Source organism: Protopterus annectens, chromosome 15.part0 (assembly GCF_019279795.1).
Source record: "Protopterus annectens isolate FY-2018-M chromosome 15.part0, PAN1.0, whole genome shotgun sequence".
NCBI lineage: Eukaryota > Metazoa > Chordata > Ceratodontiformes > Protopteridae > Protopterus > Protopterus annectens.
Window position 1 is genome coordinate 450571063 of NC_056749.1, and position 72089 is coordinate 450643151.

Here is a 72089-nt window from a genome sequence, read left to right on the forward strand (position 1 = left end):
CATATATGTGGAGATACTCAGCTGTAATCTACTGAAATCTCCAAGACTTCCTAAAAGCATTTATCAATGGCTCTGCTCACACTCAAAAAAAGACCCCACTTCACACAAGACATAACTTTGAAAATCATAGTAGCCCTGCTTTCAAGACCATAAGGCAACACAGTACACTGCAAAATATTCTAGTTATTGGGGATTCCATTGTAAGACATACTGATGTCCCCCTTACCAAGCTAACCAAGGAAAAGCTCACAGAGAGCTGTCTGGAGCCAGGATCCACCAGATCATGCATGCACTTAGGTCTTTAAGTCACGAGTACTAGTATGACATGGTCATAGTCCATGTGAGCATGAGCAACTTAAAATGCAACTCACATGACTACATGAAGAGAAACATAATGGAGCTCTCTGAATGTGTCTCAGGCAGGTATGAACCTAGGCTTAAGTAGCATCCTACCTTCACAGTACCAGCAAAAAATGATTGACTTCAACAAATGGCTTAGTTTCTGGTGTCACAACAAGGGGATCTAATATCTGTCAGCCTGGGAAGACTTGATTGACAAACAATGATCCTTTTTCAGAGGTGATTTGCACTTCTCACCAATTGGCTTCTGGATGTTGACAAAAACTTTATCTAACCCCATAGTGCCATATTTAGGCTGTGCCAACAAAAATCACTCATGACTACCTAATGGTACTGCTGCTCACTGCTAGGAGTTTAAGTAAAAAATTGCACTTCCTGAAGGCACTCCTCACCCTTTAGAATGTAGACATATGTGCAGTATTGGAAACATGGTTCAAAACCATGGAAAGCATCCTGGCTATCAAAGGCTAGAATGCCATGCATACATTTTGATCTCCCTTAGTTCTGGATAAAACAAACGGAGTAGGTGTCTCATTGTTCATGAAGGACAAGTACACATTCAGACTGGTCTAAAAAACATACCTGCTACCTAAACCTCCTGGAATCTCTTTTCAGCCTAACATCATACTTATGGGTGACTTCAACTGCCCTTCCATAAACTAGGAGACTTATGCATCCCATAATTCACTTGCTCAGATTTTGTCAATGCAAACACCCTGGAGAAACCAGTTAGCACCCCAACTAGAGGTAAATATTTCCTAGACCTTGTACTTACAAACATAGGAGGATGCTACTCCTTCCTGTGCATTAACTCCTCCCTGGTATGATCTGATGACAAACAATCTCCTTTAGTATTAAAACTAATCTAGAATCCTCATCAAACTCCAAACCTGTTAAGAACTTTGATAAGGCCAATTACTTCAAACTAAGTGACAGCTTATTAAATTTCTAAGCCCCTATGAACCCAGATTACACTAAGGCCTGCTCTGAGCTGTACATAAAAACACTGTACAATCACATTCATAGCTATATAGAAGAGGCGATACCTGTCAGAGTCAAACTTATGATTACTGGCAAAAATAAATCACCCTGGTGGGACTTCTAGCATAAATAGGCTATTCAACAAAAGGAAAAAAATCCTTTCCAAAGCCAAGAAGGAGCAGACAAAACAGTGCAAAAAGACATTCGCCAAACAAATTAGGGAGCTAGTCAAATTTGCCAAAGCAAACTGTGAGGCAAAAATAGCCTCCCAGGTGATAGATAACCATAAGGCTTTTTTTTAAGTTATTTTTGTAACTTCAGGTGGGGGGCACTCAGAAATGTGCTGAGTTAATCATGAACTGCAACACTTGCTCCCAGCCTAAAACTATAGTAAACCTGCTGGCCGACAACCCCCTATCACCTCCTACCACACCCAAAAAAATACCCGCAACCACCCCCCACCAATCATTATGAGGAAACAGGTACTTACTGTGCTCACAAAAGCCAAAAACACAGCATTCATGATTTCAAAGAGCATCCCAGGATGCTGCTTAAATTGCTTAAAATAGAATCTATAAGGGCAACTAGAAACCTTTGTTAACTAATGCCTCTGGATGGGCTTTCTTCCAGAGGAATGGAGGACTGCAACAGTTGTGTTTCTGCACAAGGGGCATCAACTGACCAAGGGAGCTACAGACCCATAAGTTTGACCAGTATTATCTGCAAGGCTGTGGAGAGAATTATCATTGATATGGTCAGTAATGATATAGGAACTTTCTAAACACTGGACCAGACTGAATTTGGCTTTGTCAAAGGGAAGTCTTGCCTGCTTAGTCTGATTGACTTTTTTGAGAAAGTCACCAGGGCCATCGATGAGGGTAAAATGTTACATACCACTTATCTAGAACTAGACAAAGCTTTTGACACAATCTCTCCACTTTGTGATTATAGTTAAACTTACTGAGTTGGGCATAAACCCCTACATCATCAGATGAGTAGCATGGGTAGGATACATGCTGTCCAGACAGGTAAATCCACTTTCAATAAGAAACCTGTTACTAACAGTGTTGGGACCCATCCTGTTTTGTATATACTTCTGTGAAGTGAACACCGATGCTGGGGGCCACTGGCTTACCAAGCTTGCCAAAAGCTGTAAGCTAGGAGCAATCACTGAATCCTCAAATTATGCTGACATCCTACAAACAGACCTAAAAATCACGACTGGTGGCAAACCATGGTCTGAGACTAAATGCTATAAAGTGCATTATTATACCATTCAGTGAATCAGATATCTCGGAAAATTATAATATTGATAGCACACCACTAAAAATAGACCCAGGAGTGTGGGAACTAGAAACACAAATAGATAGTAATGTAAACTTTGATAACCAGGTAGCTACGGTAGTGAGGAAATCCTTCTGTGTAGCTCAATTTATAAATAAAGGTTTAGTATCAAGATCACAGAAAGATAAGCATCATTGTATTCAGCCCTCATCAGGCCCATAATCAAGTACGATGCCTTCTCTCTAACAGAGAGACTGTTTCATATCCCAAATGCTACTTTATCTATGGAATAAACTTCTCATCTTCATAAAACAAAGTCCATCCCTCACTCTCTTCAAAAGGAATCTGGATAAATGTATTGGGAACCATACATTCACTCCCAGGGTACTTTCCATGTCCCTTATGGACAGAGGCAGTCTGTAACATGACTCAGGGCTCCAACACCCAAAGCCCCACTACCCTGATGCTCCCCATCCCATATCTGGGGAAATAAAATATAAGACTGTCATATCTTGGGTATTATTGGCTAGGCTTGTAAACAGTCTTGTACCATTAGCTTAGTATTCACCTATGTACCTATAAACATATACACTACAGTAAGAGTGATGTATGCAGACCTACAGCCAGAATGCAATATTCATGTTTAGACTGGCAGCACTGTTCATCAGACATAGGCAGCTCAAGTAAAGAATACAAAGGGCAGGGCATAGCTGGCATCATTTGCAGAGGGGGAGGGCTGATAGACAAGTGTGCATTATTTTCCACTGGGAAATGTGTACATGCTGTTCTGTTTGTAATAATCTTACTGCAGTGTGTGTATAATGGGAATTGAGTTAAGATCTAATGTAAAATGATCTTTTAGAGAACACTGTTCATGTGTGTTTCTCTGTCTGTGTCTATGTGACTATTTCTGCCTGTCTGTCTGTAACTGAATCATGCATTGTACTCATAGCTCTCAAACTCATAGCACAAAAAATCTGGACAAAGCTCAAAATAATGGGGGGACAAAGCCCCCAAAATAGGGACAAATTTAAAATATTGCTCTTATAAACAGAAAGTTGCTAGAATTAAATATCTTATGTTACCATTCCTTTTCTGAAGGATTGGAAGTCTGAAACTCAAATGCTTGTCATTATTTAATGAATTCAATCCTCACTAATTTGCCAGTAAAATCCAGAAAATCACAAATTTTATGAGAGGCAGATCAAAAATATGAAGAGAAAATCTGGACATTCTGCGAAACTCTTGACAGTTGAGAGGTATGACTGGACTGTGCGTGTCTGCTGGGCCATGGCCTCAGCAGATGTTGCAAGTTGCAACACTGCAGAGAAGTCATGGGGACAGATCTGGGGCATACAGTGCATGTCACATCCACAGGAGCTGCCCCCCCCAAAGTGCCACAGGAAATAACATGCCCTTGTTTAGAGGTAGGTGTGATGCATAAACATGAATGATGGGATGTACCAGATGTGTCACTGGCAGATACACCACACACACTCATGGACATCCTTATCTGCCTGTATGCACTTAGTTCAATAGATGTTATATGGAAATTGTAGTATTGTGTGTGGTTGACTTAGGGCTCCCATGTCCATAACATCCATCAACAGTAGAGCCAGATGTGTAGTGCCAACATGATACATGCCTAGCACATGTCCTGTGAGCAACAGCAGGGACTTAGTCACAATACCAGGTGAAAGAACATGTCATGGATGTCATACATACAGGACATGCACTCCTACAAGCATACCATGCAATACACATAACATCTCTACAAAGACCAAGGGGTTGGTGACCTGTGCCCCTACTGACTATAGCCCTCCACATATGCTGGAGTGCAAACATTGGTATAGCTATTTTTTTTTTTTGGGAGGGGTGGTGTTGTGATTCCTAATTTAATTTGGGTTGCATGTATATAGACAATTTTACAATTCTTAGTTTAGGGGGTCAGTGCCCACGGTGGGTATGAGCACCATTAATAGGTGAGGTTAAGATATCCCACCTCAGGATGTTTTTGTGTCAACAAATACAGACTCAGTCTGTGGTAAACATCGTCTTTTGAATTTTGAGATTTTTTTAATAATAATTTCTGTCTAAAGCCCTGTAGAAACAGGCTGCCACACTTCCTATTTCAAACATTAGTAGGTTGTAAAGAATTCATCCTAAATCTTTTAACAACGGCAAACAGTATTTTTTTTTAGTTGACACAGATTTGGATTACTGATTCAAAAGTTCTACAGTGAAAATATATACAAAGCCTAAAAAGTCTGTTTTAATGTAATTTATTGAAATAAAAGTTAATTCTGTAAGGCCAAGGAGTGGTTAAAAGCAGGCAGCAAGATTTTTACCAACATGCAAATTAGGTGACTCACCCTCACCTGTCACTGAAGTCAACTCAAGGACCAATTAAACTCTGACATCCCTTCCTTCCATGCAGCTGTTCAACCCCACCCCCTAGGTGAACTCTATTTAAGAAATGCTTCTGACTGATTGGATTAGATCTGATGAAATCAATGTAAAGGTAAAAATGATCAACTAAATAAAAATTAAAAAAAAAAAAAAACTTCACTATAATAACCCATGACTACACATGGTTCCCTCCACATTCACCCTGAGTAGTAAATTTGCAACATAACAGCAAAACAAAAAATCATGATGGATAGCCAGTCATGCCCATTCAGACTTTGCACTCTGGACAGCTACCCTTTTGCCATGCTCTAGCTATGCTTCTGCCCTTGTGTAGTATTTCTCAAAGAGGCTAATGAACATGATCCCTCTTCAACTAGAATACATGCTGATATCTATCTTTTTACAAATGAGACCACCCCATGTCTGTCATCTCAGGGGAATGTTCTACATCTTTTACACATAACTGAAAGGGCATCTTAACCGTGATATGTCAGCAATTTTCAGAGTCTACAGTATTTCTGTATGAATCCTATGTAGTCTTATGACTCTGCATATTTTGAAGTGTTTAATTGGTGTGGTGAAATCATCTATAGAAACATCATCAGCATCATCAGTCCCCCTTTCCCCCATTTTTCTACATGGGGTCTGGGTATCGTGTAAACTGTCACCAACTCTCTTGATTCAGTGCCACACTCCTGCCTTCTTCAACACTCATGCCTGACTGTCGCAGATCTTCTTTCACACAATCCACCCACCTCTTTGCTGGACATTCGTGCTTCCTCTTACCTTCGTCCTGTCTGTCTCAAATCTTCCTCACCAGATTGTCTTCTGCTTTTCTATACATGTGCCCAAACAACCGTAATCTGTTCTCTTTGATCTTTTCTGCAATTGGAGCTACTTTGGCTTCTGCTCTTATGTCCTCATTTCTTCATCTGTCCCACAGTGTGCATCATACCACCTTTTTCAGGCACTTCATTTCTATCACCTCTAGCTTCTTTATCTGTTCTGCCTTTACAGCCCAGGTTTCTGTACCATACAGTAGTACTGGTCACACCACCATCTAGTACACCTTACTTTTCAGCTTCTTTTGCATTCTTCTGTCATAGACTACATCTGATACTCTATGCCATTTGGCTGCAGCTCCTCTGATTCTAGCTTTAACCTCTTCATTCACACTACCCTTCTCCTCAACCACCCCTCCCAGATACTTGAAGCTGTTTACCTGTTCCACTATCTTCCCTTCTATATCTATTCTCAGCTTCTTCTGATTTCCTGAATTTGCTGCCATTACCACTGTCTTATCTGTGCTTAGTTTCATCCCATGTGCCTTCAGATTTGCATTCCATTATCCTATCCTTTGCTAAAGTTCTAGCTCAGAGTCTGCCTGTACTGCCACATAGGTTCATAGATTAGTACTAGGCTAACTACCCTTGTGGGCCATTTCAAGCCTAGCCAATTATCCCACATGAGAATCAAACCCTGTACCTTGTGTCTGTAAGGTAAACACTTTAACCACTATGCCATTTAGCAAGCATACATATTCTGCATACAGCAGCTTTGTTGATCCCTCTCCTCCAGTCTGTTTGCCAATGTAGTCCATCACTAGTATGAACAGCAGTGGGCTCAGAGCTGAACCCTGATGTACACCCACTCCCACTGGTAAACCCCTCTGTGAGGCTGAACACTGTCCGTACCTGAATCATTGGGTCCTTGTACATAGCTTGCACTAATTCTACCAGTGTTTCTAGGGCTTCAAACCACCACTGTACTGCTAAAATCAGCTTACTTGGGACCTTGTCATATGCTTTCTCCAAGTCTAGGAATGGCCAGTTGTACTCTCTCCTCATCTCTAGTTTCTTCTCAAGTATCTGTCTCAATATAAACAGCTGGTCAATTGTGCTGCATCCTGATCAGGACAGGTAGCTTACATCCTTCTAAGTTGGGAACTGCTGATTGAAGGCTCATTGTCTGTTATTCTAAAAGTGTATTAGTTCTGGTTTAAGCACGTGGGCTTCAGGCCAGTTATTTTACATTAAAAGGTTTGTAGTCTGCACTCTTGTGGGAGGAGAGGCTGGACTCTGCCCTTCTGAGCTGGGAATTTCTGGTTAAAGGCTTATAGTACCTGCATATATGAACTGTTTCTTACTGAAATTGGTGCACATTATTTGCTGTAGCACAGACTAGATCCAGGCCTGCTGAATCTAGCTTTGTTTGTATAACTTGAGCACTAATCCAGGCCTTCTTTTTGGAGAAGGTTCCCTTGCACCACAGTGGCAGGAGTGTGTAGTTAGAAATTGTCTGAAGACTAGAGAAACAGGGCTCAAGTTTTGAGATTTTTTACTGGTTAATTGGGTAATTTGTTTAAAAGCCTTTTCTGATTGCTTGTAGTCATCTAAAGCTGTTTTAAGTGTATTTTTTACTGTTTGTAGTCATTTAAAGCTGTTTTAAGTGTATTTTTTTACAGTTTTTGCCTTATCTTTTTAAAAAAAAAATTCCTTCTTTCCCACCTTTCTCAGCTAGTATAGTCCAGTTTTCTGGCTAGTGCTGAATTCAGGGCTGTGTTACAATTTTCTGAGTTGCCCATACCTTACTTGGATAGAGGAAGGCTTCTCTGTTCACCTGTGAGAGAGGGAGCTTTGAGCAGCCATCTGTCCTTGGAGGAGTGGTTCCAGCCCAGAAGTTAGTAGTTTATAGGCCATTTTGGGCTAATTTCTATCTCTTTCATTCCCTGCTGTAGAAACCGCGTTTGCACGGTTTTTGCACATCCAGGCAGCGCCAGTTAGCTAGGGCTAAATTTATCCCGGCTCCACCAAGTCTCCTCTTCAGTTTTTCCCTTGAAAGTAGTCTAACTCTCAGCCTAAGCACTTAAAAAGCATCCTACAGTCCAGCACTTACTCAGACCTAATAGCAAGCGCTAATATACCCCGACACTTGATTGCCCAGCAGGGCAAGGCTCATTATTCACCCCTCACCAACCAACAGACTAAGCAGCTCACCCTATTATTCAAGCATGACCAAAGGACAATTTCACTTATACTCTCCAGTCCAGCTGGTGAACCTGGGTATCCTGAGGCAATGTTACAACTGCAATAAACCTACGCAAGGTAGACTGAGTGCACGGATTGTACCAAATTGATCCGTAGTGTCAAAAAGTAATCCAGCACAAAGAAAAGGTAAAAATAAATAAAGGCTTTATTGTGGCAAACTCCATGTAAATTAGCAAACCGGTTTCGGCTGAAGATTCAAGAGTTCCTCAGTGCAACAAGGTATTCCATTAGAGCACACCCTAGTGTCTGCTTTTATATCAGTATATTTAAAGAAATACACCTAAAATAAATGTATTTATTAAACAGAACAACCAAGTCAAAATCTAGCTTAATTCATTAAGGCCAGGTCTGAATAAAGCCCCTAGCCTAGTAATCCAGGAGGATTCCTTGTTATTTAATATTTCATGCCATCCTGCTTTGGAAGTTCTGTCCATTTGAATTTTATCTATAATAGTAAAATTAAATTTGGCAGTTTTGTGTATGGTGGTATGTTTATAAAGGGCATTAGAAATTCTTTTGTTTCTAATCTCACTTAAATGCTCACTTATGCATGTCTAAAGGGTCTTGACATTTTTCCAACATAAAAAGATGAACAAATGCAGATAGCTAAATAGATTAACCAGTCACTACTGCAATTACCAAAAACTCTAATCTGATAAATTTTAGAAGTATTAAAGCTAGTGAATTCTTTGGCCTTAAAAATGTGTGAACATGCGCTGCAGTGACCACAAGGAACACAGCCTACTAATGTATCACCAAATAATGTTTTCTGCATAGTCACAGGTGGATTGTAACATTTATAATGAGTGAAGTATGAGTTAATGGTTCTGCATCTGCGGTAGGAAAATAGACATATTTCTTGAAGTACCCCATTCAAATGTTCATGTGCAAGTAAAATGTCCCAATGATTGTTAATAATATTTATGAACCTTGGAATGTTACTCCCAAATGTTGTCATTAGTCTAACTGGTTGTGATTCCTGTATATTATATTGAGTAGTTCTATTTTGATATTCCAAAAGTTGGGATCTCTCAGTTTGGTTTACCCGGGTTACAGTTTGGGAAATATGATGTTTATTGTAGTCTCTAGTTACCAGCCTATTTGTTAAATCTTGTTGACACTCTTGATGACTTTGTTCAGAAGAGCATATACGTTTAATGCGTAAATATTGGGACTTGGGGATGTTGTTGATGATGTGGCGTGGATGATGACTGGAGGCATGAAGTAAAGTGTTATATTTTGGAAATTTTCTGTGTACCTGAGTTTCCAAAGTATGATCTACTTGTCAAGTAAAAATTACATCCAAAAAGATAATCTGTTGATATTCAATGTTTAGTGTAAACTGAATATCCCATCTGTTATTATTGAGATAATTAACAAACTTCATGTACATATGTTACATCACCCCGCCACACCATCCAACAGTCATCCAAATAACGTCTCCAAATGTCCAACTCATCTAAAAAGGAGTTATTATTGGTGTCATAAATTAATTGCTGTTCAAAAAAATCCCATGAAAGGTCAGCATAAATGGGAGCAAAGGATGCTCCCATAGCTGTGCCTCAACTGCCTCATGTACACAGACAACCCTCTCCTCCTACCGCAAAACATTAACATATGTGAGAGATGCAATTATATAGCTAAATTGGAGGCTAAGCTCTCTCCACCAAAGACTGGAACAGGCAGTCATGAGGAGAAGGTTAACACTTGCACCACACCTCCAGCCTCACATAGACATACTAAACCAGCACTGGCAAAAAATACACATAAATACACAAAATCATACTCGGAGGATCTAAATAAAAACCTGCAAAAGCATCGCAGACCTCCAAAGCAGACACCCAAAAAACCTGCACCTCCGGTCACAAACCAGACAACATATAAAACACAAAATCAGTGTGCTGCACAATCACAGCCCTTAAGGTGAAATAACATATCTAACACACTAGTAATAGGTGACTCTATAGTCAGGCACACTGACGTTCCACTCACTAGGCTGGACAAGGAGAAGGTTACTGTTAGCTGCCTGGTGGAAGCCAGAATCTGCCACATAACACAAGCACTCAGGTCACTCCAGAACAAGTACAAATATGATGATTCATGTTGGTGTGAGTGATCTGAGATGTACCTCCCTGGACTACAAGAAAAGAGACATGGAAGAGCTCTCTGATCATGTAGCCCAGGTGGGTATGACCCTGACCCTGAGTAGCAACCTGCCCTCACCAAGAATGATACCGAAGTATAAAGAAAAAAATGATCAATTTCAACAATTGGCTAAGCTTCTGGTGTCATTCAAAGGGGATCCAGTGTCTGTCAGCCTGGGACGACATGCTCGACAAGCCTCGTTGTTTTGCAAAAGATGGCTTGCACCTGTCACCCCTAGGCTTTCGAATACTGGCCAAGGTTCTTGCTGCCCCCATAGTGCCTTTTTTAGGCAAGGCTTAAAAGTCAAACCCACCTCCGTAAACAGCACAAATAAAAAAATGAGGGTTATGCTACTCAATGCCAGGAGTGTAAATCTCAAAATGCACATGCTCAAAGCAGTCCTCAGTATGGTGAACATCTACATCTGTGCAGTAACTGAAACCTGGTTCAAGGCTCTACAGAGCATGCCAGCACTACCAGGCTACAACTCATACCACACATTTTGGCCACAGAACATAGACTGAAACACAAAAGGAGGGGGTTTATCCATATTCCTCAAGGATATCTACACCTCCAGGTTAGTGGCGCAGCATGATACCTCCGAGATCATCCATGTACAACTAACATCAGGCAAATCTGCAATGCAAATTGTGGCCTGCTACAGATCACCCTCCATGATGCAGGACCATCACTCTGCCTTTCTGGAGACACTGGAAAGCATGAAGGTCCTACTGAACACCCTGATATTGGGTGATTTCAATCACGCTACCATTAACTGGGAAAACTACTAAAGTACAGATTCTCAGGTCCAGTGCTTCCTGGAATTTATTAACTCAAATACCCTGGATCAGCTGGTAAACTCCCCTACCAGAGGTGAAAACATATTGGACCTGGTCATCACCAACATGGGCGACAGGTGTTCCAAACCGGAGGTCAACCTGTCACTGGTTAGATCAGACCATAAACTAATCACTCTGGATGTCCACACCACACCACCACCTCCAACCAAGGAAACCGCAGTGAAAAACTTTTCTATAGCAAACTTCACCTTAATTAAGACAGTGATGGTAAGTTTCACAGCCCCCACACTAAAGGATAACAGTGTCCAAGATGCAGGAACCTTTACAAATGCACTCTATGAGCACCTACAAGGATGCATGGATCGTGCCATCCCTAGCAAAACCAAGACTCACTCCCCTAAGAGAAGGAAACGAGTCTGTTGGACCCCTGCCATAAACAGGCTATACAATAGAAAGAGGAAACTAGTTCAGAAAAAAGCAAATCCCAAGAAGGAAAGACATCCCTGATCAGTATCATTAAGAAACTAAGGTCCCTCCTAAAATCCTCCAAGGCTAACTTTGAAAGAAAAATAGTCAAGGATTTAAAGATAACCACAAAGCCTTCTTTAGCTATGTCAAGAATCTAAGTGGCAACTCACAGATATGCTGTGAGGTAGTGCAAAATAGCACAAGATATACAGAACCCACTGATACTGCCAACATCCTGGCAGATAGATTCAGTGCAAACTTCACCCCCCTCTCACCCCCAAAAGGGCCCACAACAGTACTGGAAAAGTGTAGTGTCCTGGAAATCACAGATGCACTGGTGAAAACAGCCCTTTCAAAAGCCAAAAGCACAGCATCAATGGGGCCAGATGTTGTCCCAGGCTGCGTCTTGCACGAACTACAGAATGAACTAACCCCCCACCTAAACACACTGTTCAACCTCAGCCTCTCCACAGGCTACGTGCCTGTAGAATGGTGTACAGCAGCGGTTATTCTGCTTCACAAAGGAGGGGCCACAACTGACCCTGGTAACTATCGCCCTATAAGCCTGACTAGCCTGGTCTGCAAGGTTATGGAGCGCATCATCATGGAACTCATTGACAAAGACATTGGGAACCTCCAAACACTTGACCCAACCCAGTTTGTCTTTGTTAAGGGCAGATCATGCCTACTAAACCTGGTTGACTTCTTCGAGACAGTCACCAAGGCCATAGATGAGAGAAAGGTAGTATACACAGCCTACCTTGACCTCGTCAAGGCTTATGACACCATTTCCCACTCGAGAATTATAGAAAAACTCATCAGCCTGAACATAAACCCCTACGTCACCAGATGGGTTGCCAACTGGCTTACAGATAGAACTCACACGGTAAGAAAAGTGGGCTCCAGGTCTGACTCTAAACCAGTCACAAGTGGTGTCCCACAAGGCTCGATCTGGGACCCCTACTGTTCAGCATATACTTCTCAGAAGTACAGGCAAACACAGGAGGACTATGGCTAACCAGGTTCGCTGATGACTGCAAACTGAGAGCCATAATTAACTCTCCAGCTGACATGGACATTCTCCAAAAGGGCCTTACTGAGACAGACACCTGGTGTCAAAGTCATGGTCTCAAGCTAAATGCCAAAAAATGCATAGTCATCCCGTTTGGGAAAAACAAAACACCCATGAATTACCACATAGGTGGCAACCCCCTTAATACAGAAGAGGTAATAAGAGATCTGGGGACCCAGGTAGATAGTAAGCTCTCCTTTGACAATCATATTGCCAAAGTAGTAAGGAAATCCTTCTATGTAACCCATCTAATTACTAAAGGGTTCGCATCTAGAAATAAAGAGGTTATAGTGCCCATCTACTTGTCACTCATCAGACCCATCACAGAGTACAATGCCCCATTTGGGATGTACCTCACAAGACACTTCCAACAGCTGGAAAGACCACAAATGTACCTCACCAAGAGGATTACTGGCCTCAAACATATGTCCTATGCAGCCCGACTGGAAAATCTCCAGCTGTACTCAGTCGCATGTCACTTACTTAGAGGGGGTGATCTCAGCCTAACTAACAAAGCCATGTCCAACTCAGAATTGATGGACATGCTCCACCTAAAGAAATCCAAGTCACTGCGAGCCACTCGCTCTGGTGAGCTAAACCTCATCACAACAATAAATAGAACATGCTGGAGGGATAGATTCCTGTCACAGAGACTCCCCATGCTTTGCAACAAAATTCTTATCTACATTAGGCAGAGTCCCGCACTAACACTCTTCAAGAGAAACCTTGACGAATGAATGGGTAACAGAAAATATACCACTGGGATCACTTCATTGGCTCTTCTTGACAGAGGCTCAGTTAATTAATTAATGGGGTGGCAAAAGCCAACACACTCTGGCTAGGCTTATAAATGCCCTCAGGCAGATAGCCTAGTACCTATCTATGAATCTATAATCTGAATCCAAACTGCTCATCTTCCATCTTACATTCTACTACTCTGTGTATTCATTTATCAATCACCCTATCCAGAACTTTCATGCAGTGTGATAGGAGTTTGATGCCTGTGTACTGCCCACAGTTGTGGATGTCCCCTTTGTTTTTGTACACTGGCACAGGTACACTTATTCTCCAGTCATCTGGGATGTACCTTTCTCTCCACACTGCTATTAGTACCCTCAGGAGCCATTTCTCCCCTATCTCACCCAGCATCTTTATCATATCTGCTGTGACCTCATCTGAGTCTGCTGCTTTCCCTGACTTCATTTTCCTTAGTGCTGTTCTTACTTCTTCTATGGTGGGTCCCTCTTCTTATCTCATTGTAGGCTGTTTCTGGAGCAGTACAGCTTCTGTGGGGTTTTCTTCATTCAGAAGCTGCTGGAAATACTCATTCCATCTGGCTTTGATGCCCTCTAGACTGGGGAGCAGGTTGTTGCTGGCATCCCCTATGAAGGTTGTCTGACTATCTGTTTTATCTTTCTGTCTTTGCCTTGCAACCTGATATAGTTTTTTTGTGCTCCTTACTGAGTCACTTTCCAGAAGTTGGAACAGTGCCTCCGATGCCCTATTTTTTGGTATTGCAACTTCTTTCTTAGATTCTTTGTTAGCCAACATGTAGTCATTCCTAGCCTGGCCAGTCTTTACTATCTCCCACTTCTTCCTGCACTCCTCCTTTCTTTTGATGACTTCCTGGACTTCTGCATTCCACCACCAGCTTTCCTTATGCACCTTATTTCCCAACCTGGTTTGGACACATATCTTTTCTGTAGTCCTAACACATGCTGTTTTAAGTGCTGCCATTCTTCAACTCCAGTTATTTCTTCCTCTTCTTGAGGTGCTAGAGTCCTGAGTAATTCCTTGAACTGTTATTCTTTCTCTCCAGTCATCTTCCAGGTCTTCAGCCTGGTCTCTGTTGACCTAAGAGTCTTCTCTGACCACTACTTGCAACTGATTGTGGCAACTAGTGGTTTATGCTGTGAGCCGACTGTTTCACTGGGGATGACTTTGCAATCATGGATTCTACCCCAGTGCCTTTTCCTTACTAGGAGGAAGTCTTCCTGAGTTGCATGTTGACTACTCTTGTATGTGATCTTGTGACTGTCTCTCTTTCTGAATCATGTGTTGGCTACTATCAAGCCATTTGCCAGACAGAAGTCTAGAATGGCTTCTCGTTCTTTATTCCAGTTGTCCCAGCCATGTGGACCCAGGCAGTCTTCATATCCTTTTCTGTCTGTCCTGATATGTGCATTCAAGTCACCCATTATCAACACCAATTCATGTTGTCCTGCTTTATCTAGTAGGTCCTGCAACTGCTGTCTGAATGCACTCTTTTCCTCACTATCATAACCCTGCTGTGGGGCATAGGCTGAGATTATGAATACTACCCTATCATTACACTGGAGTTTGACTGCCATGAGTCTGTCATTAATTGTGATGGTATCCCTTACTGTCATCTGAAGCCGCTATCTCACCACAATTACTACACCATTTCTAGCCTGCCCTCCACCTGAGTAGTAGACTCTGGATCCCAAGCCAAGTGGCTTTGCTGCACTGCCCTTCCATCTCATATCTTGGATACATAGGATGTCCAGCCTCCTCTGTATAATCATGTCATCCACTTTCAGGCTGCATCCTGTCAGTGAACCTACATTAAGAGTAGCAATTCTCAGTTAATTTTTGGCAGGTTGGTTGGTTTTACATCCAGCTTTCATTCAACAGAGCTATCCCAGGTAACCCAGGCCAGGCAACTAGACACCGGCCAGCCAGTAGCTTATTGAACCAGGGCTGTTGGGCTTTATGTCAGGCACACACTGGCCAGTAGGGGCACATATACCCCTCTCACAGTTAGCAAGGGTACCTGGCATGGGTCAGAGTAGGCCAGGTCCTCAACCCACTTATCACCGGTAACTACCCATGCCCATTTTTGGCGACATTAGTCAACATGACCAAATCATCTAGAGCCATATTGTACCCTGTCGAGCAGCTAGCCCTGGTGTGGCATGCAGTCTGTGATCCATGTTTTCCTATCTTGAGGATACTGCACACCACAGTAGATGCTCAAGGTGGTTGGTCTGCACAACTCTTTCCCCTATAGGGCACCATGTAGTGTCTGTGCTGCTGCCCACAGCTCCATTCATTGGTGAGTTTGAGATGGAAACACTCAGCATGTTTTTTGGACCTGGGAGAAACCCCACAGAGACAGAGGGGGAACATACAAACTCCAAACAGCCATTGGCTGGAGGTCAGGATCGCACCTTGCACATTGTGCATGGGAGACAAAGACCTTAACCACTAAGCCATCTGGTCTCTGGCAATCATTTATAGAAACATACTTCACTTATTTCTCACCCTACCTTATTCATTGAAGACACAATTCAGTTCAGGAGTTTCTTAGGGTTTTCCTTTTACTTCCTTACAATGTTGCCAGCTGAGATCCATTCTTTCCACTTGCTGAAATTATGTTGTGTTACACCCTCCTTCCTGAGCTATTGGGTGGTTTGCTAGAAACTGAAAGTCATTCTCTATCTCTTCTTCAGACTTCTCAAGCCCAGGCCCTAAAGTGACTGTTACTGCTGCTACTTTCTTTGCAGGTCAATATCCACCAGTCGCACCAGGAAAAGTCCCTATCAGCAATGCATGGCAGTCTTTCTTCAGATCGATGTTCTTCCACAGTGCCAGTGTCTGCCATCAGGTACTAGGATTACTGTCATTAAAACACTGCCACCATTTTGGACACAAATGTCTTCTGCTTCAACAGCTACAGAAGTCTTGAATAGTGCGCACTTGTACATTATTTCCCTAACCTGTCCAGTATATGGGAGAAGTTTCTTCTGAGGTTGAAGATGAGTGTATGTCACATAGAAGCATTCACTAGCCCATTTTGATGTTAACCTCACTACATGTTTTGTTTTTTGCTGGGTTATTTCAGTTGCTGTTCCTGCAGTATGATGCATTTCACAATCAAAATGGAAATCAAATGAAAGTCCAACATCTCTTTGGACCCATTTGTTCACAACACATCATCTCCAGGGAAGAAAGAACTATAGATAGACAATGACCTTCCACCCAAGGTGGTTTTGTAAAAAGTACACTTATAAGTGTCCTTGTGTTTGAATATGGTGTTCATAAGGAAGTGTTCATGACTAGTAAAAAAGCAGACTAAAAATTACCCTTCGTGTTCAGATCTAGCAATTATTTTCTACTCCAAATCCCTTACATTTCTGCAAGATTAAAATAGCTAAAACTTTGACTGTAACAAACTAAAAAAAAACTTCAATCTTCAGTTCAAAGAAATCTTAAAAAAAAAAAAAAAAAAAACTCCTTTCATGTGGAAAGATTTGTGTCTCTTCTTAACTTTGTTCAACATCAGTATCATTTACCTACAGCAAAAAGTAAATGGCTACTGCACAGTAAATCACTACTGTTATACATACAGAAAATGCTTGGATAATTGCTGGTTAGTTTCCTTTAATAACGAGTTCATAAATCAGTTCCTTCAACATTAATTTGCCTGATGTGCGGCTGAGTAAGTCACCTAGCCACAAAACACTGTCGGGTCATCCATGAGAAGGAGCATTTGTGTCCAGTGGGCTGACCAGTTAAATGTATAAATAAAAAAAATATAATATCAAAATCTCCCTCATGTTTTGTGTAAGTATTGAAATCCTATTATAAACTCCAACATCTATAGATCTATAGTACCTAATTAAAGACAGGTCTATATTAGAACACCGAACATTCAAAATGTCGAGTGTTCTAATATCGAACCCTAGCAATCGAGCAAAAAAAAACATGAAACATTCGGAACAGCGAATTTTTTCCTAGGGAAAACATTTGCTGTTCCAAAACACATACACACAACACAAGCACACCAAACAAACAGCAATCTACACACATACACCTAAACACTAACACCTAACCCTGCATTAAACTATACAAACACCACTAACTATCCACTTAACTTAACCCAAACCTTAACCCTAAGGTCCGTCAGTACCACACAGTCACCTCACCCGCGCCCTAACCCTAACTCACCTAACCCACCCTAACCCACACGTCCACAGAATCGCACACTTACCTGAACCCGACCCGTAACTTTCCACCGGAGTGCTGAAAATACCAAAGCAACAGAAACGGACAACCAAATTCTTTCCCTAGGAAAGAATTTGGTTTCCTGTTACTTCGATATTTTCAGTGTTCGCTGAAAACGGGTTGATATTAGAACACCCGACATTTCAAATGTTCGATGTTCTAATATAGACCCATCAAAGACTGCTGTCATATTTTTAGTGAGCAGCTTTCAAAGTTCTTTCTGCAACTTGCAGTTTCAATAAGACAAACATTTAACTTACTGACACAAACCTTAGATGTACAACATCCACTCTGAGCTTGTTAATATTTATGTATCTTCTCTGTATGTCTCCCAAGACGTATCACCAAATGGGATGCACACAACCCTCAGTGAATGGATCTGCTTTGAAACCAGTGCAGAAGAAATAGCTCCCATGCTTCTACTTTGCACACATTGTCTGGCTCCTTCCTCAGCAGTCAGGTGGCATTTTTTGTCTCAAGAACATTCTCTATTACTAGGGTCTAGTCTGTCATGTTTTTTTTCTTTTTTTTCATTATCGTATGACTGGCATTGCAGCTTAACTCATCTTTTACCTTTCAGGTGGTGAATCTATAGGATGATTCCATGCAAATTGTCAGGTTGATCTATACATGGTTCACCATGTCATGATGTGATAAATGCCATCTTCTGGTATGGCTCCAGGGCTGTACCCAACATCCTGGTTTCTGTTATGTTCTCTTTTTATTTGAATAAACTATTAAAACACCAGTTTGCCAAGTTTGAACTACAAGGAAACCTGAGCTTTAGACAGCATAGTTGATCACTGGGGCATGCAAACTCCTCCATCACAATTAAGTGAAAATTCTGGAAGGATTTGAACTCCACTCTCTTTCTTTGTAAATACTGAACAGATGTTTTATTTAACATTCATGGGGTTCATCATCTTTTCCCCACAATCTATTAATTTTACCATGTTTAACTGTTCCTCTTTTTGTCTTACCGTACACCCTAAGCCAGGCTTCGGAGAGTGTGTCTCCATTCATGGCCGGATTGACTATGTTTTCCTTGCTTGTGCCTTTGGAATTTTGCCTTCTGTCTTAATTGGTATTCTTGTCTGCTTATGGCCTTCTGTATTTAGTTCTATTTTAAGTTTTACAGGTTTAACATCCCTGTATCAGGCACCTCATTTGAGAAAGACATTCTTCTTATTTGGATATACATATGTGCATTAGGCAAAGACTTGTGATATGGCTTAAATAGCTGACAAAGGAACATTTGTGATGTTTCTATCACTTGCTGCAGTACTCCAGAGTGGCATATTCAGACATTGCTGCTTTACTGTTTCATGGTAATAATACTATAAAGTATTTCAAGCAACAGCCATAGCAAAGATGAGAATGTAAAATGTGATAATGGTGCATATAACTTTAGAATGGTCCTGTTTGCGATATTTATACACATTGTGCTAATGCTTCAGTTTCATTTATGCCAGTTGAGGTTTCATCAATTTCCGTGATGCAGTTTATGCATCACTTGACATATGTCAGCTGTAAAGATTAGAATCCAGGGCCCTTGTTTCTTGGCATGTATAATGCTGTGGGCGGAGTATGAAGCAGGTACAGGTGGATGCTTATGATTCAGAAGGTTGTCACGAGGAACAGCATGAAAACAGGAATTCCTGCATAAAATCATATCGAATAGGCATTTATCATACAGCCAAAAGAAATAAAGAAAAGACTTTCAGTACAATGTCTTTGGGATGGTATACCTGCTTTCTGATGAAGCATTCTCCATTAAGGGACTTTTCTTTGATTTTGTTTTGTTTCGATTTGTTAAAGTTCTAATGATTTGCATGAAGCAAGCCAATGGTGAGTGTGTGTGTGTGTGTGTGTGTGTGTGTGTGTGTGTGTGTGTGTGTGTGTGTGTGTGTCTCCCTGTTTTATTTTCTGTTTTTCCCCGTTATAGTCTGGTTGTCAAACTAGTATGGAGATAAAGGGGTTGAAATCCCCTATACATCCATAAAATCTTCTTCTTCTTTTCGTTTTTTCCCGGTTAGGGATCACCACAGCGGAACTCCGGTCCGCTAATGATTGGCAGTAGATTTTTATGGTGCCGAGGTGCCAGCCCGACACTTAGTCTTCAACGAAGGCACACCCATTCACGCATGTCTTTCAAATGTCACTCGACCATGGGGAGGACATGCAGACTCCACACAGAAGGTGCTCCAGCTGAGAATCGAATGGGAGAACCTCTTGCTGTGAGGTGACAACAATACCGCTGCACCACCGCGGCTTTTTTGTTTCTATTTTTTTGAGTTATGCTTCTCAACATTGAAAAATCAGTGAAGCATAACATTCTCATGATTAAGCTCTTCTAACTTAAGGCAGTCCTTTAAAATTAAGTCTAATAACTACCAAATGTCATACTCATATTTATAGTATTGTATTCATTACATGTTCACATGCAGGCAATCTCACTGTTTCAATTACTCGTTTTTCTTTGGTCATTTAATCAAGTGGTAAAATCTTCATGCCTCAAGAATTTTGCCACACCAGGGTTGCTTCTTTTAGTCCTAGTCACTATCATGACACAAACTAACTTCCAATAGGCTTCCTTTTAAGTGAAATTGCTGAAAAGTTGCATGTTTTATCAGGCATGACTTAGCCTTGATTTTTGTAATATACAGCAACTCCGTAAATATATTCTTTCACAGCACAACTTTGTTCCCCACTCAAGCCCAAATAGTGCATGCAAAATCCAGTGGGGCAACTCCTCCTGCACATCCAAATAACTTGATAACTATATATACCAACTCCAGGGTCACACTGCAGTGGGGAAAGGGCAAATACCTTGATCCCCATTGTACCGTAATCCTGGAGGAAAAAAGATACTACATGCAATCAACTGTTTTTTCATCACACATACTTCCTTTTTTTCTGTTCAACTAAATTAACTTTTGACTAAAGGTATGTTACCCATATATTTTTTAGTATAATTCACAATGACAGCAACACAAGCAATCAAAAACATTAATGTCTCACTCCTCACATTCATCTAAAACACATTTTCTCTTTCTCTCTCTTATACACACACACACACACACACACACACACACACACACATTTATTCCATACGATTGCTCGACACACACACAAACCTGCACACATGAAGTCAGCATACAATAACAACAACACAAGCAATTAAAAAATACTAATTGCACACACCACACATTCATCTGAAACACACACACAGACATTCTACACTATCAACCAAGACCACATACACACACTCAAACACAGCATACAGAAAGACAGACACAACTCAATAATTATAAATCAATAAAACTGTCATTCATTATGTCAGTTTATTTGCAGCACATGATTATGTGTTTGTCATCAGTCATATGACTTCATCTGAACAGTTATCACACCAGTCTCTAATTAAATATCCACACGTCATATGATCAACTTAATAGTATTAACTCGTTACATCCAAGTGACGTCTCCAGGCATTTCTGCAGTTACCTCCTACTGCTCCTCTAGGCGTCAAATATTACTTGTTCATACTTGCATTAATAATTCCAAAACCATGCTACATACAAGGTATCAGAATATTTTATCTTGAAGTATACATGATGGCAAACACAATTGTACTAATATTTGATCTCTGTCAATGAGTATTTGTTAGAATTGTAAGGTGATAACTTTTTAAATTTTTAAAAGCTCAGGCCACACGCACTAGGAGTTAAACGTACACACTCAAAAGACTTGTACTGGAAGGAATGAGTTAACGTGCTACTTAAAGTACATAAAAATATATAAAAAGTATATATATTTAAATATTTATATACTTAATAATTGTTTTAAAAAAAGACTTTATTTGTACTTGTGTTAAAACCATGCTTCTGAAACGTAAGGCTATGCTTTATATATATATATATATATATATATATATATATATATATATATATATATATGGACTTCTAATGATGTTTACATACAATTGCCAGTGTTTTTCTCTACATTAATTTCCCCACTCCCCTCCATGAGTAAAGACAGGATTTTTTTTTCTAAACTGAAAAACACAAATCTTTTAAAATTAGAAGAGTCTTTTGTATGTCCACATAAAGCATTATTCATGCCATCCATTTTTGTAATATAGTCATGTTAATACATTCTGTTTTAAAGATATTTCAGATTTTCTGACATAAAAACCTTTAAAAAACAAGCAGCTAGCAAGGTAAATGATATATTTAGTATTTTATTCTACGTGTATAATTCAAGGGTATCCCAGAATCACCACTCCACTTGTATCATTAATAAATGCATAATTTTTACATGCCCCACTTTTAACCATTCAGCTGTTAATATTATTGCTAATTTTAACTGATTTAAAGATATTCTTTAAATTAGAATATTTTGTATACACAATGGAGAAGGAGTGCTTCACCCAATATATGGTTCAATGGTCTTGCACCTATACTTATTGTTGTATCTTTTGGCTTTTCCCAGTTAGGGGTCACCACAACAGAACTCCGGTCCGCTAATGATTGGCAGTAGAAATTTTATGTGCTGAGTTACCGACCCTGATGCACAACCTTCAACGAAGGTTCGCCCATTCACACGTCTCCACACAAAAGATGCTCTAGCTGAGAATCGAACAGGACAACATCTTACTGTGAGGCGACAACGCTACCGCAGCACCACCACCGCAGTACATAGGTCTTGCACCTATACTAATATTCCAGTTTTTACTTAAAATATCCCTGATGTTGTAAAAGGTTTACAATCAAAATAGTGATGTTGAGATGTTTGCAGATGAAAATCCAAAACACAGATGTTCGAATGTTCATCTGCTTGAACATCGCAATGTTCCAATGTTTATATTAATGAATGCACTGTGCATTCACTATTATAAATTTGAAGAAATGCACAGAGATCGCAGTACAGTGTATTTTGGGAAAATCATCCCTTACGTCAATGTAGTGTGACCTCAGAGTTGGAATATATGGTTAGTGGGCATACAGGGGGGCTAGCCCCACTGCAAAAATGTGATGTCAGCTATAGGAGTTTTGTTTACATTAGCTCCTATACTGATATCACATGATGTGTTCATAAACAATGTTGAATCTGCCAAATTTGATCAGCAGATTCGACATTGTGTCCTTTTTGTTATGTTAATTTTTGCGGTTTACTTTCGATATGCCGAATGAAAATTGTTTTGACGTTCGACATATTGATAGTAAACCATTATGAAAATATTATTAAAGTGTATAACCATGGCTAAATTAACTTTTTTAGCATCTGAATTTAAACTGCATCCATTATCAACTATCCTTCAACCATTATCGTTGCCCATTTGATAAACACCCCCTAAGACAAGTCTAAAACAGCTACTTAACTGGACATATTACAATTAGAAGGTACCACTTATCCAAAAACATACTTTTCATGGACTCAACCTTTTTTGCATCATCAGACATTAATGTGGATTTCCTATCAGTGGTGATCAGTAGTTTTCAACTAGTTGCCTCTCCATATAACTTAACATCTAAAAAATAATAATATCCAACTTACTATATGAAAAGGATAACTTTTATCTTTCTAAAAAAATTAAAATAAAAATACATTATCTACTGTTCAGAGCCCTACCAAAATATGCAATTATTATATCCAAAAATTGAAAGTAATGTTTTACATATTTCTCATTTTCTAGAGTCCATATCACTTTTTGTTTCCACACCCATAGCACAATATTGACAACAATTGTGTTATATTGTCACAATTGTTGCCTTGTATCACTTTTTGTTTCCACATCCATAGCACAATACTGGCAAAAATTGTGTTGTATTTGGCAAAAATAGTGGCACTGTCAACCATCTATCACATTCTACATCTACTACTGCCTAAATAATTATAAACCCTCTCTGTTGTAAATAAGCTACTGTCTGAATGCTATCTAATTATACCTTACTCCACTACTATGGTGTATACTATGCTGTGTGTTATATTTACTGTTTATGGTGTAAAATGACATATTCATTACAGTGGTTTACAAATGTACTATTGCTATATTAATATCTGTACTGTGTAAATGTCACATATATTATTGTTTGGTAACTGTGGAACTTTTCTCCCCGGCCCTCTGCTGAAAATTGACATGTGTCCAGTTGGACTTTCCCGGTAAACAAATGTAAAATAAATAAATAAAATAAATAAATAAATAAACATGAGAGCTGATCTAGCTCTCATTCCCACACCATTTTTTATTGGAAGTATTTCCCTCAATATAAATATAATATATACAGTTCAAGTCTCTCATCATTTGGGAATAGTATTATAAGCCTCTAAAATGTTGTAATCAAAAACATATAATCCTTGAACCGAATTGTATTTACTAGTTCCAATAAATTTTAAAAATCATTAAGAAACATTTTAAACTTCAAGCTAATAAAAGCTGACAATGGTTCAGTTTTAAAACCTATAGAACAAACTGTAGATTAAACAGAGGTTCTCTTCAGATTTATGCATTCAGTGAATGCCACAAAGATCCAGAATTATAGGTTTGTCCATTCTTAACAAATTTAATTTTATTTATATATTTATTATTAATTTGCAGTTTGTTTACCAGGAAAGTCCATTGACTGAAAAATAAGCCCGTTTTCAATGGAGGTCTGGAGAGAAAAGTTCCAAATAGAGTTTTACAATAAAATCAGCAGTATATCCAAATACAATTTTTACAATAAATCAATAGTATGTCAATTATACAAATTTCAAATAAAAAGAAAAAGTTGAACAGTTTGAAAATTTGTACACTTCTGAGAATGAAAGACCACCAAAGTGGATAGTAGTAACTTTTGAGAGAAGTGTCTTAACACAGTAGTCTTTGGGCATGAAAAATAACCGTATGTGACAATAATAAATGTATGAGAGGAGTATAGTTTCAGAAGACAGAAATTAGGCAAATTAAGATTGCAGCTTTAAGGAGGGAAGGTCTTATCAATTTCAAAATAAGTGAGTGAAAGAGAAAAAAGGTGGATAGAAATAGTGGAGATAAGTGTTGGATAACAAGTAGGATAGAGGAGGGTAGGGATGCAGCGGAGGGAGTCAGGTAAATGAAATAGAAAATAGTGGAGATAAGTGTTGGATAACAGCTAGGATAGAGGAGGGAAGGGATGCAGTGGAGGGAGTCAGGTAGGATGAGAACAGGGGCATTCCCAATGAGAAGAGGTGTGAGTGGACCAGGTTCTTAAAAGTGGAATGGTTGTAGGTGGTTCGAATGTGTGGAGGAAGTGAATTCCATAGTCGTGCTAGGGAGAAAGATAATAGAAGTGTCCCTGGAGAGTGTATAGGCTTGTACACTTCTAGGAGGTTCTGATTGCTGCACCTAAGTAGTCTGCTGGGCTGGTGCATTTGGAGGGTGGAGGAGAGTGAGGTACAGAATGAGGGTTTGAAGATGAGTTTATGAGCAGTAGAGAGTTGAATGTATGAAAGCTAGTTAGGGAGTTCCAACGAATTCAAGAAGTGGAGAGTTTTGCAATGGTGGGAGGAGTATTTGGATCTGTTAGCAAACTTAGAGATTTTACTGTAGCAGTAAGCAAATTTAGACTTTTGGGAGGACTGAAAACTGTTAAGGAGAGAGGCATCATACAGAAGGGTGGGGCAGAGATAGGTAGTAGACAGGGTATGTTTGGTTGAGGGGGTAAGATAACGATATAACATACCCAGATTTTGATGTGTTTTCTTAATATTTGTTTGTAGGGGGATGTCAGACTTTAAATTGTCATCAATAAGGACTCCTAGAACTTTTGTGTGGGAAACTATTTCAATTGGGGGCGAGTTTTAGCTAGTTATAGAGAAAGAGTTCTTATCGATTTTGGTGGATTTGGAAGGGGTAACTATCATTACCTTGGATTTTGAAGGGTTGAGATCAAGGTGATTATTGAGCATCCAGGACTCTGTAGGAGAAAACTTCTTGAGTTAGTTTCATGAGTTTAGGGAGGGTATTGGCAGAACAGATAATGGTAGAATCATTGGCATATTGGATCAGTTTAGCATTTGGAATACAGTGATGGAAGTTGTTGATGAAGATGCTGAACAATAATGGGTCTAGTATAGAGCCTTGTGGGACTCCTGTAACAGAATGGAGGAAGGAAGAGGTGCAATTTTTTTATTTGATGCCTTGCTGTCTATTTGCAAGGTAACTGGAAAACCAGTTGATGGAGGATGAGGCAAGATTGAGATGAGATAGCTTGGACAGGAGAAGGTTATGTGAAACAGTATTAAAGGCTTTGGATAAATCTAGGAGAAGGGTTGGTACAATGTTGCTAGAGTCACAAGTGTGGTTGATGGTTTCAAGACAGGAAAGGAGAGCTGCGGTCATGCTATGCCTGGGACTAAAACCGTGTTGTATTGGTGTCAGCAGTTGATTATGTAATAGATAGGGTAGGAGTTGTAAGTGGATACATTTTTCGAGAATTTTAGAAATAGGATGGCTATTGGATGGAAATTGGAGATTTCATTGTTGCCTCCCTTGAGGAGGGAAATAATGAAGGCAATTTTCCAGAGGACGGGTACGTAAGATTCTTGGATGGAATGGTTTATTAGGATTGAGATGGGAAAAGCTTGCCATCAGCAGCTAGCTTGAGGAAGTTAGATGGAAGCTCATCTGAGGCATTTGAGCATGGTTTTAATTTTTGCAGAAGTTTTTTTTATGGTAGAAATAGGAATAGGTTTGATAGAGAAGGAGGTGCTGAGTAGAGTTTGAGAGGGTTGGGATTGAGGAGAGAGATGGGGCATTGCCTGATGTATTATTAGGTAAAGATGTGGTGAGCATAGCTATTGAGTCTATAAAGGAGGCAAATTGTGTGGCTAACAAGTGGTCTGAAGAAGTAGGATCTGGACAGGGATGGTCTTTTTTTACCAAGATGGAGTAGTGTAGAAATGCTGTTCCAGAACTTTTTGGAGTTTGATTTATGATTAAATTGTAATATTGCGTAGTAGGATTTTTGGTCTGTGGCAATTTGTTTTTTAACTTTATTACGGAGTTGTCTGTAGTCGGCCAAATAATTGGGTGGCTTATGTTTTTAGTACAGTTTCCATGATTTATCACAGAGATGCATGAGGGAGATAGTCTCTCTTTGGTTAGCCATGGGGCAGTTTTGGATTTGACCCTTTTAGATCTAAGGGGAGCAAAGCTGTTGAGTAGATTAATGAATACAGTATTGAAGTAGGTAACAGCATTGTCCAGAGGAAGGGTTTTCAGTTCATGTGTTTTAAGGGCTTGGAGAAGGTTTGAGCATTGAAATTTTTCAGGGAACAGGCTGTGATATAGTTGTGGTGTGACTGGAGGGAAAGAGGTTTACATCATGCAAAGGCAGGGAGATTGTCACTAAGTGAGTCAGGTAAGGTACCACTAACAGAGATGCTATGGGGGTGGGAAACTAGTATCCATTCTATAATGCTTCAAGAGGAATTATCTTTAGCAGGTCTAGTTGGAGAGCTAATTAGTTGGGTGAATTTATATAGGTTTATATTCTGTGAGGATGTGGGAAAGTTTATAGAAGACCAGTTAATATTAATGTCACCAAGGAGTATAGTCTAATTTTGTATGTTGGCTGAGATCTAAGAGAGAATATCCTCAAGAAAATGGGAATATTGTTTCCTGGGGGGATATAAAGGGCAGCTATGCATATACTTTTGTTGCTGTTTATCTTTAGGAGGGCCAGGGTTAGTTCAGCGAAAGCAAATTGGGGTATGGGCTTTGTATAGGGAGTTACTGTCAGGAAATATGAGTAAACTAGGGCTATTCCACCACCTTTCTTTTTGGTTCTGTCATTTCTTATAATTCTATAGTTGAGTGGAGTAATTTCAGTGTCCTTAATGTGAGGTTTTAGCCATGTTTTTGAGACAGAAAGCGTGTCTGTTTTTTTGTGGCATAGCCAGGCATGAAAGTTAGCTAACTTGTTAGATAAACTTTGGGGATTTATTGTAGCAAATTGGAGAGATTTGTAGGGAGAAGAGGAGGTTGGAGAGGGTAAGTTATTGCTCTGTTTGGTTGAGGGACCAGGGTTGGGACGAATGTCATCTGAGAGGAGGATTGAGATCAGTCGAAGTAGGAGGGAAGAATGGTATTTAGTGTCTTTGGAGTTATGTTTGGAGTGGGAGGGATGGGGACTGTTTTAGAGATCGTTGGGATAAGTTTTCTGATAAGCAAGTGAGGGTTATTGTAATTGTAAAAGTGTGGAGAAATATAGGGAGTGAGAATTAATTTAAATGTGAAGGGAGTAGAGGTTTTATGTAAGAGGGGGAGTAACAGATGTGTGGGAGACAGGTAAGATAGAGAAGGCAGGAGAGGAAGGGAGGGAGACATGTCATGGTTAAGGTTAGTGAGGGTTTAATTAGCATTTTTGGTACAGAGGTTATTTTGGGGGGGTGTGCTGGAAAAATGGGTGGAGTTAGTATAGGTAGATATGATTTGTAATGAAATATGGGATGAAGTAGGTGTAGAGGGGAGGTTATTAGAGTAGAGAAGGTAGTAGGAGAAAGGGCATGTGCCTGAGGGTGGGGTTTGCTAGTAATAGGTTAATTAAGGGATAGGAGTGGTTATGTGGGTATAAATGTAGAGGTAGTGGGGGGCGGGTGAGCTATGGGGGTAGGGTAGGGGAACGGAGTGAACCCATAGGGTGAACGGAGCGGGCAGAGCCAAAAAGGAGTAATGAGAAGGAAAAATGCAGAAACCTATCAGTGGCACAGTCATTTTCATGGACCTGGGGCTACTAGATAGTCTAGAGGTAAGCATAATTTGAAATTAGAATGTGACCACAGCCAGGAACTTTATCTGGGAACAAGCAAGTAAACAGCATATTAGGAATAGTACTAAGTCTATACAGCTTATTAATCAATGAAGGTGAATGCTATCAAATGTTGGTATATTCTTCCACCTAGGGGTGTTCCTATATAGTGTAAAATAAACACATTCACTAAGGAGCGAGGAGGTTAAGGAATATGGCTGTGGGGAGACTGCTGGTGTGCTTGCCACAGGTATTGAGGATACAAGTTACTAATATAAACAAACTATGCAAAAACCTTTAAAAATATTAAAAACTATTAAAACAAAACTTTACAGAAAATAGCACACATACATGCTATTTATTCAGTATGAACTGGTTGAAAGGAACACAAATATTTGTCAGTCCCAGCATTTCTTCCTTGTGGTAGTTTGGAAAGCCTGGTGGATTCTAACAAGGTTAGGGGAGGCACCCATAATAAAAGAGCCGTGCAAGCTGTAACATAAAAATACAGAGAGACAAAAATTAGTCTTAGGTCAAATAGGATAGCTGAGAGGAGAGACATGACAATACGACAAGTAGTTTAATAAAACAACTAAAAACATTTATCAGATATTACTCAAGAAGGAAATAAATGCTAACTGTTTAGGTAGGAGGTTGAGCATGGGGAAGTGGTGAAAATACAAGAGATAGGACAGCAGAATCCTTTAAAAAGTAATGTGGGTACTGGCTGGGTACGCAAGAAAACACTAATAACAAGAATGGAAACAGCACTGGGAAAAGAATCAAGAGGGCAGCTTAGCATGTGTGAACCGGAGGCATGTGTTACTAAACACTGATCTACTATGTCTGATCCATTCAGCCAGTTCATTCATCCAAGTGATAATCAAATCTATTTTATGATCTGAAATATTAATAGCATTCCTATAAACATATTCATATTGTTCTTTATTTCAACACAACATAACCTCTGAATATTTCACACTATTTGTTAAAACCAACTCTCTGTCTTTTTAGGCTTCATTATTTCAATATTCTTATTATTACTAAGTTCATTAATCGAATTAGATTCATCCTCATTTAAATTAAAATATTTACCTGTTTTTTTTTAATTCAGATTTAATATATTTAAATCCTTCTCCCAGTAACATTTTGTTAGTAGACAGATATTAAAAGTTAATCTGATGAAATAATGAAGAATGCCCTTCAAATCCTTCACCATACTTCACCCTAAGGTGTAAATTCCTTCTAAAAAAAGTTTGATTCCATAAACATTTGCACCAAATCAAATCTGAAACTAGGTACAGACATACATTTTAGAATCTACATACAGTTTATATGTCTTTACTCTTTCCACATCATATGTGTCTATAAAAAGGTTTCCTATTATGCTCAGTATCTTTATAAATATTTTCAATTTTTTTCTTAATCTTGTCTCACACTATGCTTAATTTGCTTGTCCAGCTTGTTTATTTACCTCTCTACAATTTTTATATTTTTTGTGTCTCAGCTTAATCAGGTATCTTGTTCTTATGGAAATATATTCCCCTGATATTGTATGCTTAGATCCTGTTGAACATTTTTTTTTTGCACTCAATTTCTCTTTCATCATTTTCCACATTCTATCTGCATTTTTTCCACTGAACACATCACTCCAGTTAGTTTTACATAGTGACTACTTTGCTTGCATATAATCTTTAATTAATCTTCTATGCATTGATTTAGCAGAATTATCTAGTAACAATTCACCTTTATAACCCCGTGATCACTGCACATCAACGGTGATAAAACTTGACTTGAGGTAACAGTAATTTCTTTGGAAACACAATGTGTCTACTATGTTCCGGTCTCTGGTAGGTTGTTTTACAGTCTAAAGCAACTGTTGTTCCTGAACATACATTGTGAATAATTTCCTTACAAATATTGTTGAATGTTTCAGGTAAATTTAAGTCCCCAGCTAATATTATTCCCTCCTGTGTTTCATGCAAGAAATATATGAATTCCTCTCAGTCATCAGCACTTAACTTTGGTGGTCTATACACTCCAACAATTATGTGTTCCAGGGTTGTCTTTATTTTCAGGTACAATCTCTAGTATTGGTGTTATCATTGAGCATGTAATAATCACAGGTCTCATAACTATCTTTAATTCCTTTCATAACACCTCCATCTGATTTTTTGTTAGAATGTCAGTTACAGTAAAAGCATTTATACACTGGTTTCCAGTCATTATTCGTTAACCATGGTTCACAAACAATAACAACAATTGATCTTGTGGAAACATTGCACATTTTCTAATAAGAAAAAACTTTATTATCAATGCTGCTAGCATTAACCATCAGAGGTGTATCAAATTTTGGTATCTCTAAACTGTTAAATTTTCAACCTGGCAAAAGTCCTGCCTAGTGTTTCAGAAATATTGCAAAATATCTGCTGCAAAAATTTTCATCTCTGATCTTGGCAAATGCATGCCATGCTGACTGAAGATGTATGTCCTAAACTAGACTTGGATGTTCTGCATATCTCTAGCAGTGGATCAAAAGGCCACAGAGTCTGGGTATAAAGAGGCAATGCTGGCAACACATGCATGGTGGAGACAGGTGCACTTCACAGTAACAATGGTGAAGGGACAGTGTCTGGTCCACAACTATAAGCCATGGCAAAGAAAGACACAATAAAATTATGCATACATTATCATATCTATCCAATGCAAAAAAGTTAATGGATTGGCTATTCTGTGCTCCACACATAACCATTATGACACTGCCAGCCCAGCTATCTGGAATTTTGTAAATAATTCTATGTCAATTTGTGGATACTGATATTATTTATACAGAACTGTATGTTATGCACTGAGCTTCAAGAATGTAACCACACATACCCTGCTGGAACATAGAAGATTAACTTACAGAAATTCAAGAAAGTTGAAATTAAGTGTTTTACGATGTGTTATAAAAGTTAGTTTCAATGCAGCAAGCAGACACAATGTCTAGAGCTAGATGTTTTTCTATTGTCGGAAAAGTAAAGTAATTACTAGGTTTAAAATATAAAGTGTTTGATTGGCTTATGACTTCCTAGCAGCTGCATATCTGAAGAGATATATATTTTTAACACATAGATGTTAAAATTCTTAGTTTCTGTTTTAGCCTGGGAACTGAAGTCAGGTGACAAAGAGTGATGTCATCCAAGCTAACCCAGCAGTAATGTTTGATATTAATTTAAGAACTCTCTGAGAGAGAGTATGCATTTTGTATTTTGCCTTGGACCTAACAAGAACGTCCACTCATCATCATCTGCATTTGTCTCCCTAATAGTTAGCAACTAGGGGAAAATAATTTATTTTAGATATAGATAGGAATATAGTACATATTAGTTTAGATCTTTTCTTTATTCATTTGAGACTGTCCTGCAATGTTGTTTTAAAATATTTCCTGTGATTTTGAACTCTGAAGTAGCTATGTTTGTTTTCTGAGTATTGTCTTGGTCTTTTATTATTTATTACTAAAAATATTTAAACCTATCTTTGTGGCTAATATTTGTGAGATATTTAAGCTCTTAGAGTATCTGTATATGTATTTGGTGACACTGTACAGGCCACTCCTAAATAGCTTTGCTTGGTCAGACTACCATTTGGATTATTAGTAACATTACACAGTATGATTGGACACCCTTTGTAAGGGGCTTATATTAACTGATAAGGGTGGTTGGTGGCAGCTGGAACTACCTTAAAGTTTGGTCAAAGGGGGGCATAGCTAGTAGACCTGTGGCAGCCTTTCCCAGTTGTGTGCATGTGTGTGTGTGTGTGTGTGTGTGTGTGTGTGTTTGTATATCAATTAAATCTCAAAGTGTGTGTGTGTGCCAGCTACTTGGACAGGGACATAAAGCACTGGTTGGACAGATAGGGTGCTGGAGGTCTTAGCTTGGTGACTCAGCTGAGATCTTAAACCTATAGCTGTGCCAGTGTGAAGTCTTATGGGGATCTGGAGATAGAGTGGGAGAAACCAGCCCCTGACTGACTGGGATATCTGGCTCCTCTTAAGGGAAATTGCACGCTACTGTGTGTGTGTACTTGTCATCCTCCCATTGTGTACATCCCTCACTGTTGCCAGTGGTGAGGATTGAGTCTCCTTGATTACTGGGCCAGTGCTGGGGCATCATATATTAATTGGTTAGTACTGGTGGGATATCCACATCAATTATTAATTGGTTGGCAGTGGGTTAGCCACATCACATATTAATTGGCTTGTAGTGGTGTGGATCTTGAATTACTGTAGCCTGTGTACAGTGGTCACTGAAGTTGTTTATATTCTCAATCAACCATGCCATGAATATGCAGAGTTCATATCACATTTTTTTTTGTTAGCTTAGTAAGTCAGGAAGAGCAGGAAAGCATGCCAGCAGAAGAATATGGCAAGCTGACAAGGAGCCAGTTGTTTGAAATGTGCCATGCTAAAAGACTGGTGCATGTCAACCTGACTAAAGCAGACATGGTTGCAAATTTAGTCACAGCTGCATCAGAGAATGGCAACCAAGAGGGCAATCAGACTGGCTGTGGAGATTTACAACTCTCAGAAAATGGATAGCTCAACCTTTCCACAAAGGACTTAAAAATCCATCTGGAGTTAGAGACTTGAGCTGGAGGACAAGCATTTGGAAATAAATGCAGCAGAGAAACTGAGATGTCTTGCGTCTGAGGAAAATGAGAACTGTTGATGACTGGAGGCTGAGGAGCAGAAGAGGCAGAGGCAACATAAAAAGGAGATGCTGACTCTTCATCAGAGTCATGAAAGTAATGGGGAGGGGAGTAACTGAACCCCAAAAGCAACAAAGGTCAGGAAATTTCTTCAACAATTTACAGAGGGTGATAATTTTGATAGTTTCATATGTTTGAGAGGGTATATAAATAGTATAATGTTGACCAAGGGCTCTGAGTATGGTTCCTGACCCCCTTACTCCATGGTATAGATGTAACTGTTATTTCTAAATTGTTCGATACTGATTGTTTAAATTATAATATTGTAAAAAAATGTTTGCTAGAATGTTTTAAGTTAACACCTGAAGCTTATAGAAAAATGTTTTGTGAGCAAAGACGCAATGCAGATGAAAGTGTGTGTGAATATGTTGCTGAACTAAGCACTTTCCTAGGTGTGTGAGTGGATGTCAGGTCACCACTTTTGAAGGGCTGACAGACATTTTCATGAGGGAACAAGCCCTTAGCATTTTGCCTGAGGACATATGAATCTGGTTAGCTGATAGACAATGCAATACTGCAGATGAGTTGGGGAAGAAGGGAGACCTATAACTAGCAAGCAGGGCATCACTGACAGGAAAGGGGCACCTAGTGCTGCTCATGGGTCTAAGATGAAACCATGGTGGGCAGTCCAGACTGCCCCAATAGATTTTGCCAGTAGCAGGAGAAGCCATTAATCCAGGTAAATGTTCAGGACCAAGGGTTAAATGTCTTAAATGCAACCAGTGGGTCCATGTAGCATATAGATGTCCACAGAGGCAAAGTGAGGAACAAAAGGTGGATGAGCCAGTAAGTGGGAGTGACAAAATGCCAACAGTGGGTTTCCTCAAGACAACAAGGGTATCAAACTACCACAAGGGGTTATATCCTATCTTAGTGAATGGGAAAGAGGCCATTGCTAAGAGAGAACACAGCCTCTGACATAACCATTGTGAAGTATGCAACAGTTACAGAGGAGTACTACTTGCTTTGGCAGTCTACTCCAGACACAGCTTTAGGAATTACCCCATTCCAAATACATTTGGCTAGGGTTCACCTTGACATGGGAGGGTGGAATAGGAAGCCAGCAAGTAGGTGTGCTTGAGGATATTCCTGCAGATTTCCTGATAGGGAATGATTTTGATAATACAGTACAGTGTGTGCATGCAGTTACATCCAGTCAGGCTAGGAGACAAGCATGTGGGTCTGGTAGCCTGGGGGAGTCCCAGACAGATTGCACACTTGCAGCCGGGACTGGTGAAGTGGTTACTTCAGGGAGTTACCCTATAGCAGTGAGACTGAAGGTCACTCCACAGCTGCTTGTGAGTGCTGATGTTCCCTTGGACAGAGTGACTGCAAGAGCAAAAGTGAGTAGTAGTACCCAGACTGACAGTGAAGTACTGCTGTCAGAAAGTAACAGACTTCCTGTGGAAGGAGAGCTGGGAAAGTTACTAACAGAGAGATGAGACATGCTCATCTCTGAAACCCTACATTACAAGACCTGAGGTGGGTAGCTAGTGAGACACCTGATTCTTAAGGGAAAGGGGAATCTGTATATTGAGACAAAGAGTTACTGCATAGAAAATGGATCCCTGAGGGAGGGCTAGAGGGTGAAAGAATACTGCACTTGGTAGTGCCCAGAGCCTGCCATCTGGCACTTCTACCCATAGCCCATGATATTCCCTTTGCAGGCCATATGGGAATAAAATGTACAGAGATGTATTGTGCAGACCTTTTGTTGGCTTGGGATTTCCAGATATGTAACAGGGTACTGCAGGACCTGTGAACAGTGCCAAAAGGTAGGCAAGGTAGGAGACAAGGTGAAAGCTCCTTTGATGCCTTTGCCTGTGACTGGGGAGCCATTTCAGAGGGTGTCTATGGATTTTTTGGGTCCTCTGCATACCTCAAGTTACACAAGCAAAAAATATATCCTAGTGGTAGTAGATTATCGTACAAGATACCCCTAGGTGTTGGCTCTGTCCTCCATTGAGGCAGAAAAGGTGACAAATGCTTTGGTAGAGATTTTCAGCAGAGTAGGTTTCCCAAAAGAAATACTGACTGACAGAGGTGTCAATTTCATGTCAGACCTGCTGGCTTGTCTGTGGAAGCACAGTGGGGTGAAGCACCTAAAGACCACCCCCAACCATCCCCAGACTAATGGTCTTGTTGAGAGGTTAAACTCTATGCTCAAGACAATGCTATGTGCATTTGCAGACCAGTTTGAGAAGGACTGGGATAAATTATTTGCCCCATCTTTTGTTTGCTTACAGAGAGGTTCCCCAGGAATCCATAGATTTTTCACCCTTTGAGTTCCTGTATGGACATAGGGAAAGGGGACCTCTAGATTTGATTCAAGATGAGTGGGAGGGTGAGTGTGAGTCCCACAAGGAGTCTGTTGTGGCATATGTCCCAAACCTCAGGACAAGGCTAAGGAAATTCATGGTCTTGGCCCAGGAGAACATGACAGAAGCCCAACAGCAGAAACAGGCCTGATATGATAGAAATGCTTGAGCTAGAGAGTATGCTGTAGGATAGCAGGTAATGGTTATCATTCCTGTCAGACACAACAAGCCACATGCAGTGATGTTAACTACATGGTAGAACTGATAGGCAGGAGGCAGGGGCATAAATTGTACCATGTTAACATGATGAAACCTTAGCACAATAGGGAGGCCCTTGTGCTGAGTATTTGCAGTGGATGGCAGGAGAAGTCTGAGGGGGATCTGGTGACTGATGATCTCAGTAAGGCTCGAACTGACACCTCAGTGAAAGGGGTAGCAATATCCAGCAGCTATCCCCTACCAATGTTTGAGAAATCTGAGCAGTGTTTCAGGAATTTGGGGACATGTTCACTGGGAAATGAGGGTGCACTCACCTGGTGCAGCACCAGGATACAGGACCCCAGAGGCCTGTTAAGCAGGCCCCTTATAGGGTGCCTGACAGAGTCAAATAGAATCTGAGGAAGGAGATACAGGAAAGGTTGGAACTAGGGATAATTCAGGAGTCCCGCATTCCCTGGGCCTCCTCAGTGGTGCTTGTACCAAAGAAGGATGGCAGCACCAGGTTCTATGTGGACTAAAGGAAATTAGATAGTCACATAGAGTCAGATGCTTACCTTATGCCTAGGACAAATGAAGCCCTAGAGCAGATGGGTGGGGCTAAGTATCTTATCACAGGCAACTGGCAGGTTCCCTTGACTCCCAGTGCTAGAAAGAGGTCAGCCTTTGTGACTCCTTTTGGGTTGCATGAGTTCACAAAGATGCCCTTTGGGATGAAAAAAGATCCCAGTGACTTTGCAGAGGATGGTAGATCATATCTTAGCAGGAGCAGGAGATTTTTCCTTTGCTTACCTAGATGATATTGCCATCTACAGCCATTCCTAGCAAGAGCACCTTCAACTTGTCACAGAGGTGCTGGATAGACTACAGAGGGCAGGGTTCACCATTAAGCCCAGCAAATGTCAGGTGGGTATGGCAGAGGTCTCCTACCTGGGACATAGATTGAGGAGTGTTAAAATCAGGCCAGAACCTACCAAAGTGGAAGTCATTCAGGCATGACCTGCCACTTTTACCAAAAAGCAGGTGAGGACATTCTTATGGACAGCAGGGTACTACAGAAAGTTCGTCACCAGTTGCCAACCCAGCTATCTGGAATTTTGTAAATAATTCTATGTCATTTGTAAATATTATTTTCATAGCTGATCCCCTCACAGACCTGACATGGAAAAACAGGCCACATAAGGTAGTGTGGACCCCACTATGTGAGCAGGCATTCCAGAAGCTTAAACGAGCTTTGGGAGGACTCCATGTGTTAGATAGTCCAGATTTCAGCAAATAATTTGTTGTGCAGGTGGATGCTTCAAACCATGGAGTGGGGTTGTACTTAGCCAGGTTTCCTCAGCGGGAAAAGAGCACCCAGTGCTATATCACAGTCATAGGCTCTAACCCAGGGAGGAATGCTATGCAGTTGTAGAAAAGGAATACCTAACCATAGTGTGAGCACAGCAGAAACTTTAGCCTTATCTGCATGGAAGGAAATTCACTGTAGTTACAGACCACAATCTCTTAACATGGCTACATCGAGCCAGCAAGCAAAATGCCAAGTTACTAAGGGAGAGCCTTGTGTTGTAACCATGATATGACAGTGCAGCACCTCAATGGGGATAGCAATGCCAATACAGATGAGCTCTCAAGACATGGAATGGGGTAAGGTATTCAGAGATAGGCTCAACCCTCTCAAGCAGCATTTCTCAAGGGTCAATTGAAAAACTGGCTTGAGCTTTCAGGGGAGGGGAGAAAATGATGACACTGCAAGCCCAGTAAATAATTTGTAAATATTAATATGATTTATACAGAACTGTATGTTATGTAAAGAGCTTCAAGAATTTAACCACATCATACCCTACTGGAACATAGAAGATTAACTTACAAAACATCAAGAAAATAAGTTAAAATTAAGTGCTTTACGATGTGCTATAAATGTTAGTTTCAATGCAGCAAGCAGACACAATCTCTAGAGCTAGAAGTTTTTATATTGTCTGTAAAGAAAAGTAATTACTAGGTTTAAAATATAAAGTGTTTGATAGCTTTATGACTTCTTAGCAACTGCACATCTGAGAGAGATGTATTTTTAACACAGAGATGTTAAAATTCTTAGTTTCTGTTTTAGCCTGGGAACTGAAGTCAGGTGACAAAGAGTAATGTCATCCAAACTAACCCAGCAGTAATGTTTTATATTAATTTAAGAACTCTGAGAGAGAGAGAGAGACTATGCATTTTGTATGGGTTTCTATTAGATGACCGAAGACGCATTCTTTCGAATATGTCTTGGTTGAACTTGAAAAGACGAAAAGGCAAAATGATGAAGTGGCATACAAGCAAAATCTTTCCCTGGGAAAGAAATCACTTGGCCGCGTCCGTTACTTTGCCTTTTTCATTAGTGTAGTGTGATCTCGAAGTTGGCATATTTAAGTAGGGGGGTGTGGGGGGTGAAACCCCCACTTTATGTTATGTTTTAAGTGTATTTTTTTTTTTTGGAAGAGCGATTTTTTTCCCCTTGGAAAAAAAAAAATCACTTTTCTAAGCATTCGAGTTTGTAATATTTCACTTACATGGGGTCAATAAATCATCGTTCGCTTTTCTAAGCATTTGATGATCTAATATAGACCCATTTTGTATTTTGTCTTGGACCTAACAGGAACATCCACTCACCATCATCTGCACTTGCCTTGCTAATAGTAAGGAACTAGGGGAAAGTAATTTCTTTTAGATATAGATAGGAATATAGTAAATATTACTTTAGATGTTTTCTGTATTTATTTGAGACTGTCCTGCAATGATGTTTTAAAATATTTCCTGTGATTTTGAAATCTGAAGTAACTGTGTTTGTTTTCTGAGTATTGTCTTGTTCTTTTATTATTTACTATTAAATATATTTAAACCTGTCTTTGTGGCTGATATTTGTGAGACTTATTTAAGCTCTTAAGGGTACTTGCATATGTATTTGGTGACACTGTACAGGCCACTCCCAAATAGCCTTGCTTGGTCAGATTGCCATTTGGATTATTAGTAACATTACACAGTAGGATTGGACAGCCTTTGTAAGGGCCTTATAGTAGCTGATAAGAGCGGCTGGTGGCAGCTGGAACTACATTATAGTCTGGGCAAAGGGGGGCATAGCTAGTACACCTGTGTCAGCCTTTTCCTGGTGTGTGTGTGTGTGTGTGTGTGTGTGTGTGTGTGTGTGTGTGTGTGTTTGTATATCATTCAAATCTCAAAGTGTGTGTGTGTCAGCTACTTGGCAGACACATGAAGTACTAGTTGGACAAAAAGGGTGCTGGAGGTCTTAGCTTGGCCACTTGGCTAAGATCTTAACCCTATAGCTGTGCCAGTGGGGAGTCATATTAGGGATCTGGAGAGAGAGAGGGAGAGGGAGAAACCAGCCCCAGACTGACTGTGATTTCTGTGTGCTCCTAATGGAAATTGCACATTGGTGTGTATGTACTTGTTATCCTCCCATTGTCTACATCCCCTGCTGTTGTCAGTGGTGAGGATTGGGGCTCCTTGATTACTGGGCTAGTGCTGGGGCATCACAACCATACCCAGTTAGGTGGGAGTGCATTGGCAGAAAACAGTTATCATCACTTACACAGGTGGCTGAGGAGGTCATAATTATAGCTGATAGCAGCACAATCATTTGGGATAGGGTATATGAGGTAAATTTCATTGCCACATACTATGCAGTGCAGGTTTTGGGCAGTCAGGGATAACATGATTCAATACTAGGACTGAGACACCATGATTTGCCCATTGGCAATATCCGCTCTGGTAGCCTGCAGTCTTGAGGCTGGATGTGGTGCATGGCAGGCATGTTGTAGAATAACAGGATTGATTGTATGCACCCTGACAGAATGTCTCATCTCAGGAGGCAACAGTTTTTCATCATTCATGACAATGGTCAAGAACAGGTGTGGCACATCATGCGCTCACAGATAATAATAGAGTAAAACTGCATGAACAAATAAATTTAGATAAATAAACATATGTTTGTAAGTATCTTGGTAGAGGATCTCCTTTACTTCATAAATCTATGTCCAGGAGCAAAAGGAAAGTCTGTTCCCTGATCTGGCTCTCCTGGCCAATGGAGCATGCCCAATTAGTTCAACACAACAGAATGCATTACCAGCATTCAATTATTATGAATTCAGTGCTGGTATTGTACTAACATTAGACCATACATGGAGTGCTGAAGCAGTATCCACTAACACTAGTACTGTGAAAAGTGACACCTGGCATCTTGTACCCCCTAAGCTCCATGCTAGCTTAACTTCTGCATGTTTAATCCCACCCATGGGAGGCACATTTGTAACCACTGTTTTAAACAGCAGCAGCAGCAGCAGCTCTCTGTCGACGCACTCCATGTCACTGTGCCTGTGTTGCATATTATCACACAATCCACAGAGCACACTCATAATCTCCACAATATATTTGCTAGCCGCTTTTATTTGCCTGGATCACTGAACTGCACATATGTTGTTTTATGCCATATGTTGTACACAGATTAGCGATGATTTGGAATCATGGCAGAGATGTAAACCACCTCACCTCTCCATCATGGTGGGTTTGCACATGTCAATGGTAGTGTGATTGTCAGGGTCTGTGTACACTGTGGACTTAACAGGGAGCCCAGAAAGAACTCACTGTTACAGCAGACCATTCTGTACAGGAGATTTTTGCCATCAGCCTGTAGTGTCAAGGAGACTTCAGATGTTTGCAGCATGGATACGATTTCTCATGGCAGTGTGTTGCAGATAATGCCACTGTGTCTACCATCATCTTCCACTAATCCAGGAGATGTCAAGCATGTGCTTCCCCTTTGCATTGGCTCATCTATCAGAAGAACCTGAAAAAACTTTCATATATATATATATATATATATATATATATATATATATATATATATATATATATATATATATATATATATGCCTAACACATCAACTACTTCAGCAGCATACTAGTAGTCATGTCTACATATGTGTAGCATAAGATGCAATACATAACTTGATGTGTGGCTGTTGGAATTGCTCCACAGATAGACCTAAAAGGACAAATATGTACAAGTTCCTATGTAAAGCAGTCCCGTCACTCACCTATTAGCATTGTCCTAGACAGATTTTTACTTGAGAGCACTAAATTGGTGCATACCTAACTGACATCCTCAGGCATGAGTATCTGAACCCCCCTCCCGAGAAAGACCGCTGGAAATTATCTGTCTCTGAGAACCATTTCTGTGTTGGTGGCCTGCTGCTTGTGTTAAATATGTCCTTGGCAATGTCCTGTGCTGAGTTACAGTTCACATAGTGTGTTACAGAGGTTTATTTTGACTGCACACAGCATTCACTTCCTGTACCACTCCCTACCACAGCTTGTCCTGATACATCTTGTTTACAACTCTTTTGCCCAGGATGTATGTGGTGAACTTTTTTAGCTTATGCATTTCTTGGTGGCCCACTGCAAGCCCTGTAAATCTGTAAGTTGCACATGTTGGTGAGTGGGCATGTCAGGCAATCTGTGGAATATAATCACTTATGGGCTGGCTCCTATCACCAAATCTGCAGCAGGTTAGCAGTTCACTGTAATGCTGTGCACCTCCATCATGTGCACTCTGCTGTACTGAAGATGGGCTCCCTGCACCTTTGCCCCATCTGTTTATTGGCTTCATGTACTAGTGTGTACACTGTTACTCCCATTCCATTACAGTGCATTGAAATATTTACCCCTCTATATTCAGGGGTCATCACTTGTGTCCTCTCCTTTCCTAGGTATTTATATCCCAAGGTCTGGACCACCACCATAACTGAACATCCCATTGCCCATAACACAGACTTGCATTATGCTGCTGGGATACATTTCAGGTGGGTCTTCTGCCTTCAATATTTGTATAACTATTTTCAGAGTGACAGTATGTAATGTCCTGTGGTCCACTGAATTAATCCTGTAAACATTCTCATATGTCCTTCATATTATGCTGTCAAGTGCCTTGTAGTTAGGTTATGCTAGTGAGTCAACTTACTGTGATTGTCTCTTATTCACATCAAGAATGCAGTGTTCTACCCAGCGCACTAGCCATGCCCGTTATGGCTCAGTAAAAGCATTTGACTAAGATGGACATGCACATAGCCTGAGTGGGCCTAAAGCATCATGGACAGTATGCTATGACAGATTACTAGCACTCAGCTGCTGCACTACAATGTGCCTCATGGTATATGAATGTATGACCCTGATCATGGGGTTGCCACTTTGCTCCTCGACTGGAGCTGTGAAATGGTTCTTCTTTCCTCATATGCAGTAAACTGCAAGGCTCCTGTTTGGTGTGCTATAGAGGGCAGATTTTTCTTTTTTGAACAGGGATTGGTCTAAGTGCAAGCTGAGGGGATATGATGGCTCTCTGCTCAAGGTGGATGCCTGACACAGACTTGCCATGATTGCGATTTATGCCACTGGTACTTTCCATGCTGTTGAGCAGTGCTAGCATTGCTTCAGCAACCTGTGGTAGTGCTAGCATGACCCCTTTCAGCAGTGAAAGACAGAAGTTAGGGAGAGATGGCTAGAAATGTATTGTAAGCACTTTCCCCTCCTTTTATTGTATTACCTTTTGTACCTGTGTAGTGAAGTGCGGCAGTATATAATAGCAGTAGTAAGATAAGGGAGTTATAATCCCGGTGGCAGAAATCATATGCCATGTGTAGCACTTCATTGTGTAACTACCACAGTGTGCATATCCTAAGAATGTACAAATGATTCTTTTTTCTATCCATCTGTAGTTGCATTGTAATGCAGGTTGTGCATCAGCATTAGTTGCTTTAGTGTGAGCTGGCCATTGCCTCTGGCTCTGGGTCAGAAATGGACATTAGATTTTCTTAGCAGAAAAATAGAAAACAATTTGTGAAGTGACCGGGAGGGATTACTGGAGGCCTCCATGGCCACATCTCAGGTGGTTGCATCAGTTCCTGTTCCAACAGTGATCTGGAAAATATTCCCATCATCTCCCTGTATCAGTTTTGGAGGCTAGTACCATCTGAGGGGCACCAACAGTTGTATGCCTGCCTTAGTACTGTGGATTATTTCTGTGTATGACTTGTTGAGTCATGCAACTAGCAGATCCTAATCATTAGACCAACAGTGAAGCAGCCAGTTCATTACATTAGCAACTAATGTGACAGATAGCTGGGTATAGACCTCTGGGATGGGATGGCATCTATCTGTGGATCCTTCCCTATCCCTTTCAAGGTATTAATATTCCTATTTAGGTTCATAGGTGTGTACTAGGCTAATGACCCTGGAGCATTTACAAGCCTAGCCCATAAAAGTGCCCTGGCATCATGCTGCCCGACGTTAGTTCCCAGTGCTTCTATCAAGTAGAGCCACTGGAGTGATCCCCAGGGTGAACTTTCTATTTCCCATCCACTCATCAAGATTTCTGTTGAAGGTGACCAGTGAGGTGCTCTGCTTGACATGTATGAGAAGTCTATTCCAGAGCATGGGCAGTCTATGGGTTATGAAGTTTTCCTTCCAGCATGTTCTGTTGATTATGGTGATGAGGCTAAGGTCCCTGGACCGTGTGGTGTGGAAGGACTGGGATTTCTTTAGATGTAGCATTTTTAATGGAGCAGGGTCAGACATGGCTTTGTAAGTCGAGCAGAGATCTCCTCTTAGTAGACGATATGAGAGAGAGAGAATAGCTGGAGTTTTTTGAGTCTGTGTATGACATGTGTTTAAAACCTAGGATCCTCTTCAGGAGGTACTTTTGTGGCCTTTCCAGCTGTTGTATGTGTCCAGTGAGGTACATGCCAAATGGGGGATTGTACTTAATGACTGGCCTAATGAGGGAAGAGTAGAGAGAGATGATGACCTCTTTCGTCCTTAATGCAAAACCCTTGGTAATGAGATGTACCACATAGAAGGACTTTCTGACCACAGTGTGGCAGTGTGGTGGTCGAAGGAGAGGTTGCTGTCAACCTGTATCTCCAGATCTCTTATAACACCTTCAGTGTTCAGTGGGCTCCCATCAATGTGGTAATTAGTGGGAACTGAGTTTTTCCCAAAGGGGATGATGACACATTTTTTGGCATTAAGCTTAAGACCATGGTTTTGATACCAGTCATTGGTCTCAGTGAGGCCTTTCTGTAGGATGTCTGCATCACTTGGGGAGATAATAATGGCTCCCAGCTTGCAGTCATCTGTGAACTTGGTCAGCCAGAGTCCTTTCATGTTGGCCTGGTCTTCTGAGAAGTAGATGCCAAACAGGAGAGGACCCAGGACCGATTCCTGTGTGACTCCACTTGTGACTGGTCGGCAGTCTGACTTGAAGTCTGCTACTTTCACACTGTGGGTTCTATCTGTGAGCCAATTTGCAACCCATCTAGTGATATAGGGGTTGATGCCTAGTTAGGTGAGTTTATCAATAATTCCTGAGTGGGGAATGATATCAAAGGCCTTGGCCAGATCAAGGCAGGCTGTATGAACTGCCTTGCCATCATCCACAGCTCTGGTGACTGACTTAAAGAAGTCAACCAAGTTGAGCAGGCATGATATAACTTTCACAAAACCAAATTGCGTGAGATCTAGAGTTTAAAGATTCCCTATATCCTTGTTAATTAGGTCCATGATGTGCTCCATAGCCTTACATATCAGACTTGTCAGGCTAATGGGGCGATAATTCCCAGGGTCTGTAGTTGCTCCCCCTTTATGGAGAGGGATGACTGTAGGAGTGCCCCGTTAAGTAGGAACAAAGCCTGAGGTGAGGCTGTGATTGAACAAGGCACACAGATGTGGTGCCAGTTCACTTTGTAGTTCATGTAGAATACATCCAGGGATATTGTCGAGTACTGTGGAAGGTGTATTCTTGGGCTTGGAAAATGCAGCTTTAACCTGTGCTACAGTAATGCTGGGTGCCTGGCATTTCTCTGGTACTGTGATTGGTCCTTTGGGGGAGAGAGGGGTAAAGTTGGCACTGAATCTGTCAGCCAGTATGTTGGCAATATCTGTTGGCTCAGTTTAGGAGGTACCATTGTGCAGTAACTCAGAGCAAACCTGGGTATTGCCGTGGAGATTTTTGATATAACTATAGAAGGTTTTGTGATTGTTCTTAGTGTCTGCTGCAATTCTGCCTTCATAGCTGGCTTTAGAGGTTTTGAATAGGGTTCTCAAGTTTTTGTTGAGGCTAATAAGGGAGTTTTTCCAGTCTTAGGACTTCACCTTTTCTGCAACAGTTTCTTCCTTCTGTTGTAGAGTTTATTAATGGAAGGGGGCCACCAGATTGGCTTCCTTTTTTTGGAGGACAGCATCTTGGTTCTTTTGGGTATGGCTAGTTCCATGCATTTATGTATGTGTTCGTACAGTGCATTGGTGTATGATTTGGCAGTCATGCATTTATTTTCCATTGACATGGGTGCCGTGAAGTTAGCCACCTCTGTTTTTAGGAGCCCAAAGTCAGCTTTGGAGAAGTTTTTCATGGTGATTACCTTTGCAGGTATGGGGGTGGGTGGGTAAGAGTTGTGGATATCCATGGTGATTAGTTTGTGGTCAGATCTAACCAGGGAAGAATTGACTATTGGTGTAGAGCAAAGGTTGCCCATGTTAGTAATAACCAGGTCTAGGATGTTGCTTCCTCTAGTGGGGGTAAGAATGAGCTGGTCCAGGGCATTGGAATCGATGAATTCCAGGAAGTGTTGGGCTAATGTATTGGTGCATGAGTAGTTTTCCCAATTGAAGGAGGGGTAGTTGAAGTCACCTAGTATGAGAGTGTTGGGTTAGACCCTAATAGTTTCCAGGGTGATTAGGAATGTGGAGTGAGAGTCTTGGGACATTGTTGGGGACCTGTAGCAGGCTACGACCTGAATCACCATCTTACCCAATGGTTAGTTGTACCTGAAGTATCTCAGATGCATTATTCTGGGCTACAAGTCTGGAGGTGTGCATATCCTTTATGAATATGGAGACACCACCACCTTTGTAGCTTTGGTCCATGTTCTGGGGCCGAAAGGTGTGGAATGAGTTATAGCCTGGTAGTGCAGGGGTGCTTTCTGCTGCTTTAAACCAGGTCTCCATTACAGCACAAATGTCAATGTTCTCCATTTTGAGGAGTGCTTTAGGCATGTGCATCTTGCTGGAGGCACTCCTCCTCCATTGTTCATAATCTAGCCCTCCCCATCACATGCTGTCCATCCTATCAGACTGTGACCATTCACTTTTGTTATATGTTCACTACCACATCTATGTGTTTTACATTTGTCTGTCTGCCCTTCTTGTTTTGCTTCTCCCTGTATCCCTTCAACAACAGTTCTTTCCTACATAACTTGCCATCCCTTCATTTTTGTATATGGAAATTGAGTCTCTCATTCCCACAAAAAAAAAAACATGTTTACCCTCCTAACCTCAAACCTCATTTTTCACTTCTATTTTTCATCTGAGTTCAGTAGTTCTCTCTCATACCTTTTTCTCTTCCTCTTTCTCCACATTTCAAAGATGAACTGGCTTAGCAGTTTGCTGTACTGACACACTGTTGGCTTCCTGATGTGGCAGGTATGTGGTATTTCCTTGAGTGTGTGGATCGACGTGAACTGTGCTGCACAAGCCTGCCTTGGCAGTGACATCTGCTATGATGGCCACACATCCATCTATCATGCTACTTGTCCTCTGCATCACCTTAACACTGTCCTTCCACATAATGCAACCAGTTTGATTTACTGTGCAGTCCATTGTTTGGTATCTCGGTCCTGTGCTAGCCCTGAGCCCTGATATCTGATTAGCTTTGAGCCACATTGAACTATCTACGTCATGCTGTACAGAACTTTCATACCTCACTTCTTCCAGACATTGAAACTATGAACAAAGGCCGTTGAAAGGAAGGAAAATCAAGCTAAACGTTTGGACATCAAATTAGCGTAAAATATGAATACCAGATAGCGCATAACTCTTCCCCCTTCCACTAGAAATCTGTGGTTCTACTCATAAACACATTGTTTGAAGGAGTAAATCAGTCCAGATAACAGGGACATAACACCAAAAATACTGACATTCTTTGGAGGTGTTAGGCCGAAAAATAAGAACATTCCTCTGAAATAGGGACAGTTGAGAGATGTAATCACTGTGCAGTTGTATAGTGCTTTACTGTGAATTATAGCCTTATGTTAGAAGTGAATATCAGATGCAACCAAATGTATCATTTTCCATGATTCCTTCATGCAATGACTGAGCACCAGATACGCATTTTTCTGTTATCAATAATTCCATGCAAAAAGAATGAACTCACAGCAAATCTAAACTCCAAATGAAAGACAGCAGATTATTTCATTTTTCAATACTGATGTTGTGTGATTCTTTTTCTTGAAGGTTTAGAATGAAAAGTTCCTTATTTTAAGAAGATGATATTCATTCATCTCCTCTGAGAGAAGTAATAATTGTCACAGAAAAGCCATCTCTGAATGATAATTTCATTTCTCTAATCTTGATGTATGTGCTCTTTCATTACATGTTGTCTTCAGACCTACTTTCATTCTAAATTTCTGTTGTTTTCCTGTTTATATATCCTGATATTTTATGTGTTTAATAGTAGTACAGTTCTTTAACTTTCTGTTATAAATGTGATGACATGCTGTAATAAAATCCACTTTAAATGTCAGACTTTTGCACTATGACAATAAGAAAGTAGTGCCAAATGATTAATTTCCTTTCAGATTCTTAACAGGCCAATTACATTTCTAAACTTACTACTTATTGTAAAGTCAGTTCAGAGCTTCTTGGGTGAATACTAAATATACCTCAAATACTCTGCAGGTAAAGTATTGCATGCCACACTATGTCATCTCTGGACAGGTATATGGAACCTGGACAGGTAGTGTTTTCTGAGCTTAACGGCATTTTCCAAATATGTATCATAAGTAATGTGCATCAGTGACTATCACTGATTGTAAGGAATGACAGCTCATACAGGTATAACGTACGCATCATTTCCCAATATATATATATATATATATATATATATATATATATATATATATATATATATATTTATGGTTCTACTTTGATTCACTGAAAACTCATTTCACTGAATTTCAATTCACCCTTAAAAAGTCGCTGAAAGCTCAAATCACTGAAAACTAATTTCACTGAATAACATTTCACTCAGTGTAAGTACTGTTGGGCAAATAAAATGTATATGCCCTTTTCCCCACTGTAGTGCGATACTGAAGTTAGAGTGGGTGTTGGGGGCACAGCCCCCCTACATTCGGGGACATGGGGGTGTAGCCCCCCTACCTACTTAGCTGTTATATTTATGAATGTCATTTCACTGAAAGCTAATAATGTAAAACCAAAGGTAGGTGAAGGGTACAGCGCCCCCCAACTTTATATACTAACTCCAGGATCGCACTACAATGGGGAAAAGGGCATATACGTTTTATTTGCCCAACAGTACATATATTAAGTGAAATGTGATTCAGTGAAATGAGTTTTCAGTGATTTGAGCTTTCAGCGATTTGATGTGAGTGTTTTGAAATTCAGTGAAATGAGTTTTCAGTGAATCACAGTAGACATATATATATATATATATATATATATATATATATATATATATCTAACACACACGCGCGTGCACACACACATATACATATCCATATCCATAGTTGCTTAATGATCAGCACCAATCATTAAAATCATTAAAATACTGTGAGAAACTCATAAAGCAGTTTATCTGCATTGTGAATTGATAACTGTATTTGGACAGCAATCAGCGATATCTTTTCATGCATACACAAGAAAAGATGTGGTATTTTCAAGGAACAGGTGACTGAAGAGCTATACTGACCTCTCTGAAGCTTAGAAGAATGCAGGTCTCCTATGTAAGTGATTGTGTGAACAAGTATGGCTTCAGGCATAAAGAGTTCAATGAGTTTCATTCCAGATTGCTATAGAATAGACTGCACAATCTTCACCTAAGACATGCAGCTGGAGAAGTCTTACTGCAGAAATCAGGACTAATCTGTCCCAAAGAAAAAAGCCTGTCAGTTGCTTAATCATGGATAAGTTGGAAAAAGAATTTCCTGGCCTAAAGATGGATGCCATTTGTCACCTTTAACCTTGGGAAACAGTAAGAATCTGCTTCAAAAGTGTGCTAGGATACAGCAGTCTCAGATGAAAAGACTGTAGGAATATTGTTATGCGAAGTGGCTTAGCTTCATGTAAGAACTGATTTTGTTCTTTGGATTTGCATTGTGGCACAAACTGGATTTTTAAAACAAAGCTGACACTGAATGTGAAATGTGTCCTCTTTTGGATTTCTTCTTCCTCTTGTATGTAGGTGGGGAAATTCTTCTTTTCTGTTGATTTTGTAAAATAAACCTAATATTAATCATATGAAATGGCTCATGTGTGTGTGTGTGTGTGTGTATCTATACATGTTTGCATCTCTATACACACACAAACACACACACAGAAATGTATGAGTGAAAGCCTACCCTTCAGTCACACCAGCAGCTAGTTGATCCAACAATGATCAACACCTAAACATTAAAAAAGTAAACACTGAATAACAAATGGTTAGAAAAAGAAAAACAATTATTTTTGTGTAGGGGGAAGTTCCCATACACCCCCAAACACCATGCTCATTAGATAAACCAACTCTGAGATCACATTACAGTGGGGAAAAGTACACATTCCCTGATCCTCACCTTAACCTAATATCACTCTAGCAAAATCAATATATTTTGATCAGCTGGTTTTTGATCAGTTGTACTGGCTCTGTCACTTGTTGGTGAAGGGACTTGGTGATGGAAGTTTCCACTCCCATATGGGTATTTGTTGGTTTATTAAAATACGCAAGTATTGACTCTCAGGTGATTGTCAGTATTTTGAAAATCCACATAACAAAAAACTAGCAAAACAAAAAAAAAAGTTCACAAAAGGAAAAGGAGTCCTATTATGATCCAGTCACCAACCCCTCCCCCACAGATTCGGACATAATTTTTCTTTCTGGTGGTAGTTTTACAGAATTTTTTTTCCTATGGAAAGTTGCAGTGTTAGGGTTAGAGGCAAGGCAGGAATTAGTGTCAGCATGTATTAGTTTCATGGTGAGGGGGAGCCTTACTACTGTTCTTCTTGCTGTCTTGACAGTGGTAGGAACGACACTTCAGAGGAGGCAAGCTAGGCTACTCTATGGAACAGTAATGAGACATTTTCTATTTGCGCAGGCTGCTTCATGTGACTGAGGCAGCCTGAGGCTAAATGAAAGTGAAAGGCTGGAATACAGATGCATGAGTACAGGTGCAGTAGTGAGTTTTTTTCTTTTAATTTTGTTTAGTTTTTAATAGTACTTTCTGTGCCACTGCCAGTCAGCCTGCTGAATGGTACAGATGTTTTATGTGTGTGTGTGTGTGTGTGTGTGTGTGTGTGTGTGTGTGTGTGTGTGTGTGTATGTGCTTGTGTTAAATGCATGCACAAGGATAATACAGCCATGTTTAATGAGGCAGATAGATGTGAAAAATAGCAAATAAACGCACAGGGAAACTGTCAAGTCAAGAAGTGAAATAAATGCCCATGCTGAAGGCAAAGCTCTTCAATGAGTTGATATGAATAGGGCAGTGACAAGTCCAGTCCATTACATGCTAGAGTTGAGCTGTATGACCACATTAAGTGGTTGTACTGGTGTAACAACAGAACAGTGCACCCTGAATTCTTCTTCTTTCGGCTTTTCCTGATTAGGGGTCACCACAGCAGATCACCTGTCCGCTCGTGATTGGCAGTGGAGTTGTACAGTGTCGAGTTGCCAGCCCAGTGCCCAACCTTCCAGGGAAGGCACACACACACACACACACACACACACACACACACACACACACACACACACACACACACACACACACACATGCACTCATGTCTAGGGCCAATTTAGAGTATCCAATCTGCCTACAGCATGTCTTTGGGATGTGGGAGAAAACCAGAGCACCCGGAGGAAACCCATGCAACCACAGGGAGGACATGCAGACTCTGCAAAAAAGGCATCCCAGCAGAGGATCGAACCAGATATCTTCTTGCTGTGAGTTGGCAATGCTAACCACTGCACCACCACAGCTGCCCAAGAGTGCACCCTGAATAAAATGTTTAAATAATTGGCATGACATATCATGTCCATGAAGAGCAAACAAGGATAAACCCCACTATGAAAAGTAGGCTGACATAGCAAGCCAGAGAACCCAAAGAAACTAAAAATCAAAGTGTAACCCCAAAGGTGAATGGTCACATCACTGATAAGATTAGGTAGCTCAATACCTGTCTGTGAATGTTAGATACAGGAAAATGACAGTGTGAAAAACATTGAGTTTATAAAGGAAAAGAACAGGAAACAGTAAAGGATGTGGGGGAGTGTATCATAAAATACAGACGCTAATGCAGTCAAAGAAAAAACAACAATAAGCCCTTAAAATTTTATTTAATTTACATACCTTCTAGCTCCTCTGTTGTTCAGCCTTATAAGTAAATAACACAGCACAGATGTCATACAGAATATATACCAAAAGATTTGCCCACAATGTATAAAACGTAATAAAAAGCCAATTAAAATAAAACAGCAATACATATATAAATAACATCAGTAAACATCTGTAATTAATGTATTGCATAATTCCAATTTACTTCCGGGCTTAGCCAAAAGGAGCCATGGTATTATATTGTAATACAAACGTGGTCAAAATATGTTTTACATCGCTCTGTTTCTCTAACCTAGCAACTACTATTCACATTAACAGCACATCTGCCTTACCTACTTTATTTATTTTTATTTATTTAACATTTGTTGACCAGGAATGTCCGACTAGGTTCCACAGAGCCTGTTTTCAGCGGAGGCCCGGGGAGAAATGCTCCAGATGCATGTCTTTGGAATGTGGGAGGAAACCGGAGTACCCGGAGGAAACCCACACGAACACAGGGAGAACATGCAAACTCCACACAGAAGGCACCCCAGCTGAGAATTGAACCGGAGAACCTCTTGCTGTGAGGCAACGACGTTAACCGCTGCACCACTGTGCACCACCACTCTATTCTTCCTTTTCTATTTCATTTATGTGACTGTAAATATATTTGTTAGATCTATTATGTTTTTATTGCTTGTCAGATTGTCTAGGCTTACTCATAATTGTAAGCTAGGGTTATTTGTGTACTGTCCATTGCTTTGTTACATTATGGTGTAATCTGGGCTGAGATTGTAATTGGCCACCATTTCGCATGTGTTCTACCCCGGTAAACAAATCTAAATTAAATTAAAAAATAAGCACGTGATATTGACTTTTAGAATGTTATATTATGAATTATGTAACTTATTAATATGCTCCATACCTCTCAACTTTCCAGATTTTCACAGAATGTCCAGGCTTTTGCTTCAATTCTTGGTGTCTTCCTAATAAAATTGTTTTCTGGCAAATCATTGAGGATGGAAGTCACAAAATAATGACTGACTTTGAGTTTCAGACTTCATACACTTCAGAAAATTGATGTTACTGGAAAATCTGTTGCTCTATCAACTTTCTAAGTTTGTAAGAGGAACATTTAAAAGTTATTCCTATCTTTGGGTTTTGCCCCCCCCCAATTATTTATGGTTTTGTCCAGATTTCTTACTCTAATAGGTTGAGAGGTATGCTATGCTCTCATAATGCATTTAAGTGCTCTGATAAAAGGCATTTCAGATTCTTATTTCTAATATTTCTACAGTATTCTTTTAGTCTGTCTTTACATTTGACAGAGTTTAGTCTTTGTCTGTCTTTAAATTTTGCAGACGTTTATTCTTTTAGTCTGCCTTTACATTTTGAAGAAAAGTTTGTTACATGTCATAGGATGATACATTAGGCATGAGTATGCAGATACCAGCTGAATGACGGATGTTTTGAGAGTCTGATCAAGGCGAGGTGTGGAAAGAAGTATGTGCAGAACTGGAAAGGTATGGGGGTTCAGTGCTCCTTTCTGTGATAATTCTTGCACTGGGAATATTGGCCATCCCTGCTGTGTTGATTCTCATTTCAGATATTTCTCTTCCACACCTCCTACAGACCTCATTAAGGAGGTACAGAAAACTTTAGTTTTTCTTTGAAAAGAAAGATCGGAAGAAGTACAATCAAGCTTTATTCGAACACAAGAAAAGGACAGTAGGCTTGTATTATCTACTGCACAGCAAACTGCTGCAAAAGGTAAGCAGATGGTCAACCTCTTCTTTGCTTTTGGTGCAGCCATCTAGGGAGATAATTGACATAGTTAAATTTAGCTTCTTAACTTACACAATACAGGGGCAAAGGTTACCACAACAGAAGTATGGAAGAGATGAGAGGGAAGGTTTTGGTGGGCAAGGGTATAGAAGGCAGTGCTCTATCTTGATTTTGCATTTTATGGGAATTTTAGTGAACAATGTAATTATTTCCAGCATCCTAAAAGGTTAAAAAAATTTTATAAAGTGGGAAAAGTACTGGGCATGATATGTGCTTAACCCTGTCCGAGTATGAGCTGTGTCTGCAGGACATGCATTGCGTTGTGGATTACACTGGGCATGAGCACAGAAGGTAATTATTGGTTATGGCTAGTACTCTCATTGAAAAAAATCCAGTGAAAGAAGTAGTGCAGATTACATACAGGCTTCTGTTGGGCAGTGAGGATTACGCTATTTAAGACAGAAAATACAAACATGGAAATTAATTAGGTTATTGTATTATAAAGGAAAGTCCTTGAGATACATTTTCCACCATGTAGGGAAACATTAATGTATAGAAGGCATAGTTTTGCAACATGATGATTACCTTCCAGCGATATTACAATCTCACTAAGCCGTCCAAGGTCAGTCTGATGGATGTCCTGAACAACAGCATTTTTGAAGAAATGCTGTGTTTCAATGTGAAGTGTCATGGGTAGGGTTTCTGCAAATATTATTGGATCTAAATTTGGGTCTCAAAGTGTTATGAAAGATTTGAAAATGTCTTAAACTCTACACTCATATGTGTGTGTGTCTCTGTATTTGAGGTATAGCAAGCAGTTTCATGTATCTAAATATCAAGAGTCAGACATAAAAGGTTATGCTACATTGCCTAGGATAATACATGCCTTCACCACATTGCAGCTCTTTGGGTCATCATACATGGTAACCCTGGTCTGCAAAGTTATCCCTTTAATGTCAGTACAGAACTGCATGAATACGGACATCTGGTATTCAGTCTACACATACTCATGGACCTTTCTTTGTTTACAGTGTGTCAGTGACTGCTGTTACTCTGTAGCTTTGCCCTTTGATTGAAAATTGTAGTGGTCCCTTCCTTCCTGCACTGTTCACTGTCTTCCATGAATAAGTAAGAGACTTAAAAACAAATAATTCAGTTCATCTAAAAAGAGCAGAATGCTGATGAAGGATAGAGAAAAGGCATGCAAAGAATGGCAAACATATAAAACACCACAATAGCTTGAGAAGTACAGAATGGTTCACAATTGTACTAAAAGCAAATTAATGAAAGCAAAAAAAACTATACTATAATAACTTTCAAAATTATAGTAAACACAACCCTAAAAAAATTGGACAGCCATTAAAGAAATCTTGCATCCCAGCCAAAGAGTCAGCCATAACCCCTCTCCCACTAACTCATCAGTCATAACTGCAATACAGTTCAACTCTTATTTCATAGATATCATTGCTTCTCTAACCATGGATTCCCCAACATCAAATCCTGACCGTGCCCAACAGCCATGAGTCATGACATCTACTTTCACCTTCAAAACTGTGCCTGCATCCAAAACAAAACTATTCTTAAACTCAGATCATGTTCTACTTCAGCTGATGACCTTTCAAGTGAGCACTTTAAAATGACAGCTGATAGCATTACCTTTCCTGTCTCAGTCCTTATAAATAGGTCAGTCTAAGGATCCCATATTACCTCTCTCTGGAAACTCTACACAAAGAGGAAATTCAACAGATATTACTAAATTTAGACTTATAGCGATCTTAGTCCTTCTCCAAAATACTTAAAAAATGTATTCAAAAACAGTTGTTAAACTATCTCATGCAGGAAGAACTCCTATTCCTCACATAACATGAGTTCCATATTTCCCATAGTAATAACACTGTACTTCTAACCTATAGAGGTGCTGTCAATAAAGCTAGAGAAGATGGTAAACTAGTCTCTTCCTTCTAGACATTCGTAAACACTTGATATATAGGAAGACCACCAAGTGTGGGAACTGTAAACAATGCCATGCCATTTCAGATGAATGTAGTGTCACTTTGGACAATATACGTAAGACACATATTAGATTTGTTAGTGGAAATTGTAACACCAGATGGGTTGTATATTTGGCTAAGTGCACAGCCTGTTCCGGATTTTACATAGGTAAAACGGAAAGAAAGCTTAGCAAACGTATATATGCCCATTTATACAGCATTAAGACAAGAGATGAGAAAAATGCCTTGTATGAACACATTAAAAAGCATGGACACACTCACACATTTAAGTTTGCTATTCTTGAAAGTATTTTATTGGAATCTAGAGGGGGAAATTTCAAAGGACTATTGTCCTATAAAGAAATATGGTGGCAGTTACATACAGATGCTTCGACTGCACCAGGATTGAATGGCTTTATCATTATTAAGCCAGCATTACTAATTTAATTTTTATAAATTATTTTAAGATCAAGTATTTAAATAATTGTAAGCATTTGTTAGATAATAAGCAGTATGGAAACATTGGATTGATTTTTATTTTTATTTTTTATTGCTATCAAGTTTTGATGTTGCGTATTGTTGGTATTAGTAGTGAATGTATTTAGCGCTCGTTATTTATTTACTATCATGACACTGTAATGATATTCTGTGTATACAGCTTTAAAAATTCAAACTCAAATGTAGCACTTTTGGTGCCAAAAAAGTTATTTAAATGATACAGTTACAAATCAATGGAGTTCTGAAGAAGCTCGCGTTTCAGCGAGTGAAAGCGCTTAACTTTTAAATTAATAAATTTCATGTTATTTTATTTCACCACTTGGTATAGTTCTTTTGCTTGACCAGGTAGGCATCTCAAGACACTTAGAGAAGCAGCATTCTGTCATATTCAAAGCTAGAGAAGATAGTAAACTAGTCTCCTCCTTATTTCTAGACTTGTCTAAAACTTCTACTTCAAATGTCCTCATTAGGTCTCTCTCAGCCCACCCTTCTATGGTTCAAAAGCTACCTAACCAGTTAGTATCAGTCGATAAAATTGCATTCCCTCACCTCTCCATACATTAACTGGTGTACCACAAGGCTCTATACTTGGTCCCTTCTTTAACATTCTCACCAACACCCTTCACACATCTACACAACAGGCTTCACTAATACAGTACACAGACAGCTACAAACTTATTTGCACATCTGACAACAAGGGACACTTTCAAAAAAATTACTCATGAAGTTTTTAACAGCCACTGAAATATGGCAAAATAACTCACGCTCAACCTTAAAAAAAAAATGGCCACTTCTTTTTCCCAAAGCCCTCTCTCAAGAAAAAAAAAACTTAAAGTCATCTCTCTCAATAATACAACCATTGAAGTTATTTCATCAAAAATGAATCTTAAATTCAATCTGCATTTACAACATTGCATAAGAAAAACACATCAAGAACTGGGGATGCTTTATACAGCCAAAACACCAACACAAGTAAAACCATACTTGCCACTAATTATCTCCAGCCCACACATAGTAATAGAGCTTCCATCCTTACTAACCTTCAGCAAACACAAAAAACAAACTTGAAAAAACCTATAAATAATTTGCTAAATTTCCAGTAAAACTCCTTACATAACCCATCACTATATAGCTCTGAAAAGCCTGAACTAGAACTAGGTTAGAACTACCTCATCAACTAACATATATGGGTCTATATCAGATGATTGAGGTTTCAGAAACTCGAAATTCATATGGTCGAGACCATATGAATGACTTTCCAAAAACTCAAACATAAAAAAAAGACTAAAAACACACACAAAAAAAACTCTTTTATATTTTAGTAGGGGGACAAGCCCCCCACCCTGCACTCCCATACTCCCTGCAAATTATATATACCAACTCACTTGTGGTAGTGGGTGGTCTTTCTGCTTATCAGTGAGAGTGGTAAGCACTGGAACAGCCTACCTGTCGTAAGAGGAGTGGTTTACAGCTCTGAAATTAACCTTGTTGGCCATTTTGGGCTGATTTCTATCCCTTTCAACTTTCTCAGTTAAAAAAATGTGTTTGTGCAGGTTTGCGCTTCTTTTAGTTCGGCGGATCCTGTTTAGGTGTCCTGCAGACTACTTCAGCACCAGAAACGAGGAGGAGAGACTTTCTGCTGATTCCATGTACCCTTTTGGCTTTCTCTTAACTGTTTTTGCTTATCACACTTTAAAAAGCCGTTTTTACTGTGGTTCTGTTGTATTTCTGCTGCATTTTACTGTTAAATCGTTTTACTGTGTGTGCACTTGATTTATCTGCTTAAAAGTTAAAAATTTAAACTGCACTTAGTTTTTTAGGCATCACACTCAAGTGTGACAGCCTTTTCTGAGCAGTGTTACAATTTAAATTGCTTTGTTCTGCTTAATTTCATAAAAAAATTTAAAAAAAAACTAAAAAAAACAAACAAAAAAAATACTATCTGTACTGCTCATTTCCTGTCCTTTCTTATACTAGAATAGTCCAGATCCCAGATCTGCTGGTTTCAGGACTTTAGTCTGTGTTTCTGAGTGGTCCAGACCTTGTTGTGGTAGTGGGAGGTCTTTCTGCTTATCAGTGAGAGTGATAAGCATTGGAATAGCCTACCTTTCACAAGAGGAGTTGTTTCCTGTTCTGAAATTTACCTTATTAATCGTTTTGGGTTGATTTCTATCCCTTTCAACTTTTTGAGTTAAAAACACATGTTTGCGCAAGTTTGCTCATCATACAGCACCGCTTAGCTAGGGTTAAACTATTCCCGGCGCCATAAAGTCTGCTCTTTAGTTTTTTCCTTAAAACTAGCCAGATTCTTAAATTTATCACTTGAATCTGCTTCTTCATGCTCAGCACTGGTTCAAGAACTGTCATAAGCACTAAATAAGCTACAAATTACAACAGCACTCAACCTTCCTCATTACCTAGAGGATAACAGTTTTTTGTACTTATCTTCCTCAGTTGCTTATAAGGAAACAGCTTTAGTACTTACTTCCCTCACTTGTCTAGAGGAAAACAGTGATTACTCAGGCATGTCCAATGGACAGCTCCCAGTGTTCTCTCCTGCTGACCTGTTGAATCTGGGCATCTTGGGGCAATGTAGCAATTGGCTCATGTACACTAATGACCCTCTCCTCCTACCACCTGTGAGAGATGTATTTATCTAGCCAAACTGGAGGCAAAGCTCTCTCAAAACAAGACTGAACTTGCCAGTTATTTAGTTTTATAAGCATTCTCTGCATGGCAACAACAGAAAGGCTTTCAATGTTGGTAATTCTTTAACAATATACTTATTAAAGCTTACTTGCATCTTACGATCTCAGACAAGCTTACCTGATGTTCATTAAAGCATTGCTACTTAAACACACAGCAACAGGCACTTCCTGAATAATAAGCATAAATTAACAGTATAAAAATATGACAGAAACCAGAACATTCTGCAAAATCAAGTACAGATGAAAAGCCACTGTAGTACTTTTGTGTCTACCTTGGATGGGGGGATACTTTGCACATTTGCACTGCATAGCTGCTTCTTGCCTTGCTTGGACGCATCCAGAGTCACTACATGGGGGAGTGGGGTGCAACAAGTATGTCACAATTTGAAATGTCTCTGGATGACTGTGATGGCCCTGACACATTTGTCATAACTCTCAACCTCAGAGCAAAAAATCTGGGCAAAGCCACACATAGAAGTGGGACAAAGGCCCAAAAATAAGGACAATTTTTAAATATTGCTCTTATAAACTTAGAAAGATAATAAAATAGTAGGTCTTGCATTACTATGAATTTTCTGAAGGTTATGAAATCTGAAACTCAAATGTCTGTCATTATTTTCTAACTTGTCATTAATGATTTGCACTAATTTGCCAAAAAAAACACAATTTTATGAAAAATGGACCAAAAATGTGATGCAAAAGTATAAAATAGCCACACAATACAGATGGGAACCTATCAGAGAAGGGACAATTTTTTTTAATATTAATACTGCTAACTTGAGCAGCTGACAAAATAAAAGAATCTACATGCATTTCTGAAATAAAACTAATCTCTATATCTCTGATTATTACAGTTATTTATTAATTGTGAACCCTCCACATTTTCTTCCAAAAATTGCCATTTTGTGGCAGGATTATTAGGGAAGAGCAACATTTTGAGCCAAAATTGGAGACAGTTGAGAGGTTTGGCTATGCCTAATTTTATAAAGCAATTTATTTGCATGTACCCCTCAGCCTGTTAATGCAGGAAATCTGGACAAGGCCAAATATATTGGAGGAACATATAAACAGAACCAAAAATTGCTCTTGTATAAAGTGAGACAGTTGATAGAATAACAGGTCTCACTATAGCATGCATTTTTCTGAAGGTTATGAAGTCTGAAACTCAGTGTCTGTCATTATTTAGTGACTTAATTCCTAAATGATTTGCTAGAAAACCAAAACTTTTATGAGGAACAAACCAAAAATAAGCAAAAATCTATTCATTCTGTGAAAATCTGGACAGTTGAAAGGTATAGTTCAGCCGGGGCTGTCTTTGAGTTTGTCAACTCTTCCCCCTCACAAAATCATGGTTGAATGGATCATCCCCACTGCAGCCATTCCAATGAACCATTATTTGTCTATTTCACCCATTTACCATAAACACTAATATGCATACTGCTTTACTTCTACAATGATTTGGACTTAATTTGAAAGTTTTATTTTGCATTTTACCACACAAACACTAAGACAGCTACTAAACAAAGCAATGTAGTCTCACAATGAAAACAGACTTAGCATTAAAACTTCTCTGCCCTTGAAACTCACATTTATTGAAACAGCATTGAAACCCACATTCAAAGAAAATACATTTGGCTAGTGGCAGATAAAGATTAACTTTGGGCTATTATCAAATGATAGGCCCCTTGCACACAAAACATACATGTGTTCTGTAATGCACCTTCCTGATTGCCTTAAATTATATTCCTTGTATAATACAGTACAGTTGTTAGAGGGTGTTTTAAATTTATTTTTTGAACATTTCTCCAGTAAACAATGAAACAAAATGCATGCACAGATAATGTCAATAATGCCCAATTGAGAACATTTCCATCATAAAAGTCTACTCACACTTCTACAATCTACCAGTATCAGAAAATATGCGCAATCTCTGCAGAAGTAAAAGTCATCTAAATAATTCCACATTAAAAAGATCTGTAACAAATGAAGAGGTTGCTGCTAGGAAACAACTTTATATTTTATTGTTTCATCTACAAATAAAATGCCTGTTGCCCATGAGGAATAAATTGCCTATATTACATTAAAAAAATGAGAGGACATTTTCAAGACGGCAGCATCCACCCCATTTACAACATAGTACAGTATCAGCAATGCATCTATATACTGTGGGAGTAGAACCCACAGCCTTATGCATCAAAAGCAAGTACGCTACCTGTTGTGCTATTAACGATGCAAGCAGTCTCAGCATAAGCAATACTAAACTTCTCTTCCCCTGCACCTCTCAGCTCCTTGTAAAATCTATTTGACACTCAGCTATATCTCTCAACTTTGCAGCACAAGAAATCTGGAATGAGCCAAAATGTATTGGGGAGGGACAAAAGCCAGGGACACATTTTAAACATTGCTTGTATAATCTTGGAAAGTCACTAGAATAAAATGCTGTGTTACCACCATGCATTTCACTACCAACTCTTGAACTCAGGACCCTGTGCAAAGCAGTCAGAGCAACATACCACTATGCCAGATAAGCTGTTTTGTGAAAAAGAGGAAGACTGAAACTTAAATGGCTGCCATTTAGTGATTTCAGTTCTCACCATAGCTTTCAACCTCTTAGCACAAAACACCTGAACAAAGCCAGTAATGGGGGAATACTGCCCTCAAATATATTCAGTGAATTCAGTTCTCACCATAGCTCTCAACTTTAGCACAAACGACCTGGATGAAGCTAATAATGGGGGGATACAGCCCTCAAACATATTCAGTGAATTCAGTTCTCACCATAGCTTACAAACCTAGTACAAAAAACCTGGACAAAGCCAATAATGGGGGAATACAATCCCAAAAATAGGGACAAATTTCAAATATTCATCTTATAAACTTAGAAAATTGCTAGAATAAAAGGTCTTGTGTTAGCATGTATTTTCTGAAGAATATGAAGTCTGAAATTCAAATTCCTGTCATTTTTAGTTATACATTTGTTAACCAGGAAAGTCTGACTTGGAACAAAAGCCAGTTTTCACCAGAGGCCCAGGGAGAAACACTCCAGACACATGTCTTTGTAAGATGGGAGGTCAGCAGAGCACACCCATGCAAACACAGGGAGGACATGCAGACTCCGCACAGAAGGCATCCCAGCCAAGAATCAAACCAGAGAACCTGTAGCTGTCAGGCAACAATGCTACCACTGCACCACCACACTACTGATTGTGTAAATAAACACAAATGCAGAAACCACAGATTTTATGAGGAACAGAACAAAAATAAATATGAGGCAAAAATCTACAATTTTTTTTTTACAAATGGTGGTGTGTAGGGAAATAAGGGTATTGCCACTTGGGCCCAAGGTACAGGGTTCAAGCCTTGTGGTACTCTTTACCCACCACCATGTAGCAACTGGGGCATTAACTAATCCATCTAAATATCCGTGATGTGAGCGAGCTGTACAATGACACACACACACACACACACAAAGTCCATGTAGCAGTAACTAATCCATCTAAATGTTCATGATGAGAGCAAGCTGTACAATGTAAACTAAATCCTGAGCCCAAAGTCCCTGATAAATCCATACATATTAATGGTGAGCAGCTGTAAAGTCCTTCCCCTTCCTGCAAGAGCACCAGCCTGCGGATGTTGCAGTCCGATCCCTTTTTGGTCTATGCAGTTAGACATCTGTGATATTTGGAGTTGAATGTTGTCTTCTTAATCCAGAGTGCTGGTGAGACAGTCTGGATTCTGTGCACATGCTCCAGATTGGTTCACCAGCAGTCCGGATGTTCCGGGACTCAGGTTGGCTTTTATTTTGTTATTTTCTTTTCTTTTTTGTTGAATTTTGATTATTTATTTGTTTTTACAGCTGATGGGGCTGCAATCCTACACCCCAATAGCACGAGCCACCCCAGTACAGAAATGCATTCTATAAGCACTTATACATGTGCATGAATCATGCTATCCATAACAGAACCAAGACACTATCTTCCAAAAAAAAAGAATCCAAGCTGGTGGTCGCCTGCTATAAACAAACTCTACAACAGAAGGAAGAAACTGTTGCAAAAGAGAGTAAAAACCCATGAGTGGAGAAGCTCCCTGGTCAGCCACAGTAAGAAGCTGAGATCCCTCATAAAATCCTCCAAAGCTAGATTTGAAAACAAGACTGACACAGATTCCAAACACAACCACAAAGCATTCTATAGCTATGTCAAAAATCTCAATGGCAACACCCAGATCTGTTCTGAGTTACAGCACAATGGCATGAAAGTTACAGAACCAACTGATAATGCCAACATCCTGGCTGATAGGTTCAGTGCTAACCTTACCCACCTCTCACCCCCTAAAGGGCCCATATCTATACCAGAAGAATGCAGAGCCCCTCAAATCACAACTGAGCAGGTAAAAACAGCACTCTCCAAAGCCAACAACACAGCATCCATGGGACCGGACAACATCCTAGGCTGAGTTCCACGTGAAATTCAGAATGAACTGGCCCTGCACCTAAGCACCGTGTTCAATCACAGCCACATGTCAGGCTTTGTATGCACTGAATGGCACACAGCAACAGTTATACTACTTCACAAAGGGGGAACCACCACGGACCCCAGGAACTATCGCCTATTAGCTTGATGAGCCTGGTCTGCAAGGCCATGGCATGCATCATCATGGAAACAAAGACATTGGTAACCTCCAAACTCTAGACCCCACCCAGTTTGGGTTTATGAAAGACAGATCATGCCTCCTGAACCTGATCAACTTCTTTGAAATAGTCACCAAAACCGTAAACAAGGATAAGGCAGTTCACACAGCCTATCTTGACCTCGCCAAGGCTTTCAACACCATCCCCCATTCTGATATTACAGATAAACTCATTAAACTGTGTATAAATCCATACATCACTAGATGGGTTGCCAACTGGCTCACTAACAGAACCACAATGTAAAAGTTGCAGACTCCATTTCTGACTTCAAACCAGTGACAAGTGGAATACCACAGGGTTCAGTCTTGGGTCCTCTCCTGTTAGCCTGTATTTTAGAGAAGTAGATGCCAAACAGAAAGGGCCTCTGGCTAATGAAGTTCACAGATGACTACAAATTGGGTACCATAGTTGAGTCCCCAAATGACGTAGACATCCTACAGAAAGGCCTCACTTAGACAGATGCCTGGTGTCAGAGCCATGGCCTCAAGCTCAATGCCAAAAAGTGCAATGTCATCCCCTTTGGTAAAAACTCTGTACACATGAACTACCAAATAGGTGACAGTCCACTTAATGCCAAAGGTGTGATAAGAGACCTTGGGACTTAGGTGGACAGTAGTCTCTCCTTTGATAATCACATCACCACAGTAGTCAGGAAATCCTTCTACGTGGCATACCTCATTACGAAAGGGCTCTCATCCAGGAAAAAAGAGGCCATTGTTCCCCTCTCTCTCATTAGACCCATTATTGAGTGCAATGCCCGTTTTGGAATCTACCTTACAAGACATCTGCAACAGCTGGAATGGCCACATTGACCATCTCAAAAAACTCCAGCTTTACTCCGTAGCATATGGCCTACTCCGAGGTGATCTCTGTCTAATATACAAAGCCATGTCAAACCCAGAGCTGTTGGACATGCTCTGCTTAAAGAAATCCCAATCCCTCCGAACTACATGCTGTAGGGACCTAAACCTTGTCACCACAATAAACAGGACATGGTGTAGGGATAGAGTCCTGTCCCAGAAACTTCCCATACTCTGGAACAAACTACCTATCTATATCAAACAGAACTCCTCATTAGCACTCTTCAAGAAAAATCTTGAGTGGATGGGAAATAGGAAATTAACCCCAGGGATAACTTGTGTGGCTTTGCTCAACAGGAGCATAGGAAAATAACTTTCTTGGCTGGTGAAAGCCAGGGAACCTCATTGGCTAGGCTTACACAGGCCCTTGGGTCGATAGCCTAGTACCTACATATGAACCTATGAACTACAGTGAGGAAAAGGGTACATTTCCCCATTCTCACTGTGCCTTAATCTCCATTCAAAAACTTTGGGTTTTTAAAAGCTTGATCATGTAGTTTCAACTGAATGAATTTTGAGTTTCTGAAAACTCGAGCAACTGATAGGGACCCCATATACACATCTACTTACCACCTGTAAAATTATGCGGCATCCATCTGCTTGTCAGTATTAAATAGCATTCTATACAACTGTGTTTCCAGCTGGCCTTCAGGATTCGGTGACCAAAAGCTCTTGTCTGTTCACAAACCTATCAAACCTTCTGGGGATTGTCTGTACTTGTACCATGATGCTAAGGCCTGTAACTCCTTACCTTTATGCATCAGGTCAATAACCTCCTTCCCATCCTTCAAAACCATTCTGAAATGCTTCTTATCCAAAATCTGGCTCTGTCCTTGTTCAACCAGAATAAGTTATATCCCTAAATGTGAACAAATGCCTATTCATACTTTGGACCTCCTTACTCTCCCATCTTCACTCACTTCCTTATTTCTATCAATTTCTCTCACTGGGCATGCTCGCTAAATATACCTTAAGCCTCATTCTCTCAAACTTCATATTAAAATTCCTGCTTGTAATATACTAACTTACTTTTAATTTCTCTGTAAACTGGTGAAAATTTCTCTAAATATTAAATCATTGTCATACAGCTTGTATCTGTTAACAATATTTTCATATTATGTACAATTATTGTTATTAAAATGTTTTCTAATACTTTGGAGACTGTCTTCCTGAGTCTCCAGTGAAAATGGGCTCCTCTCCATTCAGACTTTCCTGGTATTCATATGTAAATAAATAGTATCACATTTCTGCCTCCTTTTGCATTAGTTCTAAAGTTACATTTTAAGTAGTGTGTCTGTTTCAGTTGCATCTTTTCATTTGTCTTCAGTAGTCATGCTGTCTCCTTCTTTCTATACCTTGTATTATCTTTCCTATGTCTTCTGTATTTTTTGCTTGCTGACCTTCACATTTCCTGTACTGTAGCTGTGTTGCTTTATGCTCTCTAGACATCTGTGAATCAAGTAGATTTATGTAATGTGACATTTTCAGTGCACTGCTTGGACTTTTTGCAATTCATTTTAAAGGAATCATTTATGCTGCTAGTTAGGCTGACAAAAGCACTAGTGGACCTGGACAGTAGCATTGCCTACTGGCTGTCAGTGGAAGTAGTAGTCTGTAATACTTCTTAAGAAGTTTCATGACATTCTGACTGGAATGTACATTTTGCCATGGCTTCTTTCAGTGCAATGAAACACATTTGGTATTGGTGCAAATCTGTGGGACATGTTTTTTCTGTCTGTATGTTATTTTCCTATAATAAGGATAGGGATGTATCACTTGTTTATATCATCCCTGTATTAAGGAACTGCTAGAATATTTATGGAATACAGAATCACATACATAATCAGTTGTACCTCCTGATGCCAACAGGTAAGATGGTGTTGCTGGCAGGCATGTGTTTGTGCTTGTAGATGTTCTTCATTCCACATTGCTGCAGTCCTAACTATTGGGTAGTCCGCTGTCCCAGTCGGCCCGAATACCAAAGTATAGTATGGGCTGTCGTCGAAAAGGCGCGTAGACTGACGTCAATGCGTCAGGGTACTATCGCATGACCCATATCCTCAGTCTTTTGCCGCATGGTCCGATGCAGAAGCAGTTTTGCGAGTGCAGGTTGGCGTTCTGAAAGTTTCTGAAGTCAGAGTTTCAGACCTAATCAAAGTGGGGAATATTTTGGTTTCTTGCCTCAGTATTTAACCGGATGTCAGAAAAGTGAATAACTGTATTTCTTGTGGGAAACAGATACCTCATAGGGATTACCATACTTTGTGTATACCTTGTTTAGGGCCTGAGCATGTTGGATGCCGCTCTTGTGCTAGATTTAACAAACGCACTATTAAGAGAAGGTTAGACTGTGGTTAGTTTTGCGTTGTAATTATAAAATGCCGATGCTCCGACGCCCAAAAGCGCAAGGATAAAGCAGCAAAGCCTAGAGTGGAAGAACCGACAGTCCGGACGCCTTTAGAAGGCTCAGTGGAGCCGGAGGTTCTGCCAGGAGTTTCTTTGGAGTCTCAGGGAGAGACTTTACTGTTACAGGATGTGTCCTCTCAGGAAGTAGGCCAGGCTGAAGGGGCTTCTCAGGTGGCTGTTCTTCCCTCTCTTCCTAAGGTGGTTAGAGCCTCCCTTCTGTTTCCAAGGCTTCTTTGAGAGGAAGGCCAAGTTTAACTTCAGTGGGGTTTCTCCTAGTGCTTCAGGGTCTTTGCCTAAGAAACATATGCTTAAAATGGCAGAGGATTTGATTACTATGATTAGAGGTTCTATGCCCCTCCTGATAAGAGGCCTAGGGTGGAACCTGAGTTTGAGAGTTTTGAGCAGTGTTCGGAGGCTTCTGAGTCTTCTGAAGACTTGCAGGAGTATCCTCCTTATTCTGATTCTGATATGGATGATTCTACTCCTTCAGCTTCTCCTCCTGAGGATTTTTCATTTTCAGAGACTCTGCATTCCATGAGGGAGCATTTTAAATGGGAAGGTCAAGATTTCTCTGATTCCAGGAAGAGGCTTAGGGAATTCTTGTTTTTACCTCAGCATAGGCCTTTAGCTATACCTCCTGTTCTGAATGTGGTGGAAGATGTTTTGCAGAGGCTTCCTGAATCCTGATTCTTTGCCTCCTGCCCCAGTTAAACCGGATAGGTATTATAGGGTGCCTGAAGCTCATAAGTATCTTTTTAAGAGTCCTAGGGCAGACTGTCTCTCAGGGGCCTAAAGGTGTGAAGGCTTCTGTTGTTAAAAATCCTGTTCCTCCTGATAAAGAGGCAAGGGCTTTGGATAGATGGGGAAAAGAAGTGTATACTTCTTCCACTTTAGCCATGAGGCGTTGAATTGTCAGTTTCACATGTTAAAATATCAGAATTATCTCCTTTCACAATTGAAGTCTAAGGTGGATGCTCTGGCAGAAGGTATTGAGTGTAAAGAGTTGCAGGATTTAGTTCATGTGTCTGAACAGGTGGGTAAGCATTCCTTGCAGTGTGGTTTTGATGCTGTGCAGGCCTCCTCGAGGGTGGCTGCCACTGGTTCTGTTCTTCGTAGGCACGCCTGGTTGAGGGATCAGAATTTAGCTGAGCATGTTAAGACAAGGATTTTGGATGCTCCTTTACAGTCTGATGTGTTGTTTGGTTCGCCTGTGGAAGCAGTTTTAAAGAAAATGGAGGACAAGGCTAAGTCTATGCAAACTGTTAAGGATTTTTGCAGGTGCAGCCTCCGAAGTTTAGTAGAAATTGGCCTTCTAAGGGATGGACATATCCTGCTTATGATTCCCAGTCTAGAGGTAGGTCTAGACGTGGTAGGGGCAGAGCTCAAGGTTCTTTTAGGCCTAGAACAGGGAGTTCACCTGCTCAGACTTCTGGTGAGGGCAGGGGTCAGTCCTTTAAAACAGACCCAATGACCTACCTTTTCAGCTGCCAGTACATTCTCGCCTGGCAGCACCTTTGGGAGGAAGGCTGGCTCTTTTCAAAGAAATTTGGGATTTAATTACCCAAGACAGATGGGTTTTGGATATCATTCACCACGGTTACAGGTTTTATTTCCATACCTTGCCTCCTTTCAAAGGCATGCCAGACATTCCTCCTCTACAAAGAAAAGAGGCTCACAAGCAAATTTCTCTGTTGCTCCAAATAGGGGCCATTCAGCCAGTTCCTGTGCCAGAAAGGGGCCTAGGATTTTACTCGCCTGTTCCTAGTACCAAGAAGGGGAACACGTGGAGACCAATTTTGGATTTATCTATCCTCAACACTTATCTGGACATTCCCAAGTTCAAAATGTTGACGTTACAACAGCTTTTACCTCTGCTGGGCAAAGATCACTGGATGGTAACTTTAGATCTCAAGGAAGCTTACCTTCATGTGCCTATCAGACTAAGTTGCAGGAAGTATCTGCCGAGCTGGAGATTCTCATTATCAGTTCTCTGCATTGCCCTTTGGCTTATCCACTGCGCCCAGAGTATTCACAAAGGTTCTGGCTCCAGTGATAGCTTACTTCAGGCTAAAAGGAATACAAATCTATCCTTACTTGGACGACTGCCTGATTCTGGCTCAAGAAAAGGAAGACCTTTTACAACATTTGGAATATGTGATAGCAGTGCTAAGATGCCTAGGGTATTCTGTGAACGAAATAAAGTCCAGTCTAGTACCCTCTCAAGACATGTGCTTTCTGGGTGTGAGACTGAATACAGCAGCCCAGATGGCCTTTTAACCCGGACAAACAAAAGAATCTTTCCAGTTACTTCCATCAACTATCTCTTCAGTCCGGGCTGACTGCAAGGACAGTCCTTCAAGCCTTAGGGTTCATGGCATCTTGTATTCTGGTGCTTCCCAATGCCAAACTGCATATGAGGAAGCTGCAATGGTATCTCAAAATGTATGGACACAGCACTGCCAGGATTTGGACACTGTCATTCAAATAATACCTTGCATTCAAAAGGAATTTTTGTGGTGGGCTCAGGAATGTCACCTAAACAAGGGACTCTCTGTGACCCAGCCAGAGGCGAGTCAGATTCTAACGACAGATGCCTCAGACATTGCTTGGGAGCTCATCTAAATGGAAAGTGGATACAAGACAAGTGGCCTGCCAGACTACAGCATCTACATATCAACATGAAAGAGATGTTAGCAGTCCAGTTTGCATTAATGGCTTTCAAGGAGTTACTTCTTCCAGGGCAGGTGTTGATTCTAACAGACAACACAACTGTCATGTGCCACATCCACAAACAAGGGCGAACACATTCTTACCCGTTGTGCAGCCAAGCAATGATTTTATGGGAGACTGCGCTCAGCTTGCAACTAACTCTTCAGGCAAGGTTTCTGCCGGGAGCACAGAACTCCTTAGCAGATGTGTTAAGCAGACAAATCATGGATCCCCACGAGTGGAAACTGGATCTTCATGTATTTCGAAAATTGACAGTGTCATGGGGAACTCCAGACATAGATCTGTTCGCTTCTCCACTAAACCACCAGCTGCCAAAGTTTTGCACTAAGAGGTTTCATCACACAGCTTGGAAAGTGGATGCTCTTTCTTTCAGTTGGAAAAATCTTCATGTGTATGCCTTTCCACCTCTGCCTCTTCTCCCAAAGGTGCTCCTAAAGGTCAGACAAGACAAGCCAAGGAAGATTTTAATAGCTCCAGATTGGCCTCGGCAACACTGGTACCCATTACTGAGGAGTCTGGTAAGGAAGCCTCCATGGCCTTTACCTTTGAGTCCACACCTGTTGTCTCAGAGGGACGGTCACCTGCTCAATGTCAAGCTTCATTCTCTTCATCTAACAGCCTGGCATATTCTGTTTTGAAACATAGCAGGTCTCAACTTCCTCAACAAGTTTTAAATGTGATTTTGGAAGCCAGAAGACCTAGTACAAGGAAAGTGTAGAAAAATGGAAGAGATTTTTATTTTGGAGTGCAGCAAACAATTTGGAGATTTCTGAGCCTAATTTGAGTGTGGCTCTTCAATATCTTACTGAGTTATTGGACAAAGGTTTGTCTTTCTCTTCCATTAAGATTCATGCTGCAGCAATTTCAGCTCACTATGATTGTGACCCACCATTGTTTTCGCATCCTTTGTTCAAGCAATTTCTTAGAGGGGCAAAGAATATAAGACCCCCACGTGAGCTCCTACTCCTGCTTGGGATCTCAATTTTGTGTTGGAGAAACTTACTCTACAACCTTTTGAGCCCTACTGCTGAATTGAAATACTTGTCATGGAAGACTGCTTTTGTTGGCCATTACTTCTGCAAGAAGGGTTTCTGAATTGCAGGCCCTTATGGCGGTAGAGCCTTTTTGATTTTTCATAAGGATAGGGTATCATTACGTACTAATCCTTCCTTTATGCCTAAGGTGGTTTCTAGTGTGGCTTTAAACCAAACTATTCATTTGCCTACTTTTATGCAGATCCCCAAAATAAAGGGGAAAAGATTTTGCACACTTTAGATGTACACAGGCAATTGCGTTATTATTTAAGCAGGACTAAGGATTTTAGGCAGTCTCAGCAGTTGTTTGTTTCTTTTGCTTTGAGTTCTCAGGGCAAGCCTGTGTCAAAACAAACTATTTCTAAGTGGATTGGGTTTTGCATTGCATTTTGTTATTCCCATCATGGCAAGGAGATTCCAGCTGGGATTAGGCCTCATTCCACTAGGGCTACTGCCACTTCAACAGCATTTCTAAGGGGGGTGGCAACTAAGGATATTTTTGAGGCAGCTACTTGGAGTTCAGTGCATACTTTCTCTAAGCATTATCACCTTCCTCTCTACTCTAAATCTAGGGCTGGTTTTGCCACAGCTATTTTGCAAGGCATGTTGTCAGCTCCTGCTTCCTTATGATTTGCCCGCCTCCTTACCTCTGCTTTGGGATTCTACCCAATAGTTAGGACTGCAGCAATGTGGAATGAAGAACATAGTACAGTTTTGTACCTACCATAAATGTAGATGTTCGAGGATCCACATTGCTGCAGTCCATTACCCTCCTCCTTCCCTCTGTGTTTAGGGTGGTTGTGTAGGTGAGGTTATACTCTGGTAATTTTGTATATATTGTACATATTTTGCAGGAATGTTTGGAGTTTTTGGTTTTGGCCTTGTCTTTTAGGGTCTTCTGACATCTGGGGCAAGAAAAGACTGAGGATATGGCGTCGGTCGTGCGCATTAGTACCCTGGCGTACTGACGTCAGTCTAATGCGCCTTGACCGACGTCAGCCATATACTTTGGTATTCGGGCCGACTGGGACAGCGGACTACCCAATAGTTAGGACTGCAGCAATGTGGATCCTCGAACATCTACATTTATGGTAGGTACAAAACTGTACTTTTTCCCATGTCTATGGTTCAGTTTACAGACTGTGTGTGTGTGAAGGGGGGTTGCAGTCTATGTACTTGTTCCATTATGGCCATAATTTATTTCACTTTACATCACAGTCTGCCATCAGCATTGTGCAAAATAAGTGGCAGGCTTTGGTCTGGGCAAGGTGTGTATGATAGCAAATGGTCATTGGCACAGTGACACAGACATTAGTGTTGCCATCTCACATAATTTGATTCTCTGATTTATTGTCAGGAATTCCTTCTCTGTGAGTCTTACAGGCTCATAAGTATATAGTAGACTAATAATCACTGGGGCCCTTATAAGCCTAGCTATGCACCCCAGATCTGACCCACAAATTTGATTTATATAAGGGTGATTTAATGACTGCCTCTGTTCTTCAGAGACATAAGCACTAGACCAGGGGTGAATTTGTGATTCCTATCCACAGGACCTAAATAGGGTTAGGGAGGAACTCTGCTTCACATGGATGTGGGGCCTGTTCCAGGGAATGTAAATTCTATGAGAAACATATCTGTGTTCCAGGGAATGTAAATTCTATGAGAAACATATCTGTCTCTTCAACATGTTCTCTTTATGTCACAACCAAAATGGAGGTATTTTGATCTAGTAGTTCTGATGCTCTTTGTTTTGCAGTTGTGTAAAATGTTAATCAAAACAGCATACAGGGATACCTTTTACCACAGGCAAACATCACCTTTCAGAAGTCTGTAAAATACCAAGTAAAGAGAAAGGACTTTGAAGTGATAAGCATAATACCTTGTGTTTACTCCCTGTATTGTTTTTGTAAGGAACCTTTGTGGACAGTCCAGTTGCTATATGTGTCTGGTCAGGTACATAGCAAAAGGTGCATTATATTATATACTGGGCTTAATGAAAGCCAAGTACAGTGGTATGATGACCTTTTTGGACATATATGTCATGCCTATACTTATAAGTTGAGCAACATAGAAGGATTTCCTTATTACCTTAGACACATGTTGGCCAAGAACTAGGTTACCCTCTACATGAATTCCCAGATTCCTGACAAGTAAATCTATATTTAAGGGTGTTTTATTGATAATGTAGTTACCTGGGATGGCCAGCTTCCCTAAAGGTACTATAATGCTTTTATTGGAATTACATTTTAAATCATTGTTTTGCTACCAAGCATTTGTATTAGACCTTCCTGAAGGCTGTTCTCATCTTGGTGTGATTCAATAACTGCT